General features: G+C 45.3%; 3 protein-coding genes across 3 annotated transcripts in view; all 3 read left to right on the plus strand.

The window, feature by feature from the left end:
• Window positions 1-1,323, plus strand: part of LOC143955235 (uncharacterized) — an 18,052-nt gene extending 16,729 nt beyond the window's left edge. Inside the window, exon 4 of the mRNA XM_077465318.1 lies at window positions 1-1,323. This exon is cut by the window's left edge and continues 1,557 nt beyond it. The gene's annotated coding sequence lies outside the window, so the exon portion shown is untranslated.
• Window positions 1,324-9,014: 7,691 nt separating this feature from the next.
• On the plus strand, window positions 9,015-34,027 carry LOC143955238 (uncharacterized). The gene is given in 3 exon segments (XM_077465319.1): window positions 9,015-9,104; window positions 18,344-20,725; window positions 31,833-34,027. Coding segments are annotated over 2 exon segments (3,336 nt in total). The 5' UTR covers window positions 9,015-9,104; window positions 18,344-18,643; the 3' UTR covers window positions 33,087-34,027.
• A 7,999-nt stretch (window positions 34,028-42,026) lies between these two features.
• On the plus strand, window positions 42,027-47,130 carry LOC143955239 (uncharacterized). Its single transcript, XM_077465320.1, has 2 exons — window positions 42,027-42,151; window positions 44,817-47,130. Exon 2 carries the CDS (start codon window positions 44,914-44,916, stop codon window positions 46,921-46,923), a length of 2,010 nt encoding a protein of 669 aa, XP_077321446.1. The 5' UTR covers window positions 42,027-42,151; window positions 44,817-44,913; the 3' UTR covers window positions 46,924-47,130.
• The last annotated feature ends 24,959 nt before the right edge of the window (window positions 47,131-72,089 follow it).

Genomic DNA, 72,089 nt, shown 5'->3' on the forward strand with positions numbered 1-72,089 from the left:
TCAGGATTGGTTGGGATAGTCCTGATTTTTAGTCGCCCGTACCTTGAAGTCTTCATCCCAGATTTTGTCCCGAGATCGCAGCATGAAGCCCAGAACTGTCCCTACCCCTGCCCAGCCACATTTTGTACAACTGGATTTGGTTATCTGCATATGAAATCAATTCATATTCAAATATTGGGGGCGTAACATTGGCAGGCTAATTCTAATCATAGGAAAACCATCCAAAATAGAATATAATTTCATGCAGAATTGACAGTTTCCTTAACGAACACTATAATTACATACTTGCCAACAGTCCCTGATTTGTTGGGATAGTCCTGATTTTTAGTCGCCTGTCCCTGAAGGGATAGAACAGCTTGAATAAAAATTGCCCAATATGTGGACAACATAATGACAATACACGGGCCACACAACAAGTGCATACTGTGCTGTATGAATAGACAGTGATCAGATTTGTGTTTTTAGGGGTGTTCAGTAGAGGAGATGGAGGGTGGGAACTGGGGGAGGGTAGTGATGGTCTTCATGCTCTGATCTCAGGACAAAGCCTGAGGTTCAGCCTTCAAGGGACAGCTGATTAAAAATCGGGTCTATCCCAACAAATCCGGGACAGTTTGTAAGTATATCATTATAGTAATAAAGTTCTCATAGAAAACAGTACTGATCTACTCCCAAATATACAAAGATTGCACCAGAAATCTCAGGACAAAGCCTGAGGTTCAGACTTCAAGGGACAGGTGATTAAAAATCGGGTCTATCCCAACAAATCTGGGACAGTTTGTAAGTATATAATTATAGTAATAAAGTTCTCATAGAAAACAGTACTGATCTACTCCCAAATATACAAAGATTGCACCAGAAAAAAATGCCCAATATGTGGGCAACATAATGACACTACATGGGGCAGCCAACAAAGAACTGTGGCAACATATGACTAATTGTATAAAATAGACAGTCACGGAATTAGCAATGGCGAAAATGCAGGAACATGGTCTGCCAAATTCAGTTGTACACAATGTGACTGGGCGTATTGCATGATCGAAGCTACTGTTGTATACTGTTCTACACTACATTACTGTTTGGGAAACCCATGGAATACAAATACTGCAGTATAAATGGCTATCTGAAGAAAAGAAGACAAGAGACTATATCCTGTACTGTAAAGGCCTTGCAGTGTTGCCACCACTACTTTGAGTAACTGTACTGCATTATATTGTCTTGTTAGCACTATTTGCCTCAGTATTGTGTCAGACTTGTATGCCATTACGGTTTTTGTGTTTAATGTTCGAACCTGCTCCAGTAAACTTATATTCTGGTTTAATACAATCTGTTGTGAGGATTGTTTATTCTCAGGACAGGTGTAGCAGTGTATTCCCAGGTGACAACACAGGTAAAGTGCATGTAATCTGTGATTATTCAATTGTCTTTTTTATTATTGGGTTTTGCACCGACACTGTTACACTGTGTCAAGCGGGTTGAGCCAAATCCTTGGAGTTGGGAAGAGCAGCGTACAGGCCCAATCAATTACCAGCAGCTCCTTCGGGGGTAAGTGCTACAGATGCAATAACCCCCCCCCCCTTCTGAGTCACTTCTTGTCTCCGCCCCCCTATCCACTCCTGAGCACTGTCTCTAGGCTCCACCCCCTACCCACCTCCCAGTACGGCCTCTTTAGAGAATACAGAACCAAATACAATTTTGTGCTACTAAGTAATTTGAACGGAATTAGTTAATGATAAAAAGAAAGACAGTAAAACAGTGAGCAACAATAGACCCCACCCAAGCAGCAATAGATCCCTCACACAACAATAGGCCTCCCCCCCAGCAACAAAATAACACCCCAGCAACAATAGACTTCCAGCAGCAACAACAAGTCTCTCCCTCAACAGTAGATCCCTCCCAGCAACATAAGTCCTCCCACCAGCAACAATAGGCCGCAGGGGAGGGCTGGGCCAGGGGGCAGGGATGCAATTGCCCCCTGGGCTGCTCTGATATGCGGTGGCAAAGGCTGCTGTGCCGTCAGCTCAAAACCGCAACATGCACAGTTCTTGAGCTGGCCGAGTCCAGCACTGTGAGCCAGCTATGTCTTCATGTCGGGGCTAACAGTCTGTGTTACACAGCACAGCCCCGCCACTCCACACCATTGGCTGGCAGAGGCTGGACCTGCTCTCTGCTCAATCTGAGCAGTTGGCTGGAATTAGGGTTGCCACCTTTTCTTCAAGTCAAACCCGAACACTTTAGCGGCGCACAGCAATTTTTTTTTTATAGTATGAACTATACATATATTTTGCTACTTAATAACATTACTAATCATATGAAGTTAATAACAAGAATCCCCCCTTTACATCAGAGTCCACAGAGTTCCTCTTTACATCTGAATTCGCAGAGTTCCCTTTCACTGTAAGCGGGGGTCTCTGCAGACTCTGATGTAAGGGAGAACTCTGGGGACTCTGACATAAGGGATGCGCTGGGAACCCTGATCTAAGGGGGAACACTGAGAACTCTGATGTACAGAGAGGACTCTGATGTAAGAAGAAAGACTGTGGCCTCTGGTGTAAAGGGGAACTCTGATATAAGGGGTGCTCTGAGAACCCTGATTTGCCTTAGTGTACTTACTCAGAGGCAAGAGAGTGAAGGGGGAGACTTCAATCACAGATGGATGGATGGTGAGCTCACTCACCTCTTGACAGTCAGCACCTCTCATCCAGTTGGATCTGAGGCTGCTGGACTTCAAATTTCTGGCCCAAATTTTCCTTTTCTGAGGCACAGTGCCAGGGATTGGAGTGTGGGCAGACAAAGAGGGGTAGGGGTGGGGGGAAGAGGTGCAGATCGAGCCCTCTCTCCTCTCCCGTCTGTATGTGTTTGGGGGGGGTGTTGTTAATGTTGGCTTTGGGGAGTGTGAAAGAGAGTAACAGACACTCTCAGCTTAGGCAACTGCAGCCAGCAAACCTGCTGGGAAGCCATAGGCCAGTCTAAATAATGTGTCCGGGTTGCAGACAGTCTGAAACCCGGACACATGATTCCAAACCCGAACTGTCCGGGTGAATCCTGGACAGGTGGCAACCCTAAGTGTGAAGCGGGGTCTCTCTGTGGAGGCAGTGTGAAGCGGGGTCTCTCTGTGGAGGCAGTGTGAAGCGGGGTCTCTCTCTGTGGAGGCAGTGTGAAGCGGGGTCTCTCTGTGGAGGCAGTGTGAAGCGGGGTCTCTCTCTGTGGAGGCAGTGTGAAGCGGGGTCTCTCTCTGTGCAGGCAGTGTGAAGCGGGGTCTCTCTGTGCAGGCAGTGTGAAACAGGGTCTCTCTCTGTGGAGGCAGTGTGAAGCAGGGTCTCTCTCTGTGGAGGCAGTGTGAAGCGGGGTCTCTCTCTGTGGAGGCAGTGTGAAGCGGGGTCTCTCTCTGTGGAGGCAGTGTGAAGCGGGGTCTCCCTCTGTGGAGGCAGTGTGAAGCGGGGTCTGTGTAGGCAGTGTGAAGCGGGGTCTCTCTCTGTGGAGCCAGTGTGAAGCGGTCTCTCTCTGTGGAGGCAGTGTGAAGCGGGGTTTCTCTCTGTGGAGCCAGTGTGAAGCGGTCTCTCTCTGTGGAGGCAGTGTGAAGCGGTCTCTCTCTGTGGAGGCAGTGTGAAGCGGGGTCTCTCTCTGTGGAGGCAGTGTGAAGCGGGGTCTCTCTCTGTGGAGGCAGTGTGAAGCGGGGTCTCTCTCTGTGGAGGCAGTGTGAAGCGGGGTCTCTCTCTGTGGAGGCAGTGTGAAGCGGGGTCTCTCTCTGTGGAGGCAGTGTGAAGCGGGGTCTCTCTGTGGAGGCAGTGTGAAGCGGGGTCTCTCTCTGTGGAGGCAGTGTGAAGCGGGGTCTGTGCAGGCAGTGTGAAGTGGGGTCTCTCTCTGTGGAGGCAGTGTGAAGTGGTCTCTCTCTCTGTGCAGGCAGTGTCAAGCAGTCTCTCTCTCTTTGGGGCAATGTGGAGCAGTCTCCCTCTCTCTCTGTATGGGGAATGTGGTGTAGATGGGTGGTGAGCCGATTCAGTGGTTCAATGGGCCACTTGCCTGGACTTGCCCCCCAGGCCTAAGGCTGCCAGCCCTCCCCTGAATAGGCCTACCTACCAACAGTAGACTCCCACACAAAAATAGAACCCCCGCCAGCGACAATAGATACCCCAGCACTCCTTGGTTTGACACATTCAGTGTTAGCCCTTGAACACACGGTCGGACATTTCCGATAGAAAATGTCTGATCGGACCGCGTTGTCGGATAATCCGACTGTGTGTGGGCTCCATCGGACTGTTTCCGTCGGACTATCCGACCGACAAAGTTTTAGAGCTGGGCTATAAAATTTTCCGACAACATGATCCGATCGGACTTTGTCCAATCATGTGTAGAGAATTCCGATCGTGCCACGCATGCTCAGATCAAATTCCTAGACCAAAGCTATTGGCTACTAGCCTGAACGTAGTCCTGTCGTAACGAAATAACGTCATCACGTTACGAACGATCGGATTTTCCGACAACTTTGTCCGACCGTGTGTATGCAACACCAGTTTCTGGCAAAATCCGACGGATTTTGTTGTCGGAATGTCCAACCGTGTGTACAAGGGCTAAGAGGTGCCGGTGTACTGACGAGAAAGGCCCCCCCATCGGATAGCGTCCGCCCTATACTGCGCAGGCACAGCACTTGTGCAGTTACGGAGGACAAAGGCGACGCCAAAAGTCTCAGAAGATGAACGGCGCCTGTGCCCTTAATAGTACATTCTGTCACACCCTCCCGATGTTGTAAAACAGCACTTTGTAACAGGGCCCCTCGCGGGCTCGCCACGCTTCGGGCAATTCTAACTCTATGTCCACTTGGATGGTGGGGCTTGAACCTGGACTCAGGGCAGAACATACTATTAAGTGTGCAGGCGCCGTGTAGATCAGCTGTTCATCTTCGGAGACTTTCAGCGTCTCTTTTGTCCTCCGTACTACGCAAGCGCAGTATAGGGCAGACACTATCCGATGGGGGACATTTCTCGACAGAACACCGGAACTGCATTCCCCTATGTTCCCGCTGAAAAGGAGCCCTGGTCCTTTGAACAAGATGGGCACGGAATTGGCGGTGGGGGTCATACATCGGCAACGAAATGCTGGAACAACCGCTGGAAGGCGGTCTGCCTGGTATTTGTTTTCTACAGAAAATGTATATATGGATCTTGCCTACTGAATGCAGAATGGACCTCTGCTCAAATGTCCCGACCCCCTCCTATCCAATCAGGATTTCCACCCTTCAGTCGGTGGGAAGTGAAGGGCTTATAACAAAGGCGGTCATTGTAAACAGAAATTCATATAATTATACAATAAATCTGTTTGTATCAATCTTCAGTTTGTTTTTCATTCATTTGTTTCACCTTCGTTAAAAATTTTTATAGCGCCGTCGTTTGTTTCAATTTTTTTTGTATGTTCACTAGGGTTGCACCGATACTAGTATTGGTATCGGTGCCGATACTGAGTATTTGCACAAGTATCGGTACTCGTGCAAATGCACCGACAACCGAAACCGATACTTTCAATCTCGGTTATTTCAGCTGTCAGCGGGTCTCGCCTGTGGACAGCTGAAGTCTAAGCCCTTGTACACACGATCGGAGATTCCGACGGAATGTGTCCGATCGGAGCGTTTTGGCGGATATTCCGACTGTGTGTGGTCTGCATCGGACTGTTTCCGTCGGAATATCCGTCGGACCAAATTTTCCACCTTGCCGGAAATATTTTCCCGACAAAATGCTCCGATCGGACATACTCCGATCATGTGTAGAGAATTCCAATCGGACAAAGTGCCACGCATGCTCTGATCAAATTCCTACATCAAAGCTATTGGCTACTAGCCTGAACGTAGTCCCGTCGTAACGAAATAACGTCATCACGTTCTGAACGATCGGATTTTCTGACAACTTCGTCCAACCGTGTGTATGCAACAGTTTCAGAAAAAAATCCAACGGATTTGGTTGTCGGAATCTCCGATTGTGTGTACAAGGGCTTAAAGAAGTCCGGTAATACGAGCTGTCAAAAAATAAAAATAAAAATCTCAGCCCCTGAAACACGAAAATAAAAAGAAACATTGTTTCTTTTTGTATCTTTCTGTTTCTTCATCTGCAGATCAAAGCGATGAACAAATGTTCCTCTGTTTAACCCGTTATTAACCCTTAATTTACTCTAATCAGCCTTAATGTTTTGTACTATTGCTGACAGCTGCAGTGAAAAAAAAACATTTGCGGTAGGTATCGGCGAGTACTAAAAAAAAAAAAAAGTATTGGTGCATCCCTAATGTTAACAGCGTTATAATCTGTGTGTAATAATAAAGAAACAAGTCCGCTGTATATGAAGATAATATCAACCCCTTTAATCCGGCACCTCCTGGCCCTTTAAGTGGTTTAGGAGGCGGGGCAGGGTTTATGATCGCATGAAGGCCGTGATTGGATGTGACGGTGGTCACGTGATTGGAAAGCTCCCAGTCTCAAATTAGCGATTGCCAGATTTCTGCTCTGTGCCGGGAGCTTGCAGGGCGCACGCTGTATTCCCACCATTACACGCAAATATGCAGCCGCTATATAGCTGAATGAAGGCTACAGCGCGGACCTACGTTGCCATGAGGCCATCAATAGACGTGTTCCCCTTTGCACACTCCCCGCGCACCCCCTGCAGGACGCGTGCGGCACGTGCTGTGATCACCGAGTCAATGAGACTCTGGTGATCGATCCCGGCCCCTTTACCATGTGATCAGCTGTCAGCCAATCAGCTGACAGCTGATCTCGTGATGTAAACAGAAGATCGGTACTTGTTTTTTTTTCTCCTCACTCTGACAGTGCTCCCCTCCCCAGGCAGTGGATCGGTCAGTCAGTTACCAGTCCCTCGCTTACCCCATCTATGGCACGGCCCTTCCCTCTGGGCGACGGGTGGCGGCTTCCCCTGCGTCTCCTCCTCGGCATCACGGCGGCCATGCAGTGTTGTCACTAGGGTTGGTGTCACCTGGTGCGACAAAACATGGTGTTACCCCCCTCCTGCCCAGCACCCTGCAGGCACCCCAAACGGCCCCTATAAATGATAGTATAGGGTAGTATAGGACAGGCTGAGGTGGCATAGTGTGGGTTGCGGTGGCATAGGGCAGGTTGCAGTGGCATAGGATGGGTTGGGGTGGCACAGGGTGGGTTGCGGTGGCATAGGGCAGTTTGGGTTTGGCATAGGGCAGGTTGTGGTGTCATAGGGCAGGTTGCAGTGACATAGGGCAGGTTGCAGTGACATAGGGCAGGCTGAGGTGGCAAAGGGCAGTTTGGGTTTGGCATAGGGCAGGTTGGGATGGCAAAGTGCAGGTTGGGTTTGGCATAGGGTAGGTTGGGATGGCATAGGGTAGGCTGGGATGACATATGGCAGGTTGGGATGGCATAAGGCAGGTTAGCACTCTATGTAGAGACAGACAGTGTGCAGTAACGTACAGCATGCCCGGAGATGAAGACACCCGGGGGCTGCTGTGTTCTCACTATTTTCTCCTCTAGCTGCAGGATCAGCCAGAGTGAAGGAGTCTGTGGGAGGAGTAGAGGAGGCAGCCACACCCCCAGCTCCGCCCACCATCTCTGGCTGCCTCCAGAGATATTGGAGATCCCCGAGGGACAGCTTAAGATGGGGGAGTGTTAAAGGCAGCCTCCCCCACACCTGGTGTCACCTGGTGCGGCCCACCCCCCCGGCACCCCCATAGCAACGCCACTGCAGCCATGCATCTCCTCCCTCCTAGGCCAATAATATCGCTTCTGCTTTCGGCCAGTTGGGAAAGGGGTCTCAGGACCTGCTTCCTGATTGGCTGGCCGCTTCCTGGAGGAGAATCAGTACGACAATAGCGAATATTCATTCACTATTGTCACGCAACTGGGTAAGCTCACTGTGCCCCAAGCCCACCCTATTTTTAGAGCTTCTGGTGTGCTTTAAAAAAACAAAAAACACCCCATTGGAATCCATGCGTACGGCACCCGGAATGTAGATTATGGAGCCAGACTGCGTTACGGGCCGCCACTCCCGCAAGCACACAGTAGGATCCTTCAGGATGGAGAGCAAGGGAAGGTTCCGGTAACTGTCACGTTTACCAGCCTCTTTCTTTCCTGAATTAATACAATGAGTGATTGGTGCTGATCACTTACTGTGTTCATTCATAACTGAAGCATAGTAAATTGTGTTGTTTTTTGGGGGGGGGGATTTCCTGTTAGAAACCACGGGACCCCATACAGTCAACCTAACAGCAGCCCAGATGGGAGGAGTAGCCCAGCAGAAGGGACTTCCCCCTAGGATTGAGCCACACTGTATCTGAGGTCAGTGGGGTTTACAGAGGGGGGATTACACTGGAGGGGAAACGATCACAAGGAAAACAAAGATTTACACTAGGAGTGTAAGATTTGTAAAAAAGAAAATCCAGAGATTGTACGGTGTAGAGTGCGCTAAAATTCATTATAGTGTGTTTTATTAATAATAATTATTATTATGTATTATTATTAATAAATAATAATATTTTATTATTATTATTAAATAATAATATTAATAATAATAAAGTTTTCCTGAAAATATAATCATTAACATACAGTTGTGCAACATAAAAAAAATACAACATTGTATTCAAGAAAACGTGAAATGATTAAAGAAAACATAAAAATATGGGGAACAAATATTTTCTATTTATTATTATTTTCTGCTACATTTTTAATACTTCCAGCTGCAAATGCAGATTTTTTTAAAAAATGTGTGCGCAAAATAAAAATAAAAAAATAAAACACATCAGGAGCCTGCAGAGGATGAAAAGATTGTATTATAGATTCAGTTTTAACTGAAGTATAATGTGTGTGTCATAATGTGTGAAATATAACTGAAGAATGCGCTACAGAGGGCAAAATATTAACACATAATGTAGGCTGCAGTTATTAAAATCACCACAAGATGGCGACATCACTTAGATTACGAGGACCGCTCAGACAGGAAGTGATGTAATGACAGGAAATGATGTAAAGAAGGAACGGGAAATGATGTAAGACGAAGACAAGACGTTCTATAAAGGTAAAGACAGGAAGTTCCCGGTGAGAGAAGAACGAGGGGGAGAGGAGACATCACTGGATCACATAGGGGAAGTAATAAGATATTATTTTATATTTAGACACAGTAATCCCCCCGTCATGTCCGTCCTCTTCCTCCATAGTCACTGTGACGTCATTTATCTCCAACATCCACTACTACAGACATATCACATCCTGTATATTGGATATATTTTATAATATGTGTCCAGATACATCCTAAATATAGAACCATTTATCCAACTGTCCATCCAGAGCCTCTGGTTTATAGACCAGATACATCCTAAATATAGAACCATTTATCCAACTGTCCATCCAGAGCCTCTGGTTTATAGACCGGATACATTCTAAATATAGAACCATTTATCCAACTGTCCATCCAGAGCCTCTGGTTTATAGACCGGATACATCCTAAATATAGAACCATTTATCCAACTGTCCATCCAGAGCCTCTGGTTTATAGACCGGATACATCCTAAATATAGAACCATTTATCCAACTGTCCATCCAGAGCCTCTGGTTTATAGACCGGATACATCCTAAATATAGAGCCATTTATCCAACTGTCCATCCAGAGCCTCTGGTTTATAGACCGGATACATTCTAAATATAGAACCATTTATCCAACTGTCCATCCAGAGCCTCTGGTTTATAGACCGGATACATTCTAAATATAGAACCATTTATCCAACTGTCCATCCAGAGTCTCTGGTTTATAGACCGGATACATCCTAAATATAGAACCATTTATCCAACCAGGGCTGCTGCTATAAATCATGGTGCCTCCTACAGCCTACCTGACAGGCCCTCCCCCCCCCTCCGAAAATATTAAATTATATTTTTGCTAAAACACCAAGACCACAATGCTGTGCTTTACCGCCATGGCAGAAAGACCTATTCAAGTGAATAGCGCTGCTCTGCAAGCACCCCAGAACCATGTGCAAAGTTCAGCACAGCTGCTGTGACCACAAGGTCTTCTGTGCTATAACTTCAACCCAAACCAAGAGGTTTGCTTTGCTGTGGCGAATTAGTGAGATAATCGTCACCTCTCACTACACAGAATTATAAAGTAGTGATGAAAATAGATTTACGTCAATGCACATAAACATCCACCATCTCTCTTTACAAGACACCACCCGTTACAGTGCCTCCACCTCACTGCCTGGAAACAAAGATAAACAGTGTAGGAAAAGATTCCAAAACTCAGCAAGAAAATGTCTTGAGCTTCTGACTGAAGAAAGAACCATATGAAAGGTCCATCTCCATTCCTCAATATAACGTCATGTTCCCAACAAATGAGGAGGAGATACTGTACACCATATGAAAGGTCCATCTCCATTCCTCAATATAACGTCATGTTCCCAACAAATGAGGAGGAGATACTGTACACCATATGAAAGGTCCATCTCCATTCCTCAATATAACGTCATGTTCCCAACAAATGAGGAGGAGATACTGTACACCATATGAAAGGTCCATCTCCGTTCCTCAATATAATGTCATGTTCCCAACAAATGAGGAGGAGATACTGTACACCATATGAAAGGTCCATCTCCGTTCCTCAATATAATGTCATGTTCCCAACAAATGAGGAGGAGATACTGTACACCATATGAAAGGTCCATCTCCATTCCTCAATATAACGTCATGTTCCCAACAAATGAGGAGGAGATACTGTACACCATATGAAAGGTCCATCTCCATTCCTCAATATAACGTCATGTTCCCAACAAATGAGGAGGAGATACTGTACACCATATGAAAGGTCCATCTCCATTCCTCAATATAACGTCATGTTCCCAACAAATGAGGTGGAGATACTGTACACCATATGAAAGGTCCATCTCCATTCCTCAATATAACGTCATGTTCCCAACAAATGAGGTGGAGATACTGTACACCATATGAAAGGTCCATCTCCATTCCTCAATATAACGTCATGTTCCCAACAAATGAGGAGGAGATACTGTACACCATATGAAAGGTCCATCTCCATTCCTCAATATAACGTCATGTTCCCAACAAATGAGGTGGAGATACTGTACACCATATGAAAGGTCCATCTCCATTCCTCAATATAACGTCATGTTCCCAACAAATGAGGAGGAGATACTGTACACCATATGAAAGGTCCATCTCCATTCCTCAATATAACGTCATGTTCCCAACAAATGAGGAGGAGATACTGTACACCATATGAAAGGTCCATCTCCATTCCTCAATATAACGTCATGTTCCCAACAAATGAGGAGGAGATACTGTACACCATATGAAAGGTCCATCTCCATTCCTCAATATAACGTCATGTTCCCAACAAATGAGGTGGAGATACTGTACACCATATGAAAGGTCCATCTGCATTCCTCAATATAACGTCATGTTCCCAACAAATGAGGAGGAGATACTGTACACCATATGAAAGGTCCATCTCCATTCCTCAATAGTGATGGACGAACTTCCGACGGGACGTTTCGCGAACGCGAAATGCGAACGGACCCAAACGTTCGCGAAACCGAACGTTCGCCGCGGGCCCCATTGACTTCAATGGGAGGCGAACTTTGCAAACCTTCATGTCGAATTTGCGGCCACGTGGTAATTATTAGGGGGTAAAACGTAGTCCCACCATCTGGACAATGACATAATACATGTATGAGGTGAATTTGGGATCGATAACTACAAGCATTTTTATTTTATTTGGGAAATTGTTCTAACAATTCAGGACTATGGAGCTAATGAAGGCAATGGAGGAGAGGGAAGGTCAGGGACCAGGGTAGGCAAAGAAGAGGGTGCAGGAGATGATCACCAGCAGCGTGACATACCGGAATGACACATGCACCGTGATAGAGGCATCTGACAGCAGCACCGTAATACAGAGCACTGACAGCAGCACCGTGACATACAGCGCTGACAGCAGCACCGTGACATACAGCGCTGACAGCAGCACCGTGACATACAGCGCTGACAGCAGCACCGTGACATACAGCGCTGACAGCAGCACCGTGACATACAGCGCTGACAGCAGCACCGTGACATACAGCGCTGACAGCAGCACCGTGACATACAGCGCTGACAGCAGCACCGTGACATACAGCGCTGACAGCAGCACCGTGACATACAGCGCTGACAGCAGCACCGTGACATACAGCACTGACAGCAGCACCGTAAGCAGCCCCAGGAGGAAGTCAGCACAGCACAGGGATGGTGTGATCCCCTCATAATAAGAACCCCCAGGAGGAAGTCAGCACAGCACAGGGATAGTGTGATCCCTTCATAATAAGAACCCCCAGGAGGAAGTCAGCACAGCACAGGGATATCATAAGCAGCCCCAGTAGAAATATGACACCGCTCAACCTCTTCAAAGAGGAGGGTAGGGGCATATAGTACGGTGTGCTTTTTTGGGTCAAGGAAGTGAGCCAAATGAATTAAGAAGGTCTGTGTGCTTGATTAAAAAAATTGTTTATAGACATATACATGGTCTACTGGTCACATGTGTTGAATTCCTCCGAGATCCATGCCTCATTCATTTTTAGAAATGTGAGGTAGTTAACACTGTCGTGAGCTAGGCGAGTACGCTTATCGGTCACAATCCCCCCTGCTGCGCTGAACGTCCTTTCGGACAGGACACTGGATGAGGGGCAAGCCAACAGTTCGATTGCAAATTGGGCAAGCTCTGGCCAGAGGTCAAGCCTGCCCACCCAGTAGTCCAGGGGTTCATCACTCCTCAGAGCGTCCACATCGGCCGTTAACCCAATGTAGTCGGACACCTGACGGTCTAGGCGTTCCCTGATGCTGGATCCGGATGACACCTGTCGATGGGTCGGCTGAAAGAATGACCTCATATCCGAAGTCACCAACACATCTTCAAACCGGCCTCTTCTTGCAGGCGCTGTTGGATTGGTACCCGCAAATCCTTCTCTGGGAGTGGGAATTGCTCCTCTGCCAGCGCACGCAAAAGCAGAATGCAGCATTTCTCGAAGCAAGGCCTGGAAGTGCTGCATTCTGACAGCCCTCTGCGACGGCGGTAACATTTCCGCCATTTTGTGTTTGTACCGGGGGTCTAAGTACGTTGCCACCCAGTACTGGTCCTTGACCCTCATGCTTTTTATACGGGGGTCCCTATTAAAACACTGGAGCATGAAGGCCCCCATTTGCACTAAAGTGGAAGCGGTGTGGTGGCCTGGCTCCTGCTCATCATCCAGGATAATGTCGTCCTCTTCATTCTCCTCTCCCCATCCTCGCACAACAGGGATCCCAGAAAGGTTTAAAGCATGCTCTTCTTGCTCCTGCTCATCCGCCCCGGCACCATCCTCCTCTGACTCCTCATCAGACTCCTGTTGTTGACTTGTCTCAGATAGAGTAGCCCCCCCTGGGAATTCATCCAGCATTGCGACTTCCTCATCTTCCCGCTCCTGCTCCTCCACAGCCTGATCAATGACACGACGCAATGCACGCTCCAGAAAGAAGGCATAAGGTACCATGTCACTGATGGCGCCATGGCTGCGACTGACCAGTTTGGTGATCTCCTCAAATGGCCGCAGAAGTCTGCATGTGTCGCGCATGAGCAGCCACTGGCGCGGTGAAAAAAAACCCAGCTCCCCAGAACCGTTTCTTTCGCAGAGTTCATACAGGTAGACGTTAACTGCACGTTTCTGCTGGAGCAGCCTATCAAGCATATAGAAGGTTGAGTTCCATCGCGTCGGGCAATCGCAAATAAGACGTCTGACCGGCAGATGGTGTCGCCGCTGAATGTCAGCAAGGCGAGCCATGGCCGTGTAAGATCTTCTGAAATGGGCCGAGATTTTCCTTGCCTGCCGCAAGATGTCCTGGACCCCAGGGTATTTGACAAGGAATCGCTGCACGACCAAGTTTAAGACGTGTGCCATGCACGGCACGTGCGTGATTTTGCCCTGTTTCAATGCGCTAAGCAGATTGGCACCGTTGTCACACACCACTTTACCAACTGTCAAATTGAGCGGTGTTAGCCACTCATCTGCCTGTGAACGCAAAGCTGAAAGGAGTGCCGGGCCAGTGTGGCTCTTTGCTTCCAGGCACAACAGACGCAGCACGGCATGGCAACGTCTCACCTGGCATGTGGAATAGGTTCTGGGGAGCTTGGGCGGTGCAGTGGAAGAGACGCTAGCAGCGGAAAAGGAGGAGGCAGCTGAGGAGGAGAGGGAGGAGGATGGAGTAGGAGGAGGAGAAGAAGAGTCAGGCCTGCATGCAATCCGTGGCGGTAAAACCAAATCTACACGGGTGCCACGGGTTACATGCTTGACGGCCGTCAGAAGGTTCACCCAGTGGGCAGTAAAACTGATATACCTTCCCTGCCCGTGTTTGCTAGACCACGTGTCTGTGGTCAGATGTATCTTGGCACCGACACTGTGTGCCAGAGATACATTCACTTGCCGCTGAACATGGCCATATAGCTCTGGGATGCCCTTCTCTGAGAAATACTTCCTTCCTGGGACCTTCCATTGTGGTGTTCCAATGGCCACAAATTTGCGAAAGGCCTCCGAGTCCACCAGTTTATATGGCAGTAGTTGGCGGGCTATGAGTTCTGACAAGCCAGCCGCCAACCGTTGGGCAAGAGGGTTATCCGGCATCATCATTTTTTTACGCTCAAACATTAGGCCCACGGAAGCCTGCCTTTTTGCAGAAAAATGTGAGCTTGGCGTGATGGAAGGTGGAGTGGAGGACAATTGTGAGGAGAGAGGAGAAGGAGAAGTAGAAGACGAGGCTGGACGGTGAGAGCCTGCAGTGTGGCTTTGTGTGTTCCGTTGCTCCCACTGGGCTCGGTGATGGCTGCTCATGTGCCTTCTTAAGGCGGTCGTCCCTAGGTGAGTATTGGGCTTACCGCGACTAACGCGTTGACTGCAAAGATTGCAGATGGCAACGCTATTGTCAGCAGCGGACACGTTAAAAAAAGCCCACACTGCGGAGCCATGTGCCGGTGTCCTGGGAGCGCCAGATGTGACCGTACATGGTCGATGACTCGCTCCTGATACATTTGCAGTCTGCTTTGTCCCTGCTGTGCAATGTAAGTCATTGCTGCTTCTCCTCCCTATCTGCTGGTCCATATCTCCCTCTGAACTCCCCTCCTCTTCCTCTCTTGTGGGCACCCACGTGACATCACTAGACACGTCATCATCAACGTCACCTTCCCCACCGCTATAAGTAGAGATCTCGGAGTAGGCAGCAACACCGGGGACCAACCTCCTCCTTGGGCTGATCTGGGTACTGGCGTCAGACTGCTGAGTAGCGCTTGTTGCTACCTCCTCTTCCTGATCCAATACCAAGAGTGGCTGCGCATCAGAAATGTCCTCTTGATATGGATCGGAAAATAATTCCAGTGACTCAAGCGGAAGGTATGTGGTGGTGGTGGTGGTGGTCGTGTTGTTGGTGGTAGTGTCTTTGGGGGTGCACATAGCAGAGAGTGAAGAAGAGGGTGCAGATCGAGAGGATGAGGAGGGTGCAGAAGAGTAAGGCTGAGCGAGCCACTCAACCAAGTCTGGTGCATCCTTTAAAGTAATTGAACGCACCTTCTGCAACTTCCCACTTTGGCTCAAGCCTGTTGCTCCTGCCCTACCCCTACCACCCCTGCGGAAGGGCCTGCCTCTTCCTCTGCCTGTCATTTTTTAAATGACCCTGTGACAAAACTCTTAGTCCCTATACCGCTGAAGGACTGCTGCAGTATAGGTGAGCGGTCAGCAGTGGTGCACGTCAACCCTATCTATTGTGGACCGATAGCGGTCCTTACAGAACAGCAGACTGTACCGCACTCAAGCCTATGTACCGTAGCACCCTATACCAAGTTACCAGTCCTTATAAGAACTTTTGTGGACCAAGCAGGTTGTGTATTAGTGTTTAGCAGACTGTACGTCAGTCCCTATACCGCTGAAGGACTGCTGCAGTATAGGGCAGCGGTCAGCAGTGGTGCACGTCAACCCTATCTATTGTGGACCGATAGCGGTCCTTACAGAACAGCAGACTGTACCGCACTCAAGCCTATGTACCGTAGCACCCTATACCAAGTTACCAGTCCTTATAAGAACTTTTGTGGACCAAGCAGGTTGTGTATTAGTGTTTAGCAGACTGTACGTCAGTCCCTATACCGCTGAAGGACTGCTGCAGTATAGGGCAGCGGTCAGCAGTGGTGCACGTCAACCCTATCTATTGTGGACCGATAGCGGTCCTTACAGAACAGCAGACTGTACCGCACTCAAGCCTATGTACCGTAGCACCCTATACCAAGTTACCAGTCCTTATAAGAACTTTTGTGGAACAAGCAGGTTGTGTGTTAGTGATTAGCAGACTGTACGTCAGTCCCTATACCGCTGAAGGACTGCTGCAGTATAGGTGAGCGGTCAGCAGTGGTGCACGTCAACCCTATCTATTGTGGACCGATAGCGGTCCTTACAGAACAGCAGACTGTACCGCACTCAAGCCTATGTACCGTAGCACCCTATACCAAGTTACCAGTCCTTATAAGAACTTTTGTGGACCAAGCAGGTTGTGTATTAGTGTTTAGCAGACTGTACGTCAGTCCCTATACCGCTGAAGGACTGCTGCAGTATAGGGCAGCGGTCAGCAGTGGTGCACGTCAACCCTATCTATTGTGGACCGATAGCGGTCCTTACAGAACAGCAGACTGTACCGCACTCAAGCCTATGTACCGTAGCACCCTATACCAAGTTACCAGTCCTTATAAGAACTTTTGTGGAACAAGCAGGTTGTGTGTTAGTGATTAGCAGACTGTACGTCAGTCCCTATACCGCTGAAGGACTGCTGCAGTATAGGGCAGCGGTCAGCAGTGGTGCACGTCAACCCTATCTATTGTGGACCGATAGCGGTCCTTACAGAACAGCAGACTGTACCGCACTCAAGCCTATGTACCGTAGCACCCTATACCAAGTTACCAGTCCTTATAAGAACTTTTGTGGAACAAGTGAGTTGTGAATGTTTAGCAGACTGCAGCAGAAGGGCAGCAGTCAAGTATAATATCCTTTCTATATTTGGAAGAAAGAATATTATACATGTACAAGCCTATTACTGTACCACTGATACCAGTCCTGAAAAGAACCTTTGTGGAACTAATAATAACAGCAAGTCTTTAAAATTACCCTCACTGCCTGACAACACTGCTTCCTTCCTGTCCCTATACAAATTGGCAAAAAAAGAGAACGATTAGTGGTTACTGGAACAGCTCTTTTGTGGACCTTGATAGTAACAGCTAATGATGATGATGATGATGATGATGATGAAAGACTAATCTGGCTGTCCCTGTAGCATACACCGTCCTTTCCCTTTCTCTAAACTAACAAAAGACACTCAGGCTGCTGCAAGAATCAGCAGCACAGCAAACCTATCAACACCTAACACCTATACCAGTCCTGAAAAGAACTTTTGTGTACCAAATAGCTAGTGGTTTATCTCTCCCTACTCCACACAGGAACCTGTCCCTATCGTAACAGAAGAAAGAATGTAAAATGGCCACCGGATCGGGTGTATTTATAGGTTAGGGGGAATGTACAAGTGTCCATGTGCTGTCATGTCTCAATTGGCTGTCCTGTATCACATGATAAACGTGTCACCAAAGGTTAAAGTTCTTGTATACATTAAACACGTAAGTCCGCCGCGGCGAACGACGGAAAAAGGCGTTCGAACGTGCGGACCGCGAATGTCGGAAATTCGCCGCGAAACGACCGCCGGGCGAAACGTTCGTCCATCACTATTCCTCAATATAACGTCATGTTCCCAACAAATGAGGAGGAGATACTGTACACCATATGAAAGGTCCATCTCCATTCCTCAATATAACGTCATGTTCCCAACAAATGAGGTGGAGATACTATACACCATATGAAAGGTCCATCTCCACTCCTCAGTATAACGTCATGTTCCCAACAAATGAGGAGGAGATACTGTACACCATATGAAGGGTCCATCTCCATTCCTCAATATAACGTCATGTTCCCAACAAATGAGGAGGAGATACTGTACACCATATGAAAGGTTCATCTCCATTCCTCAATATAACGTTGTGCTTTTGTTTGGTAAATTGTTTTTCCTTATTTTACATTTTATCATTTGAACTGTAAAACTTCATTCTTCGGTGCACATGTACTGTTGCCTAGAATGGTTTGGGTGTATCATCTGATCTGGTTCATATTAATTTGCTGTTATGATTGTACCCAATTCAATGGCAGAGCTCTGGGAAAGCGAATGATTGATAGACATGACTTCTGAATACAAGGCGTATAAGAACAAGCATAACATATATAAAAATTGTTTTTCAGCTGATGGACAGTATTTTTGGAATCTGAATACACCAGAGAGACATCTTGATATATAGCCAGATTGTACTGCAGAAGATAATGACATTATAATGCACAATATTCTTGTAGCAAGGTCAATGGATCCTTCCTGAAGAATTTTCTGATAAATCCCGTACTATGACTTCAGAGGTCCATCTAAGATCAATGGATCCTTCTAATCCTGAGGAATCTTCTGCTCAATCCCATACTATGACTTCAGATGTCCATCTAAGATCAATGGATCCTTCTAATCCTAAGGAATCTTCTGCTTAATCCCATACTATGACTTCAGATGACCATCTAAGATCAATGGATCCATCTGGTCCTGAGGAATCTTCTGCTCAATCCCATACTATGACTTCAGATGACCATCTAAGATCAATGGACCCTGTTAATCCTGAGGAATCTTCTGCTCAATCCCATACTATGACTTCAGATGTCCATCTAAGATCAATAGATCCTTCTAATCCTGCGGAATCTTCTGCTCAATCCCATACTATGACTTCAGATGTTCATCTAAGATCAATGGATCCTTCTAATCCTGAGGAATCTTCTGCTCAATCCCATACTATGACTTCAGATGTCCATCTAAGATCAATGGATCCTTCTAATCCTGAGGAACCTTCTGCTCAATCCCATACTATGACTTCAGATGTCCATCTAAGATCAATGGATCCTTCTAATCCTGAGGAATCTTCTGCTTAATCCCATACTATGACTTCAGATGACCATCTAAGATCAATGGATCCATCTGGTCCTGAGGAATCTTCTGCTCAATCCCATACTATGACTTCAGATGACCATCTAAGATCAATGGACCCTGTTAATCCTGAGGAATCTTCTGCTCAATCCCATACTATGACTTCAGATGTCCATCTAAGATCAATGGATCCTTCTAATCCTGAGGAACCTTCTGCTCAATCCCATACTATGACTTCAGATGTCCATCTAAGATCAATGGATCCTTCTAATCCTGAGGAACCTTCTGCTCAATCCCATACTATGACTTCAGATGTCCATCTAAATTCTCACAATGCTGACAGATCAAAAAATCCATCCAATCGCCAGAAATCCTCTTTAAGCCATGAGGAATCTCACACAGATGGGAGCTCATTGTCATGTTTGGTGTGCGCCAAATCATTCACTAAGAAAAAAACACTTCTTAAACACCAGGAATCTCACAAGTCTGAGCGCCCTCATTCATGTTCAGAGTGCGGGAAATATTATTCTAATAAAGGTAACCTTGTTGTACACCAGAGAATTCACACGGGTGAGCATTCTTACTCATGTTCAGACTGTGGAAAATGCTTCTATAGGAAAGATAAATTAGTTGCACACCAGAGAGTTCACAAGGGGGAGCGCCCTCATTCGTGTTCGGAGTGCGGTAAGAGTTTTACAAGGAAAGAATCCCTTCTTGTACACCAGAAACGTCATTCGGGGGAGCGTCCCTTTCCCTGTTTAGAGTGCGGGAAAGGTTTTTCTAGTAAAGAATACCTTCTTGTACACCAGAGACTTCACTCAGGAGAGCGTCCCTTTTGCTGTTCAGAGTGCGGAAAATGTTTCTCTGACAAAGCGAGCCTCGTTAGACACCAAAGAAATCACAATGGTGAGCGTCCCCATTCATGTTTGGAATGCGGGAAATCGTTTACGATGAAAGCAAATCTTCGTAATCACCTGAGAACTCACACAGGTGAGCGCTCCCATTCCTGTTCAGAGTGCGGAAAGTGTTTTGCTAAGCAAGGAAACCTTCTTAGTCACCAGAGAATTCACACGGAGGAGCGTCCCTTTTCCTGTTCAGAGTGCGGGAAACGGTTTTCTGAAAAAGGAAACCTTCTGAAACACTGGAGGCTTCACACTGGCGAGCGTCCCTATTCATGTTCAGAGTGCGGGAAAAGTTTTTCACAAACGGGATCTCTTCTTACGCACCAGAGACGTCACACGGGCGAGTGCCCTTTTACCTGTTTAGAGTGCGGCAAATCCTTTTCCGACAAAAGAAACCTTCTTAAACACCAGAGAGTTCATACAGGTGAGCGTCCCTTCTCCTGCTTAGAGTGCGGAAAATGCTTTTCCGAACAAGGAAACCTTCGTAAACACGAAAGACGTCACGCTGGTAAGCAGGCAAGTGAGCGTCCTTATTCGTGTTCAGAGTGTGGGAAATGTTTCACCTCGAAAGGAGGCCTTGTTAGTCACCAGAGAATTCACTCAGGCGAGCGTCCCTTTTCATGTTCAGAGTGTGGGAAATGTTTCACCGTGAGAGGACACCTCGTAAGACACCAGAAATGTCACTCAGGTGAGCGTCCCTATTTATGTACAGAGTGCGGGAAATGTTTCACTCTGAAACAATCACTTCTTGCTCACATGATAGTACACAGCTCAGAGCATCCGAACAACTTTCAGACTGTGGTAGATGTTGTACAGATCACAGAAGTCTAATCTGAGAGAAGGCGCCTACTGAAGGGTTTTGGCGCGTTTCGTCAAATGTACGATGGTTTTTATCTGATGGAACTGTTCAGTCCATAGAACACTTGGAGTATAATAAATGATTATATAATGGGGGACATCCTGGCAAAAGTCTCGTTTCATTTATAGGTGGAGCTTATCAGGCTGAGCCTTCTGTTGGCCTTTTCTGTTTTTTGGAGACTCCAAATGGTGAGATGTTCCTCCTATAGGTTCCTTCTGTCCCCCTTTACCACCACCTCTTGTTTTTCCATTTTGCTATAATAAAAATATAGCATGCAGAGTGGAAGTCCCTCGTAGTCGTGAGTTTGCAATCCCAGGAACGCAATAATAAAAGCCTCCCAGGGAACAATTATAACCCAACGAGCCTCAGATGTTCAGGGGAATGGTCCAAGAGGTTCAACCACGTTACCGCAAATTCAAAGTCAGTCGAAAAGTCCGCTCGTGTGTTTGCGGCATTAGGACATGATCAGCATCACCAGCATTATGGCTGCCCAAGGGCCAGTTGTATCTGTAAGACGAGATGTCCAGAGCACCTCACCTCCCCTTACTTTAGATGTCAAGAGCCTCCCCCCCACCCCACCATCAGAAGTCCTGAGTCTCCACCCTCGCTTACATCACAGTACAACCCAGCCATGTACTGGCCATCGGGACTACCGGGAGTTTCCCGGTGGACTGATGGCTCAGTGGGACACTCTGATGTAAGGGAGTGCTGATGGGACACTCTGATGTAAGGGACTGCTGATGGGACACTCTGATGTAAGGGGGGGCTGATGGGACACTCTGATGTAAGGAGGTGCTGATGGGACACTCTGATGTAAGGGGCTGCTGATGGGACACTCTGATGTAAGGGGTTGGTGATGGGACACTCTGATGTAAGGGGGTGCAGATGGGACACTCTGATGTAAGGGACTGCTGATGGGACACTCTGATGTAAGGGGGTGCTGATGGGACACTCTGATGTAAGGGGGGGCTGATGGGACACTCTGATGTAAGGGGCTGCTGATGGGACACTCTGATGTAAGGGGTTGGTGATGGGACACTCTGATGTAAGGGGGTGCAGATGGGACACTCTGATGTAAGGGACTGCTGATGGGACACTCTGATGTAAGGGGGTGGTGATGGGACACTCTGATGTAAGGAGGTGCTGATGGGACACTCTGATGTAAGGGGCTGCTGATGGGACACTCTGATGTAAGGGGGTTGGTGATGGGACACTCTGATGTAAGGGAGTGCTGATGGGACACTCTGATGTAAGGGGGGGCTGATGGGACACTCTGATGTAAGGGGCTGCTGATGGGACACTCTGATGTAAGGGGTTGGTGATGGGACACTCTGATGTAAGGGGGTGCAGATGGGACACTCTGATGTAAGGGACTGCTGATGGGACACTCTGATGTAAGGGGGTGGTGATGGGACACTCTGATGTAAGGGGGTGCTGATGGGACACTCTGATGTAAGGGGGTGCTGATGGGACACTCTGATGTAAGGGGGTGCTGATGGGACACTCTGATGTAAGGGGCTGCTGATGGGACACTCTGATGTAAGGGGGTGCTGATGGGACACTCTGATGTAAGGGACTGCTGATGGGACACTCTGATGTAAGGGGGTGCTGATGGGACACTCTGATGTAAGGGGCTGCTGATGGGACACTCTGATGTAAGGGGGTGCTGATGGGACACTCTGATGTAAGGGGGTGCTGATGGGACACTCTGATGTAAGGGACTGCTGATGGGACACTCTGATGTAAGGGGGTGTTGATGGGACACTCTGATGTAAGGGGGGGCTGATGGGACACTCTGATGTAAGGAGGTGCTGATGGGACACTCTGATGTAAGGGGCTGCTGATGGGACACTCTGATGTAAGGGGTTGGTGATGGGACACTCTGATGTAAGGGGGTGCAGATGGGACACTCTGATGTAAGGGACTGCTGATGGGACACTCTGATGTAAGGGGGTGTTGATGGGACACTCTGATGTAAGGGGGTGCTGATGGGACACTCTGATGTAAGGGGGGGCTGATGGGACACTCTGATGTAAGGAGGTGCTGATGGGACACTCTGATGTAAGGGGCTGCTGATGGGACACTCTGATGTAAGGGGGTGCTGATGGGACACTCTGATGTAAGGGGGTGCTGATGGGACACTCTGATGTAAGGGGGTGCTGATGGGACACTCTGATGTAAGGGGGTGCTGATGGGACACTCTGATGTAAGGGGGTGCTGATGGGACACTCTGATGTAAGGGGGTGCTGATGGGACACTCTGATGTAAGGGGGTGCTGATGGGACACTCTGATGTAAGGAGGTGCTGATGGGACACTCTGATGTAAGGAGGTGCTGATGGGACACTCTGATGTAAGGGGGTGTTGATGGGACACTCTGATGTAAGAGGGGGCTGATGGGACACTCTGATGTAAGGAGGTGCTGATGGGACACTCTGATTTAAGGAGGTGCTGATGGGACACTCTGATGTAAGGGGCTGCTGATGGGACACTCTGATGTAAGGGGGGCTGGTGATGGGGCACTCTGTTGTAAGGGGGCTGGTAATGGGACACTCTGATGTAAGGAGGTGCTGATGGGACACTCTGATGTAAGGGGCTGCTGATGGGACACTCTGATGTAAGGGGGCTGGTAATGGGGCACTCTGTTGTAAGGGGGCTGGTAATGGGACACTCTGATGTAAGGGGCTGCTGATGGGACACTCTGATGTAAGGGGGCTGGTAATGGGGCACTCTGTTGTAAGGGGGCTGGTGATGGGACACTCTGATGTAAGGGGGCTGGTAATGGGGCACTCTGTTGTAAGAGGGCTGGTGATGGGACACTCTGATGTAAGGGAGTGCTGATGGGGGACACTCAAAATGTAAGTGAGCCGGTCTGGATGAAGTCCAGGGCCAAATTTCTGTCCCAGTCCAGCCCTGGTACAACCCCCCCCCCCCCCACCTTGTGCTGCTGTCCGGGTGGAGCTGGGAAGCATAAAGTGCAGGGTCTTGATACAAAAAAGAAAAGGGTGGCCCCTGGAAGTCGCACATCCAAGATATCCTAGAGAGGTGAAGAGAGTGGCAACCTCAGCCTGGACTCCAACCAGGCCACCCCCCCACCCCCCCCAACGAGTTTCACTTCGTCCCCCGAAGCTTAGTCATGGGGATAAATTGCAGGAGGAGGGCTGGAGTCAGCTGAATGCAGAGACCAGGAGAGGCAGAGATGAGAGGTGCTGCAGCTCCACAGATAGGTGCAGGTAGTAGACATGTGCAAAAGGAAAAAATTTGTTTTGTTTCGTTTCGTTTTAATTAGTTAATTCATTAATTTCGTTTAGTTATATTCGTTAACTTCCTTAAATTCGTTTTCGGATTTCGTTTAGTTTTCTACCGAATTCGAAAAATCGGCCACATTCGAAAATATTTCAACCAAATTCGAAAATATTTCTACCGGATTCGAAATGATTTCAAAATGATTCGACATTATTTCAACCACATTCAAAAATATTTTGTGACCCAACTTTAGGGTATGTTGTAGTGCTAGTACGATTGTGTTTGCATACCAAATTTGAGGCTTCTAGCTATAAGTGACCCCGAGATATGTGGCCCCAAAATCGGGTCGCAAAATGTCATTCTCTGCTCTAATAACATTTTGCGACCCGATTTTGGGGCCACATATCTCGGGGTCACTTATAGCTAGAAACCCCAAATTTGGTATGCAAACACAATAATACTAGCACTACAACATATCCAAATTTGAAGTGTCTAGCACCAAGTGACCCCGAGATACATGGCCCTAAAATCAGGTCACAAAATATTTTAGAATGCGTTGAAATAATGTTGAATCATGTTGAAATCATTTCGAATGCAGTTGAAATAATTTCGAATCATGTCGAATTCATTCGTATGAGGCCCTTTAAGATCTGTCTCAGAAAGGGCTACAGATGGCACATATCCTCCAACACAGTCGCTTGGATCTTGAGGTCAGGTCTATTCTCACAATGTCTCTCCAGGACAGCTGAACCCCCCCAGTTTCCATCAGCTATCTCTATGCTTCAGTTCAACTACTTAGTTCCCAGCTTCCCCATACACTCTTCAGTCAAGGAGAGGTCAGTTGTACACCTTCCAGCTACAACCCAGCACTCTTAACTAAGTCCTCAAGAAGACCAGATCCTTATGCCCCATACACACAATCAGAAATTCCTTCAGAAAAAACTTGGATGTTTTTTTCCGACGGAATTCCGCTCAAGCTTGCCTTGCATACACACAAAAGTTCTCGGAGCGTTCGATCGTCAAGAACGCGGTGACGTACAACACTATGACGAGCCGAGAAAATGAAGTTCAATGCTTCCGAGCATGCGTCGAATTGTTTCCCAGCGTGGGTGATATTTTGCACGTCCGAATTGCATACAGGCGAAGGCATTTTCGGATAGGCACTTTTTCCGACCGAAAAATAGAGAACCTGCTCTCAATCTTTTTCTGGCTTGAATTCTGCCAGCAAAAGTCCGATGGAGCCTACACACGGTCGGAATTTCCGACCAAAAGCTCACATTTTGCTGGCAGAGTTTCTGATCTAGTGTATGTGGCATAAGGTGAGACTGCTTAGTTAGCCCGAAAGATGAGTAAGAATAAGTCCGCCCCCCCTCCTCCCCACGCAGCTGGGACCTCAATGAACGTCAGCAAACTCCAGCAAAAACTGTCTCGGAGGGGCAACAGCCCCCGAGGCTGGGGATTTCTCCAGCAGGACAAGAATATGGCTGCTCCAAACCCCAGACTATTTATGTTCTTCTCCAACCTCCTACTGGGCGCACCTTCCCCAGGGATTAGCTGCAGCACAATAAATATTCAAGCTGCCTCTGTGCAGCCCACTGTGTTCTAGAAGCCTCTAGAAGGCAGGGGGGAGCAATCAAACTCTGCAGCTTGTGAAACCCGGAAAACAGCCCAAAGAAATCAACAGCTGCTCCAATGATTACAGAGGAGCCAGAAATAACTACATTTACCTATCATCCTAGCAACCTACCTAGGAGGGTGGTCAGGGATGGACTGACAACTCATGGGGCCCCTGGGCAATAGGAGAAGATTATGGGGGCCCTGGGCAATAGGAGATTATGGGGCCCCCCAGGCAATAGATTATGGGGCCACATAGTATACACACACATACAGTATACACACACAGACACACAATATATAGTATAAAGTATACACACACAGACTACACATACACACACACTGAAAAGGTACTGGAGAGGCGGGGCAGCTATAATCTTGGGATTTTTAAAAAACACAGATTTTTACTGTCCCTGGTTTTATTGAGGCTGGCAACCCTGATGGGGCCCCTTATTGGCATGGGGCCCTCGGGCAGTGCCCGAGTGCCCGAATGGTCAGTCCGTCCCGAGGGTGGTACATAATTATACACTGAATGGGTGTGCTTTATAATTTGTATCCATTTTCAGCTTGTTTTTGGTTCTATTGTTTCCTCATCCTTATAAATATTATAGCATTATCAGACAGTTGTTGTTTTTTTTTCATTCTTTCAATGTTAACTGCGATATAATCTGCGTGAGATAATAAAGAAATGAGTCCGTTGTATATTGAAGATGATATCAGTCTTATATATCCTATAAAAGAGAAATACGGGAAGCACAATGGCGCGCACGTTCCCCTCCCGTAGTTCCAGCCTCACTTCCATATTACATCTCCGAAATCATCATCTACATGAACGAACGCTGTAAGTGGGCGGAGTTATGTGTGTTTGGGGTTTGATATGTAGAAAATTACCCTGAACAAACCAATAAGAAACATCTGAACGTATGAAGAATGTACGGACTAGTGACATAATGTGGAGAACATTATCATATTCATGATAAAAGAGGGGGTTGAAGGGTTAATGATGTGTCCATGGTGTCTCTTTTCTGTATATTTCCATGTTATTTCTATTATCTGAGTTTGACTTGGAATGTGTTTACTTGCCAAAAATGTTTAGACTAATAGATTAGTGTGGCTAGATTATTAGGAGAACATTTCGACCATACCAGCTCAAGCACTGCATGGCACCTTTTAGCCTGACTTATTGAATAGCCCTTTGAATGCTTAGGGGGTACTTGAGGTTCACGGGACAATCCAGCAGAGGAGGGCATGCAGGAGGAGGAGGGGGTGGAGCTGAAACATCTTGCATCATCACCAGCTGTATGGTGACATGGCGGCACAACAAGCTGCAGCACTGAGCCCTGTACCGCCTCCTTTCCGAATTACCCAGTGTGTTGTGAACAAAATATATCGTCTCTGCCCATGCTTGCTGGACCACGCGTCGGCAGTAACGTGGACATTGCGGCTGACTGCCTTGCCTGACAATGCCACAACATTGCCTTGCACGGTGCTCTGTGCCCTGATAAAGAGCTGGAATGGCCTTACGTGAAAAGAAATAGCGATTGGCAACCTGCCATTGTGATACAGCGCATTCTGAAAATTCATGGGAGGCAGCAGAATCCACCAGCCGGAAAGGCAGACGTTGTAGAGCCAGCAGCTTTGACAAGCTTGCATTTAGACGCTGGGCATGTGGGTGACAGTGACTGTATTTTTTTTTTCCGCTGGGGCAGATGGGGCAGAGAAATTTGCCAGCTATAGTTTTCAGCTGGTGGTGTGCTGATGGCAGATGTGCTGCAAGGACTTGGGACACCCTGCGCTATACCATCATCCCTGTCAGTGGAGGCTGCTGAGAGGTCATGAGGTATAGCACAGGGCACACTGAGGTGAATAAGGAGGAGAAACAGATTTGTGCCCCTTTTGTGTGGCCTTTAGGTGCTGAGTGGGTGGAGGTTAAATGACTTGTCAAGCATGTGGTACCCAAATGGCTGGTGTTTTTGCCACGCTTGATGTGCTTGAGACAAAGTTTGCAAATAGCAACAGTGCGATTGGCTGCACATGTACTAAAAAAGGCCCAGACAGCTAAGCTGTGGGACTGGGAGATAACTGCTCCACAATGTGATGGAATAGGATGGCTGCTCTCTACTCTTTCATGATGGCTGCCTCATTGGGGTTGTGCCTCACTCTTAATTTCCTTCTCTGCTCTATCTGGCACCTAAGTCACGTCAGTAACCTCATCATCATCTCTTCCATCCTCATTACCACCGGAAACAACTTGGCAAAACACTGCGGCTGGGGGAACATGAATGCCAATTTGTGTACCAGTGTTCTCCCCTCTCTGTAGGCTGATGTTCCTGCCTTCCTTAACCTCAGAAGAACCAACATCTGATTCAAGTAATGGCTGTGCATCGTCAAGGAGCAATTGGCTGACGCTGTGTTCAAACAGCTCCGCTGACTCCTTCATGCCCGATGCTGGGGCTAAGGCAGGAATAGCTGTGGACAAGGTGGCAGGTTTAGCCACTCTGGCAGCTGCAGTGGACTGTGCACTAGTCTCTGCTTGGGTCACGGAGGATGTGGAAGGTTTAGAAAGCCAGTCCACCACCTCCTCTGCATGCTGTGGCTGGATAGAATGGGCAACATCACTAAACAGAGGAAATTATGCCCTGCTTGAGGACTGACCACGTCGACCTTTGCCTGTGGACACATACGCTGCTGGCCCCCTTAAAGTGCCATGGGAACGTCTGCCTCTCCTTGTTGTCCTCCCAGACATGATGGGGGGTGGGTGGGGGGTGCTTATTAACAAAATGTAATAAAGATGTGGAAATGTGTACGTGGATGCACTTTAATCAATGGAAAGTGCTGTTTGGTGCACTTTAACTTGAGTACTCGTACTACACAGACACACTCCACGGATACACTATAATATACTGCGTCAAACGTGCAGTAACGCACAGAAATATACTACGTTAAACGTCCACTAATGCACTGAAATATACAGTGTTAAACTTGCAGTAATCCACTTAACTATACTGCATTAAATGGAAGATAATACACTGAAAAATATGGCATTAAACTTGCAGTAGCGTACAGAAATATATGTCGTTAAACTTCCAGTAACGCAGAACTCTATGGCATTAAACTTACAGTAACGCAATGAAATATACAGCGTTAAACTTGCAGTAACGTACATAAATATATGGCGTTAGACTTGCAGTAACACAGTGAAATATATGGCGCTAAACTCACAGTAACGCACAGAACTATATGGTGTTTAACTTGCAGTAATGCTCAGAGCTATATGGCGTTAAACTTGCAGTAACGCAATGAAATATACAGCGTTTAACTTGCAGCAACGCACAGAACTATATGGCGTTAAACTTGTAGTAACGCAATGAAATAAACAGCATTAAACGGTCCCTACACTCACACTCACTCAACTGTTACTAGATTCACACTAATATAAAGATCAATTGAGGGTCACTACTCTCGCACTGACTGCACTGTCCCTAGATTCACACTAAACTAATATTCTATACTGACAATAGAATCACAATAGCACACTAACTGTCTAGTTGCACTGAACAGAGCCCTGTTCTATCTCTGTACACAGAAATATCACACAAAATATGGCCGCTGTGGGAAGAATACTTTTATAGTGTGGGGCAGGATTAAGAGCAATGAGCCATGATTGGATACAGTCATCATGACAGAGTCCAATCGTGGCTTGGACGGTGCTCTGTGCCCTGATTGGGCGAAGGTTTCATTGCTTCAGCCAATCAGGGCTTTCAATGCATTGTGCGGCGACACGGTGCATTGTGGTAGTTCGGCGGGGTGACCTAATAATTTGGTTGTTCGATGAAGGGGCAAACAGCCAATGTTCAGCCCGAAATCATGCTCGGGCCAAATCGTTTGCCCATACCTACTGGAGACTTTGGAAGATTGCTGAGCAGGTAGCAAGCTGAATGTTTCTTAGGGGTTCCAGCTGTGCTTAACGCAATCCATGCATACAGGATACAGAAATAGAAGCCAGGCCAGGGGTTATACACAGTCGAGAAAGCCGGTAACAGATAGCCAAGTCCATGAGCCAAGGTCATACACAGGTGAACAAGCAGGAGGGAGGTCAGTGGAACAAACCAAGGGAGATGCCAGGAGAAGAGGTTAAGCAGGTCTGGAAGAAGCCGGGTCACAATGGGAAAAGTAGACACAGAGGTTCAGGAGCATAGGGAAGCTGATGGCAATCCAGCAATTTGGAGGAAACAGCAGCAGCCTTTTATAGGCCAGCAAGAGATCCCATCGGTCTTGTTATGCCTGAGTGCCGTTGTGCACCTGCGTGCGCCGATTCGCCAAACTTCTGACAGTGCATAGGGATGCGCCAATGGTGCCCACTTCTCAAACTGGCAAGATTACCAGTTCTTCCACGGCCATTTCCCTGACACTCCCCCACCCTCCGGCATTCCCTCTTGGTGCTACCTCAGCTCTTCTGCTCCTCTCAGGAGCTGGGGACCACAGCAACTAACTCATTTTGGGTACTAACATTTTTCACTATCAAAATATTAACACATAACATAAGATGCAGTTATTGAAATCACCACAAGATGGTGATATCACTTAGATTGAGTGAACCGCTCAGACAGGAAGTGATGAAAACAGGAACAGGAAATGATGTAAGACAAGACGTTACGTAAGGCAAGGACAGGAAATTCTGTGGAAGAGTAGAACGAGGTGGAGAGGAGACATCACTGGTTTACGCAGAGGAGGTAATAATTGTATTATTAATGATGTTATTTTGTATTTGCACTCAGTATCCCCCCGTCATGTCCGTCCTCTTCCTCCATAGTCACTGTGACGTCTTTTATCTCCAACGTCCACTACTACAGACATATCACATCCTGTATATTGGAGATATTTTATAATATGTGTCCAGATACATCCTAAATATAGAACAATGTATCCAACTGTCCATCCAGAGCCTCTGGTTTATAGACCGGATACATCCTAAATATAGAACAATGTATCCAACTGTTCATCCAGAGCCTCTGGTTTATAGACCGGATACATCCTAAATATAGAACCATTTATCCAACTGTCCATCCAGAGCCTTTGGTGGAATAGTGCGATAATTGCCGTCTTTATTTGCACAGAATTATAAAGTAGAGATGCAAATGTATTTATCTCAATGTTCATAGACATCCACCATCTCTCTTTACAAGACACCATCCTTTATAATGCCTCCACCTCACTGCTGGAAAACAGAGATAAACAGTGTAAGACCATTCTAAAAGTCAATAAGAAAATCTCTGGGCTTTTGACTGGAGAGGTAACTCTATGAATGGTCCATCTCCATTCCTCAATATAATGTCATGTTCCCAACAAATGAGGAGGAGATACCGTACACCATATGAAAGGTCCATCTCCATTCCTCAATATAACGTCATGTTCCCAACAAATGAGGAGGAGATACTGTACACCATATGAAAGGTCCATCTCCATTCCTCAATATAACGTCATGTTCCCAACAAATGAGGAGGAGATACTGTACACCATATGAAAGGTCCATCTCCATTCCTCAATATAACGTCATGTTCCCAACAAATGAGGAGGAGATACTGTACACCATATGAAAGGTCCATCTCCATTCCTCAATATAACGTCATGTTCCCAACAATGAGGAGGAGATACTGTACACCATATGAAAGGTCCATCTCCATTCCTCAATATAATGTCATGTTCCCAACAAATGAGGAGGAGATACTGGCTTGGGTGTACCATATTATCTGATCTGGTTTATCTTTACTGTTAGCTGTTATGATTGTACCCAACTCAATGCCAGAGCTCTGGGAAAGTGTTGAATGATATACATGACTTCTTAATGCAATGAGTATAAAAACTAACATAACATATATTAAAAATTGTTTTTCAGCAGACGGACAGTATTTTTGGAATTTAAATACATTAGAGAGACATCTTACTTTATCTCCAGATTGTACTTCAGAAGCTGGTGACATTGCACAATATCAATGGATCCTTCTAATCCTGAGGAACCTTCTGATACATCCCATACTATGACCTCAGATGTAGATGTCCATCTAAGATCAATGGATCCTTCTAATCCTGAGGAACCTTCTGATAAATCCCATACTGTGACTTCTAGAATAGATAACCTTGTCGTACACCAGAGAATTCACAAGGGTGAACGTCCTTTTTCATGTACAGAGTGTGGGAAATGTTTCTCTAGGAAAAATAGCCTTGTTGTACACCAGGGAATTCACAAAGGCGAGCTTCCGTATTCATGTTCGGATTGCGAGAAACGTTTTCTATGGAAAGCATCCCTTCTTGCACACCAGAAACGTCATACGGGAGAGCGTCCCTTTTCCTGTTCAGAGTGCGGGAAATGTTTTTTTAGTAAAGACAGGCTTCTTACTCACCAGAGAGTTCACACGGGTGAGCGTCCCTTTTCCTGTTCAGAGTGCGGGAAATGTTTTTCTAGTAAAGAATACCTTCTTACACACCAGCGACTTCACACGGGTGAGTGTCCCTTTTGCTGTTCAGAGTGCGAAAAAGGTTTCCCTGACAAAGCAAGCCTCGTTCGACACCAAAGAAATCACACTGGTGAGCGTCCCTATTCATGTTCGGAATGTGGGAAATCGTTTGCTATGAAAGTAAACCTTCGTATTCACCTGAAAACCCATACAGGCGAACGTTCCTTCCCCTGTTCAGAGTGTGGAAAATGTTTTGCTCTCCAAGGAAACCTTCTTAATCACCAGAGAATTCACACGGAGGAGCGTCCCTTTTCCTGTTCAGAATGTGGGAAACGCTTTTCTGAAAAAGGAAGCCTTCTGAAACACCAAAGGCTTCACACTGGTGAGCTCCCCTATTCATGCTCAGAGTGCGGGAAACGTTTTTCACATAAAGGATCTCTACTTACGCACCAGAGATGCCACACGGGCGAGTGTCCTTTTTCCTGTTTAGAGTGCGGCAAATCTTTTTCTGACAAAAGAAACTTTCTGAAACACCAGAGAGTTCACAAGGGTGAGCGCCCCTTTTCCTGCTTAGAGTGCGGAAAATGCTTTTCCGAACAAGGAAACCTTCGTAAACACGAAAAACGCCACGCTGGTAAGCAGTCAAGCGAGCGTCCTTATTCGTGTTCAGAGTGCGGGAAATGTTTCATTATGAAAGGAGACCTTGTTAGTCACCAAAGAATTCACTCAGATGAGCGTCCTTTTTCGTGTTCAACGTGCGGGAAATGTTTCTCTTCCAAAGGAACCCTGGCTTCTCACCAGAAAACTCACTCAGGTGAGCGTCCCTATTTATGTACGGAGTGCGGGAAATGTTTCACTGTGAAACAATCTCTTCTTGCACACATGACAAGACACATCTCAGAGCATCCGAACAACTTTCAGACTGTGGTAGATGTTGTACAGATCACATAAGTCTAATCGGAGAGAGGACGCCCACTGACGCGTTTCGTCAAATATACGATGGATTTTATCGGGTGGAACTGTTCAGTCAATAGAACACCTGGAGGAGTTTCATATTTAGGTGGAGCTTATCAGGTCTTCTGTTGGATTCTTCTGTTTCTTAAAGACTCCAAAATGGTGAGATGTTCCTCCCGTCCCCCTTTACCACCACCACTTAGCCTTATTCCCACTCTTGTTTTTCCATTTTGCTACAATATAAAAATACAGCATGCAGAGTGGTTGTTCCTCGTTTGCAATCCCAGGAACTCAATGATAAAAGCCTCCAAGGGAACAATTATAACCCAACGAGCCTCAGATGTTCAGGGGAATGGTCCAAGAGGTTCAACCACCTCACCGCAAATTGGTAGCCAAGTGATCAAAATTGTGTTTTTAGGGGTATTCAGTAGAGGAGATGGAGGATGGGAACTGGGGAAGGGGATCGGCATATGAAGGGACGGGTGATTTACATATGAATGTAGCAATATTTGAATATGAATTGAATTCATATCTAAATCACCAAATTCAATTGTATGCAATGTGACCGGGCAATGCTGGGCAGAGGTCGTGACCGTCTTGGGCTACATGCCGTGATCTCGGGACAAAATCCGTGATCCAGCCTTAAGGGGACAGGTGACTAAAAATCAGGTTTATCCCAACAAATTCAGGACTGTCCCCTGAAGGCTGGATCGCGGGTTTTGTCCCGAGATCCCAACATGAAGCCCAAGACTATCCCAACAAATCCGGGACTGTCGGCAAGTATGTAACTATAGTAATAAAGTTCTAATAGGATACTAAGAAGTGAATAGGATAGACCTGATTTTTAGCCGTCTGTCCCTTGAAGGCTGGATCGCGGGTTTTGTCCCGAGATCCCAACATGAAGCCCAAGACTATCCCAACAAATCCGAGACTGTCGGCAAGTATGTAACTATAGTAATAAAGTTCTAATAGGATACTAAGAAGTGAATAGGATAGACCTGATTTTTAGCCGTCTGTCCCTTGAAGGCTGGATCGCGGGTTTTGTCCCGAGATCCCAACATGAAGCCCAAGACTATCCCAACAAATCCGGGACTGTCGGCAAGTATGTAATTATAGTAATAAACTTCTCATAGAAAGCGGTACTGATCTGATCTGCTTTGCAAAGACGGCACCATAAAAATTGGCAATGGGCAACACACTGAGAGCATTGACAATACAAGGGGCAACCTACGTGTGCCGTCTCTGCAAATGTGAGGGAAGATCAGTACTGTTTTCTATTAGAACTTTATTACTATAATTACCTACTTGCCAACAGTCCCGGATTTGTTGGGACGGTCTTGGGCTTCATGCTGAGATCTCGGGACAAAACCCGCGATCCAGCCTTCAAGGGACAGGCGGCTAAAAATCAAGCCTATCCTATTCACTTCTTAGTATCCTATTAGAACTTTATTACTATAATTACATACTTGCCAACAGTCCCGGATTTTTTGAGATAGTCTTGGGCTTCATGCTAGATCTCTTGAATGTGAAATGAGTTGAATTTGACGATATACATATTCATTGTACGCAATGTGGCCGGGCAGCGCTGGGCACAGTGGTAGTGTCGATCATGGGCCTCATGCTGGGATCTCGAGACAGAACCCGGGATGAAGCTGTCAAGGGACAGGCGATTTAAAAAAATCAGGACTATCCCAACAAATCCGGGACTGTTGGCAAGTATGTAAATAGTAGTAGAGTTCTCATAGAAAGCATAATGACAATACGTGGGGCAACCAAATGCTGGAACACACATGGATACAGTAACGTTTTTGTTTATAGGAGTTTATTAGGAGGGGATCGGCATTGGAATGGACGGGTGATTTACATATGAATGTTGCAATATTTGAATATAAATTAAATTCATATGTAAATCACCAAATTCAATTGCATGCAATGTGACCGGTCAGTGCCGGGCAGAGGTACTGATAGTCTAGGGCTTCATGCTGTGATCTCAGGACAAAAGTCGGGATTTAGCCTTCAAGGGACAGGTAACTAAAAATCAGCACTATTCCAACAAATCCGGGACTGTTATAAATATAGTAATAATAATAAGTTCTCCTGGAAAACAGAACTGGTTGGAGATTTGCACCGTCAATAAATTTGTTTTGTTTTATTGCATTCCGTTCTGTATTAGCCGTTAATTCGTATTTCGTAGTTCGTGTCCGAAATTCAATTTGGATTTGTACGAAATACGAATTTTCGTTAGGTTCGTTAACTTTTCCTAACAATTACGAATGTTCGTTATGATGAATTTAAAAAGCAATTATTATGCTCATTAGGAGGGGCTCCCACCATCCCTGTGCTGTGCTCATTATGAGGGGCTCCCACCATCCCTGTGCTGTGCTCATTATGAGGGGCTCCCACCATCCCTGTACTGTGCTCATTAGGAGGAGCTCCCACCATCTCTGTGCTCATTATGAGGGGCTCCCACCATCCCTGTGCTGTGCTCATTATGAGGGGCTCCCACCATCCCTGTGCTTTACTCATTATGGGAGGCTCCCTCCATCCCTGTACTGTGCTCATTATGAGGGGCTCCCACCATCCCTGTACTGTGCCCATTATGAGGGGCTCCCACCATCCCTGTACTGTGCCCATTATGAGGGGCTCCCACCATCCCTGTGCTGTGCCCATTATGAGGGGCCCCCGCCATCCCTGTACTGTGCTCATTATGAGGAGCTCCCGCCATCCCTGTGCTGTGCTCATTATGAGGATCTCAGGCCATTCCTGTGCTGTGCTCATTATGAGGGACTCCCACCATCCCTGTGCTGTGCTCATTATGAGGGGCTCCCACCATCCCTGTGCTGTGCTCATTATGAGGGGCTCCCACCATCCCTGTGCTGTGCTCATTATGAGGGGCTCCCACCATCCCTGTGCTGTGCTCATTATGATGGGCTCCTACCATCCCTGTGCTCATGACGAGGGGCTCCCACCATCCCTGTGCTGTGCTCATTATGAGGGGCTTCCTCCATCCCTGTGCTGTGCTGACTTCCTGGGTTTTTAACTTCATCATAACGAATAATCGTAATTATTATCACAATAATAAAATTGTATTAAAGACCATTTTTATTTTGTCCGATTCTGAATCTCACATGGACTACCAGTAGCAGTCTCCCACTCCCATATTTAAAAAGGTAATTATCCCAACCCCCACTCAGCAGCAGAAGAAGAAAACCTCTGATTGGTCAACAAAACACCAGTCACGTTTCCGTTGTAACGGAACTTGGATCCCAAATTCGTCCAACGAAATTTTGTATACAATTCGGAGGCGTAGAAATTTGTATTTCGGATGTTTCCGAATGTACGAATTTTTGGAAATTCGTACGAATTGAAAATTTGTACGAATTCCCGAAAATTCGTACATTGGTAAGCATCCGAGATACAAATTTCTATGCTTCCGAATTTTATACGAAATACGAAATTTTGTTGACCATTTTCGGATCCAAGTTCCAACGAACTGCACCTGTCTAGAACTGATTTGTTCCCACATTGGCAGAGACTGCACCGTAAAAAAATTGCCCAATGTGTGGGGCATACATGGGGCAATCAACAAGTAACTGTGACAACATACGAATAATTGTACAGTTAGACGGGAACAAAATTAGCCATGGCAGCCATACATATTCAACAAAATGCAGGAACAATAACTGGAACGTAGTCTGCCTGGTGTTTGTATTCTACAGAAAATGTATATATGGACCTTGCCTACCGAAGGCAGAATGGACCTCTGCTAAAACGGACCAACCCATAACATGCGATCAAGATGTCCACCCTTACATCGGTGAGAAGTGAAGGTCTTATTAAAAAGGCAACAGGGGTGTCCAACTTTTATCATGGGCAGCACCAGCATTATGGTTGCCCTCAATGGGCCAGTTGTATCTGTAATGCCGCGTACACACGATCAGACTATCTGGCGGACTTAGTCTGGCGGACAAACCGCCGTAAAGTCTGCTGGACTGTCCGAACTAGCGGACCTGCCCACACATGTGACTTTTATTATCCGCCGTACTTTTGAAATGAACGGACTTGCCCACACATACACACGGAGGAAAGTCCGTTCATTTTGAGCGCGGCTCCAGGTAGCTGGGACCAGCGAAGGAAGCGTCGCTGGCCCCGTCACCTGTTATGGAGTTAAAGGGGAAGCCTTACGCCGAAAAAACGGCGTGGGGGTCCCCCGCTAGGTCCATATCAGACCCTTATCCGAGCACGCTACCCGGCCAGTTAGGAAAGGGGGTGGGGACAAGCGAGCGCCCCCTCCCCCTGAGCCGTACCAGGCCGTGTGCCCTCAAAATGAGGGGGTGCTTTGGGGAAGGGGGGCCGCGCGGCCCCCCCACCCCAAAGCGCCTTGTCCCCATGTTGATGAGGACAAGGGCCTCTTCCCGACAACCCTGGCTGTTGGTTGTCGGGGTCTGCGGGCGGGGGGCTTATCAGAATCCGGGAGCCCCCTTTAATAAGGGGGCCCCTGGATCCCGGCCCCCCACCCTATGTGAATGAGTATGGGGTACAATGTACCCCTACCCATTCACCTGTGAAAAAAATGTAAAAAAAACACAACACACAAGGGTTAAAATAGTTTATTGCACAGCTCCAGAGGTCTTCTGTCTTCGGGGGTCTTCTCGCCGGACTCCTCCTCTATCTTCTGCTAGCTCTTTTACTAGCGGAGGAGCCTGGCTTTCTTCTTCGCCGCCGCCCTCTTCTTCCGACTTCGGGGGGTCTTGTCCCCCTCTTCGGGGGTCTTGTCCTCCTCTTCGGTTCTTCTTGCCGGGCCACCGCGCCTTCTTCTAGCTCTTTTACAAGCGGTGGCCCGGTCTTCTTTTGCCGCCTTCTGTTCTTCTCTTCTGTTCTTTCCGTTTTTTCGGCGTAGGGCTTCCCCTTTAGCTCCATACCAGGTGACGGGGCCAGCGACGCCTCCTTTGCTGGTCCCGGCTACCTGGAGGATGACTTTCCTCCGTGTGTGTGGGCGAGTCCATTCATTTCAAAAGTACGGCGGATAATCTGGCGGACTAAGTCCGCCGCAAAAGTACAGTGTGTGGGCAGGTATGTGAACGGAATGCTGAGACCAATGGAGGCGGAGGCAAGGGGGTGATGCAGTTGCACATAATATAGGTTCAGGTTCTGTAAGAGGGGTTCTGTCGTCCTCTCTGCTGGCGACTACTGAGTTGGTGGGGGGGGGGGGGGGGTAGGCAGAGATGAGCCTCTCCGAGGTTGCATGGAGAACCGTAGGATCTGGCAGAGAAGTTCTGTCCTCCTTGCTGCTGACTGCTGAGATGAGACAAGGTGGGGGCAGAGACAAGGGGGATGCCGCTGCTGTGGGAGAGGTGTGAGAGCCACATGAAATGGCCTTGGGGGGGGGGGGGCCTTGTTTTTTAGCACATGTGGTCTAGGGCAGTGGTTCTCATCCCTGTCCTCAAGCGCCCTCAACAGGCCATGTTTTGGGAATTTTCTCATAGCTGTCCAAAATAGCAAGCCATTGACTCTGATCTACAGCACCTGTGCAAGATAAAGGAAAACCTGCAAACATGGCCTGTTGGGGCTACTTGAGGACAGGGTTGAGAACCACTGGTCTAGGGATTGTCTTTCAGTAGTTTATCGCTTGTAGAACCTGGGATGGCAGAGGGGTGCGGGTGGTATGGGATACTAAAGAAACTTTGAATGGTAACTAGAGGACACTCTTGTCTAGGCTTCTCTGAACTTTATGCCAAGGGCTACTAGGAATGGCCAGAACTGAGACCCTGCAAGATCCGTCTCAGAAAGGGTTACCAAAGGCACATATCCCCCAACACAGTCCCTTGGATCTTGATCTCAGGTCTATTCTCATAATGTCTCTCCTTGAACTCCCCAGGGCAACTACTTTTCCAGCTTTCTCAGATACTCTTCAGTGAAGGAGGGGTGAATACAATTCTCTTCGACAGGGATCTCCAAACTACTACAGCTGTTGCTAAACTACACGTCCCATGAGGCATTGTAAAACTCTGACATTTACAGACATGGCTAAGCATGAAGGGAATTGTAGTTTCTGAACAACTAGAGGGTCATAGTTTGGGGACCCCTGACCTAGGACAGTTGCACACCTTCCAGCTTCAACCCAGCCCTCTTCAGTCCGGATCCTTAGGTGAGACTGCTAAGTTAGCTTCAAAGATGATTAAGAATACCCCCCCAGCTCTTTCACAGCTAGGACCTTAGCGAACATCAGCAAACTCCAACAAAACTTTCTCAGAGGGGCAACAGCCCCTGAGGCTGTAAGACTTTTACAGCAGGAAATGAAAATGGTTTCTCCAGACCCCAGACTATTTATTTTCCTCTCCAGCCACCTACTGGGCACACCTCCCCAGGGATTAGATGCAGCACAATAAATATTCAAGCTGCCTATTTGACTCTTTGCAGCCCACTATGTTCTAGAAGGCAGGGAGAGGCAATCAAACCCTGCAGGTTGTGAATCCCAGACACATCTGAAAGAAACCAACAGCTGCTCCAATGATTACAGAGGAGCCAAAAATAACCGAATGTACCTATCGTTGCTAGCAACCAACCTACATAATTATACACTGAAAGGGTGTACTTTATAATTGGATCAATTTTCAGTTTATTTTTCATTCTTTTCTTTTACCATCTTTATAAATAATATATATATATATATATATATATATATATATATATATATATATGTTTTTTTTCATTCTTTGTATGTTAACTGCGATATAATCTGCGTGAGATAATGTAATAAAGCTTTGTAAATTCAGCCTAATATCTTGTCAGTTTTTTCCTTCTTTAGTTTCACATTTATATGTATTAAAACTTGATCAAATTGTTGTGTTTGTTTTATTTTTTTTATTGTATTGATGTGATGTGAGGTAAAAATCTGTATATGTAATCGTCGATGTATCTCTCATAGAAGAATGGCCCAAGAGGCAGAGGGGAAAATGATGAAACATAATGTAAATGCAATATTTATATATCATAAGGTGGTGATGTCATATCTCCCAGCCGTCCTCCCCCATAGTACCCATCCCCTCATGTTAAGGGCATGTGGCCTTATTTGGTTCAGGAGGGGGGGGGGCACTCGCTCGTCCCCCACCTATTCCTGACCAATACATTACAGCCGCAAGCAAGTTTAAATTACATTTTTTTCTTTAGAAATGTCATTATTGCTGCGGCATGTTCTACACATCACACAGATGCGCCAGTTTACAGGCAGACTAAGGGGACCCCCCCCAGCATGATATTTAACCACGTAAGGACCGCCTCCTGTACATATACGTCGGTACTTTGAAGAGGGATATCTCGGTAATGGCAGCAGCTGCTGCCACAACCGGGATATCCCTCTTTACAGGAGACGGTCCTGTTTACGATAACGTTGGTCTCGGCGCTGGTTCGCCGTGAGATCACCGTTATCGGCGGCGGGAAAGGTGCCTCCCTCCGCTCTCCCGTGCCCTCCGCCGCTTACCGGAGCCGTCGGTAGAGGCAGAGGCGATCGGGTCCTTCTTGCTGCTGGGTATGGAGATGAGTGAGGCTAAGATGGCCCCCACTCGTCTCTATACCAGAGTCAAAACGTCACTTCCGCCCATACCTCTTAAAGGTACATTTTTTTTCAATGTCATTGTTTCCAAAATTAAATTTTTTTTTATTGCATTTAAGTCCAAATATGAGATGTGAGGACTTTTTGACCCCCCCAGATCTCATATTTAAGAGGACCTGTCATGCTTTTTTCTATTACAAGGGATGCTTACATTCCTTGTAATAGGAATAAAAGTGATCCATTTTTTTTTAAACCGTGTAAAAATAAATAAAATCAAGTAAAAAAAATAAGAAAAAATGTTATTTTTAAAACACCCCGCCTCGACAAGCTTGCGCGCAGAAGCGAGCGCATATGTGAATAGCGCCCGCATATGAAAATGGTAGTCAAACCACACATGTGAGGTAACGCCGCGATCGGTAGAGCGAGAGCAATTATTCTAGTCCTAGACCTCCTCCTGTAATGCGAAACATGCAACCTGTAGAGTTTTTTAAATGTCGCTTATAGAGGGTAAAAGTTTGACGCCATTCCACGAGCGGGCGCAATTTTGAAGCATGACGTGTGGGGTATCAATTTACTCGGCGTAACGTTATCTTTCACAATATAAAAAAGAAATTGAGCTAATTTTACTGTTGTCTTATTTTTTTATTCAAAAAAAGTGAATTTTTTCCAAAAAAAAGTGCGCTTGTAAGACCGGTGAGAAAAAAAGTATTGCAATGACCGCCATTTTATTCTCTAGGGTGATAGAAAAAAAAACAATTTTTATATTATAATGTTTGGGGGTTCTAAGTAATTTTCTAGCAAAAAAAATGTTTTAAACATGTAAACACCGAGTCTGAAAAAGAGGCCTGGTCCTTAAGTGGTTAAAGGAATTTTTCATTTTTATTGTTTCACTTTAAGCATCATTAAAATCACTGCTCCTGAAAAAATGCATTGATACATGTCCTCTGGGGCAGGACCTGGGTCCCCGGGTCCCCAAATAACTTGTATATAAGCCTTTAAAATGAGCACTTTTGATTTGACTTTAATAGCCTTTGCATGTTTTGGCCCACCCCTAGCAAGGACCACCATTATATTCTTGAGGACCCCTGCTTTTAGAAAACGTATAATATTTTGCGGGAATAGATATACTTCTAGCTAAAAATGCTGATTTTGAACAATGCGTGAGCAAGAAAACGTCAATATTCCGCAGGGGGTGTAAAAATAGAGTTCAAATATTCTGTTATTGATTCAGATTTACCGGAAATGTAATATGTGTGTGTCTCATAATGTATGAAATATAACTGAAGAATGAGCAAAATATGAAATCATTACACGGGATGCAATTATTAAAATCCCCACAAGATGGTGATATCACTTAGCTTGAGTGGCAGGAAGTGATGTAAGGACAGGAAGTGATGAAACAGGAAATGATGTAAGACGAAGACAAGCCGTTACATAAGATAAGGACAGGAAGCTCCAGGAGAGAGAAGAACGAGGTGGAGAAGAGACATTGCTGGATTACACAGATGAGGTAAAAAGATCTTATTTTATATTTACATCCTTTAACCCCCCCCCCCCGTCATGTCCGTCCTCTTCCTCCATAGTCACTGTGACGTCTTTTACCTCCAGCATCCACTATTACAGACATATCACATCCTGTATATTGGAGTTATTTTATAATATGTGTCCAGATACATCCTAAATATAGAACCATTTATCCAACTGTCCATCCAGAGCCTCTGGTTTATAGACCGTATACATCCTAAATATAAAACCATTTATCCAACTGTCCATCCAGAGCCTCTGGTTTATAGACCGGATACATCCTAAATATAGAACCATTTATCCAACTGTCCATCCAGAGCCTCTGGTTTATAGACCGGATACATCCTAAATATAGAGCCATTTATCCAACTGTCCATCCAGAGCCTCTGGTTTATAGACCGGATACATCCTAAATATAGAGCCATTTATCCAACTGTCCATCCAGAGCCTCTGGTTTATAGACCGGATACATCCTAAATATAGAGCCATTTATCCAACTGTCCATCCAGAGCCTCTGGTGGAATAGTGTGACAATTGGCGTTTTCTCTATTTACACAGAATCATAAAGTAGTGATGAAAATGTATTTATCTCAATGTTCATAGACATCCACCGTCTCTCTTTACAAGACACCACCCAATACCGTGCCTCCACCTCACTGCCTGAAAATAGATAAACAGTGTTAGACCATTCTAAAAGTCAACAAGAAAATCGCTGAGCTTTTGACTGGAGAGGTAACTCTATGAAAGGTCCATCTCCATTCCTCAATATAACGTCATGTTCCCAACAAATGAGGAGGAGATACTGTACATCATATGAAAGGTCCATCTCCATTCCTCAATATAACGTCATGTTCCCAACAAATGAGGAGGAGATACTGTACACCATATGAAAGGTCCATCTCCATTCCTCAATATAACGTCATGTTCCCAACAAATGAGGAGGAGATACTGTACACCATATGAAAGGTCCATCTCCATTCCTCAATATAATGTCATGTTCCCAACAAATGAGGAGGAGATACTGTACACCATATGAAAGGCCCATCTCCATTCCTCAATATAACGTCATGTTCCCAACAAATGAGGAGGAGATACTGTACACCATATGAAAGGTCCATCTGCATTCCTCAATATAACGTCATGTTCCCAACAAATGAGGAGGAGATACTGTACACCATACGAAAGGTCCATCTCCATTCCTCAATATAACGTCATGTTCCCAACAAATGAGGAGGAGATACTGTACACCATATGAAAGGTCCATCTCCATTCCTCAATATAACGTCATGTTCCCAACAAATGAGGAGGAGATACTGTACACCATAGGAAAGGTCCATCTCCATTCCTCAATATGACGTCATGTTCCCAACAAATGAGGAGGAGATACTGTACACCATATGAAAGGTCCATCTCCATTCCTCAATATAACGTCATGTTCCCAACAAATGAGGAGGAGATACTGTACACCATATGAAAGGTCCATCTCCATTCCTCAATATAACGTCATGTTCCCAACAAATGAGGAGAAGATACTGTACACCATATGAAAGGTCCATCTCCATTCCTCAATATAACGTCATGTTCCCAACAAATGAGGAGGAGATACTGTACACCATATGAAAGGTCCATCTCCATTCCTCAATATAACGTCATGTTCCCAACAAATGAGGAGGAGATACTGTACACCATATGAAAGGTCCATCTCCATTCCTCAATATAACGTCATGTTCCCCTACAAATGAGGAGGAGATACTGTACACCATATGAAAGGTCCATCTCCATTCCTCAATATGACGTCATGTTCCCAACAAATGAGGAGGAGATACTGTACATCATATGAAAGGTCCATCTCCATTCCTCAATATAACGTCATGTTCCCAACAAATGAGGAGGAGATACTGTACACCATATGAAAGGTCCATCTCCATTCCTCAATATAACGTCATGTTCCCAACAAATGAGGAGGAGATACTGTACACCATATGAAAGGTCCATCTCCATTCCTCAATATATCGTCATGTTCCCAACAAATGAGGAGGAGATACTGTACACCATATGAAAGGTCCATCTCCATTCCTCAATATAACGTCATGTTCCCAACAAATGAGGAGGAGATACTGTACACCATATGAAAGGTCCATCTCCATTCCTCAATATAACGTCATGTTCCCCTACAAATGAGGAGGAGATACTGTACACCATATGAAAGGTCCATCTCCATTCCTCAATATGACGTCATGTTCCCAACAAATGAGGAGGAGATACTGTACATCATATGAAAGGTCCATCTCCATTCCTCAATATAACGTCATGTTCCCAACAAATGAGGAGGAGATACTGTACACCATATGAAAGGTCCATCTCCATTCCTCAATATAACGTCATGTTCCCAACAAATGAGGAGGAGATACTGTACACCATATGAAAGGTCCATCTCCATTCCTCAATATATCGTCATGTTCCCAACAAATGAGGAGGAGATACTGGCTTGGGTGTACCATATCATCTGATCTGATTTATCTTTACTGTTAGCTGTTATGATTGTACCCAACTCAATGCCAGAGCTCTGGGAAAGTGTTGAATGATATACATGACTTCTTAACGCAATGTGTATAAAAACTAACATAACATATATAAAAAATGTTTTTCAGCATACGGACAGTATTTTTGGAATTTAAAATGTTTGGAGAGACGTCCTATTAAATCTCCATATTGTACTTCAGAAGTTGGTGACATTGCACAATATCAATGGATCCTTCCAATCCTGAGGACTCTTCTGATAAATCCCATACTATGACCTCAGATGTCCATCTAAGATCAATGGATCCTTCTAATCCTGAGGAACCTTCTGATACATCCCATACTATGACTTCAGATGTCCATCTAAGATCAATGCATCCTTCTAATCCTGAGGAACCTTGCAAAACATCCCATACTATGACTTTAGATGTCCATCTAAGATCAATGGCTCCTTCTAATCCTGAGGAACCTTCTAAAACATCCCATACTATGACCTCAGATGTCCATCTAAGATCAATGGATCCTTCTAATCCTGAGGAATTGTCTGATAAATCCCATACTATGACTTCAAATGTCCATCTAAGTTCTCACAATGCTGACAGATCAACTCATCCATCCGATCCCCAGAAGCCCTCTTCAAGCCATGAGGAATCTCACACAGATGGGAGCTCATTGTCATGTTTGGTGTGCGGGAAATCATTTACTAAGAAAAAATTACTTCTTAAACACCAGAAATCTCACAAGTCTGAGCGTCCTTATTCATGTTCAGAGTGTGGAAAATGCTTCTCTAGGAAAGATCACCTTGTTGTGCACCAGAGAATTCACAAGGATGAGCGTCCCTATTCATGTTCGGAGTGTGGAAAATGTTTCTATAGGAAAGATAAATTAGTTGAACACCAGAGAGTTCACAAAGGGGAGCGCCCTCATTCATGTTCAGAGTGTGGAAAATGTTTCTATCGGAAAGATAAATTAGTTGCACACCGGAGAAATCACACGGGTGAGCGCCCTTATTCGTGTTCGGAGTGCGGAAAATATTATTCTAATAAAAGTAGCCTTGTTATACACCAGAGAATTCACAAGGGTGAGCGCCCTCATTCGTGTTCGGAGTGCGGAAAATTATTTTCTAATAAAAGTAACCTTGTTACACACCAGAGAATTCACACGGGTGAGCTTTGTTATCCATGTTCAGAGTGTGGGAAATTCTTCAATAGGAAAGATAAATTAGTTGAACACCAGAGAGTTCACAAGGGTGAGCGCCCTCATTCGTGTTCGGAGTGTGGTAAAAGTTTTACAAGGAAAGAAACCCTTCTTGTGCACCTGAAATGTCATACAGGAGAACGTCCCTTTCCCTGTTTAGAGTGTGGGAAAAGTTTTTTTAGTAAACAATACCTTCTTAGACACCAGAGAATTCACACAGGTGAGCGTCCCTTTTGCTGTTCAGAGTGCGGGAAGTCTTTCTCCGAAAAAGGAAGCCTTCTGAAACACCAAAGAGTTCATACTGGTGAGCTTCCCTATACATGTTCGGAATGTGGGAAATGTTTTATTTCAAAAGAAAATCTTCGTATTCATCTGATAACTCACACAGGTGAACATTCCTATTCCTGTTCAGAGTGCGGAAAAGGTTTTGCCTTCCAATGGCACCTTCTTAGTCACCAGAGAATTCACACGGGTGAGCGTCCCTTTTTCTGTTCAGAGTGCGGGAAACGTTTTTCTGAAAAAGGAAGCCTTCAGAGACACCAAAGACATCACACTGGCGTGCGTCCCTATTCATGTTCAGAGTGTGGGAAAAGTTTTTCACACAAAGTATCTCTTCTTAGGCACCAGAGATTCCATACGGGCGAGCGTCCCTTTTCCTGCTTAGAGTGTGGAAAATGCTTTTCTCAACAAGGAAATCTTCGTAAACACGAAAGATGTCACGCTGGTAAGCAGTCAAGCGAACGTCCTTATTCATGTTCAGAGTGCGGGAAATGTTTCGCCGTGAAAGGAGGCCTTGCTAGACACCAGAGAATTCACTCAGGTGAGCGTCCTTTTTTATGTTCAACGTGCGGGAAATGTTTCACTGCCAAAGAGGGCCTTGTTAAACACCAGAAGACTCACTCAGGCGAGCGTCCCTATTTATGTACGGAGTGCGGGAAATGTTTCACTGCGAAACAATACCTTCTTTCTCACGTGACAAGACACATCTCAGAGCATCCAAACGACTTTCAGACTGTGGTAGATGTTGTACAGATCACATAAGTCTAATCGGAGAGAAGGTGCCTACTGACGTGTTTCGACAAATGTCCAGTGGCTTTTATCAGGTGGAACTGTTCAGTCCATAGGACACCTGGAGGATAATAAATGATTATATAATGGGGGGCATCCTGGCAAAAGTCATGTTTTGTTTATAGGTGAAGCTTATTAGTGTTATGTACAGCCTTGAAATAAAGGACATTCTACGAAGTAGCATTCATCTCAATGTATATTTACTCAGAAAATCTCCGTACAGAGGACCACCCAAAGGGAGTGATTCTGAATTCATCACGGTTACAGGGTTTTATAAGAAAATGATAACATGATAGTTTATGTGTGGGAAAAAGTCAAAATAGAAATTACACAATACATTCCAGGATAATCTATTTCATATTTCACATGGTCATTTTTGCCATAACACAATAACAACTTTAAAGGTCATGCTTTATCTCATGTCAACAGTACAGGACATCTCATGTGAAGCAAATAACAAGTGAATAACAAGATATGTGTTGCAATATTGAGAATACCCAAGAAGAATTAAAAAACATTATATAAAGAAATACATTCTTATATTGAAGGGGAACTCTGGGTTATATACAGATATGTGTTACATATGTCTTCATATCTTGACATCCCTCCTATGTTTGTAATTCCTTGGGTATTTCTCTTTAAACTTCCTCTATGTCTCTGGGTTGACCTCCAGGTATACGAGCCACCATCTCATGAGCAGGTCTAACTCTTGACCTTTAGGGCTCAAAAGAACCAGTGTTAGTACAAGCTTTCCAAATAGCGCTACAAGAAGTGGTAGTTATTTTAAAACAACATTTGAATAACATAGGTGCACATTTGATTATAAGGATTATAAGTATAAAGCCCCGTACACACGAGAGGACTTATGTCCGACAGACTTCCAAAGGAGTTCCGTCGGAGTTCTGCTGGAATTCCAACGGAGTTCTGACAGACTTTTTCGGCCGAACGGACTTGGCCACACACGATCACACTAAACTCCGACGGATTCGAACGTGATGACGTACGACCCGACTCGAATAAGGAAGTTCATAGCCAGTAGCCAATAGCTGCCCTAGCGTCGGTTTTAGTCCGTCGGAGTAGCATGCACAGGAGCGGATTTTTCGAAGGGGACCGGGTCCGGCGGAGTTCCTTCGGAAAAATTTGAAGCATGTTCCATATTCTAAAGTCCTTCGGACTTTGGTGAGTCAAAAGTCCGTTGCAGCCCACACACGATCGGATAGTCTGACGGACTCAGTCCTTCGGACTTTGGATGTTGAAAAGTCCGCTCGTGTGTACGCGGCATAATGATACCAACAATATATAGGATACCATGTAATATACCAGCAAACCAACCTCCAATGCCTGAAAACCAGTTGGCAGGATTAAGCCAGGAAGTCCAGCTTTCCCAGCTTCCTTCAACCCAAGCAGTTTCAGTATGCTCTTTCCGAAAATTGAGCTTAAGCTGTTGTACCTGTTCTACATGTGAAATGATAGCATCTTCTGCTTTAGTATCATTTCCAATGTAGTTACAACAGCCTGTTCCCACTATGGTGCATATTCCTCCCTGGCTCGCTGTAAGATAATCCAGCACCAGCCGGTGCTGCAAAATCTCCTTTTTAACCATTTTTAGTTCTGTGGCAAGCATCACAAAGTTCATATCATACAATGCTGTAATATTATTGATCAAGTCAGCTAAATCAATGATAAAACTGAATGCCTTTTTGATACAACATTTATTTACCCATGGTATGGAGAATATTGGCTTTATCTCCCTGTCATGGGACTCTATACTAGTACCAAGGTCACTATTATAAGTGTTATTAGTATTTTCCTCAACATTAACTAGGGGTACCTCAATGTTAGTCTCAATGTTAGTCTCACCCTCCTTGTTCATGTCAGAATCTTTAACCTCATCATGATTCTCTTCCTCCCCCCCAGGTTCTGACTGAGAATCTAAATCTCTTTTTAAAAGATGTATGGGGATTTTCCGGATTTGGGACTCCTTAAACTCATCGTTACTCATATACCAAGTGGCAGGTATTATGCCCCGTACACACGAGCGGACTTTTCGACATCCAAACTCCGACGGACGGAGTCCGTCAGACTATCCGATCGTGTGTGGGCTGCAACGGACTTTAGCTTCGCTAAAGTCTGACGGACTTTAGAAATGAAGCATGCTTCAAATTTTCCCGACGGAACTCCGCCGGACCCGGTCCCCTTCGAAAAATTCGCTCGTGTGTGTGCTACTCCGACGGACTAAAACCGACGCTAGGGCAGCTATTGGCTACTGTCTATGAACTTCCTACGTCGAATCCAGTCGTACGTCATCACGTTCGACTCCGTCGGAGTTTGGTGTGATGGTGTGTGGTCAAGTCCGTTCGGTCGAAAAGTCCGCCAGAACTCCGTCGGAACTCCGGCGGAACTCCTTTGGAGGTCTGTCAGACTTAATCCCTCTCGTGTGTACGGGGCATAACTCTCCCAAAATAACAAACCCCCATAGAATTTAAAGGGATCCAATTATATGCTTTCTTCCCACATATAAAGTAATAACCTGGGGGAGCTGCACAAGCCTTCTTGAAATTATACCCCTGCAAACACATTAATAATTTCATATTGTTTTGCCTAGAATGTTGTCGATGCGTGTAGTCATGTAGTTCCTGATACCGATCTGTGCTCCATGCTGTATCCTTACCATCAAACCAATATCTGATCTCAGCATTGTTCATACAGTTAGAGTTCCCAATAGGTCTGGTAGTACTTTGAAAACCTTGAGTAAGCAGCTCCGATGAATATTCTCGAGTGAAGTTTATGCAGACAGAGGGGATTGTCATTGGAGCATTAGTGAACAACAGGAGTGAAACAACTCTGTCAACCATAGTTCTGCTTACATCTTCAAAGTGAGCATTGTTCTCTATTTCAGCCAATGTGCTGGGCACACCTAATAAGGGTATAGTCTTATGTGATATAGGTGCGTGTGTGCATATCCAGCAATTAGAAATGTTCAGTTTCTTTGCTGCCTGTAGGTGCATGGACACAAAGGAGTTATGAAAGGGTTCACCCAATTTAACATGATACTCATGAGTGTCTCTTCTTGCTCTTTGATTGGGATTACGGCTTTCTTCAGGTTGCAATTTCTCACTTGTGACAGTGGCATTGAAAAGGTAGGTGTCATGTATCTTACCCTTTTCTTTATGGTATGTCCATTCGAATGCCATGACTGTAATCCACACCACCGCTCCACCACAGAGGATAACGCTCCATAACGCCACATTCGGTCTAGGCCCCAGGAGATTCATTCTGGAGTCTTCTGGCTCTGGCACGAGTAATTGGCGGTGATGACCTAGAAGGCAAGGGTAAAGAAGAATACCTGCTACCAGCAGACTGATCTGTATGTTCCTTCGGAGCTACAGTCTTTTTACAATGGGAACCATGAACCCAGTACTTGTAGTCTTTCAGCTTCACTGCAGTTGGAGATACAAGAATGATCTGAAACGGACCTTTCCACCTAGGAGACAAAGTGGTCCGGGGTGTATGATTCTTGATGTACACCCACTCTCCTGACTTTAGTCCATGCGTTCCGTCACTTGTGTCCACTGGTTGTCCTGCTTTGGCTCTGAAAAAAGTATCAGAAAACACATTTGCCAGTCTGCGCACATAGTCTATCATGGTATCTTGACCATTTCTCAAATTTACTGTCTCTGGGGGTGCCAAAGGTGCAGGAAGTCTCCGAGGTGGTCTTCCAAATAGTATGTCGAAGGGTGATAGCCCGTGTTTTTCTTTAGGGGTAGTCCTAATGGTAGCTAAAGCTATAGGCAATGCTTCTACCCATGTGCTTTTCCCATTAGCAGTTATTTTTGCAAGGTATCTCTTTAACGTCTGGTTAGTGCGTTCAACCATCCCACTAGCTTGTGGCCTATATGGCGTGTGCAGCTGCTGTTTTATTCCCAAAATAGCCACTACTTCTGCCATCAGTTTATTATCAAAGTGTGTACCTCTATCTGAGGAAATGACAGACCCTATACCAAACCGTGGTATTAATTCTCTCGTAAGACATTTAACTACCGTACAGGCATCATTCTTCGCAGTGGGGAAGCTTTCAACCCAGTTCGAAAATTGACACACACAAACCAAAAGATACCGGTAACGGCCACAAGGGGGCATATCTGAGAAGTCAATTTGCACAATTTGAAATGGCTCCTCAGTATGTGGAATATGCTTCATAGGAGTGGGCACTGGTTTTGCAATGTTATGCATTTGACATATTGCACATTCATTAATCTATTTAGCAGCATATGTATGAAAGCCTGGAGCCCACCAGTGTTTGTTCGCCACCCAACACATCCCTCCTGTTGAGACATGGCAAAGCCCATGGCTCAAAGCAAACAAATAAATAAACAGAGTTTGAGGAGCAACCATTTTTCCCTTCATAGTCCACAGGCCATCCTTATCACAAACAGCCCCTTTGGAGCACCAGGATGGTCTGTGAGGTAAGTTTTCCTGTAAGGCAGACAAAAATGTGTAAATCAACAGGTAAATCAGTCAGAAACAACATAGGCATGGTACTGGATGGCTATTTGTAGATTGCCCCTTTAGCATATTCATTGGCTTGTTACACAAAATAGGTAGTAAGGTTTACTATAGTCAGGTAGCCCAAGAATTGGGGTTGTCAGTAAAATTTCTTTAATTTCTTTCTTCACTGCTGGGGTTACCGTATATACTCGAGTATAAGCCGAGATTTTCAGCCTCTTTTTTGAGGCTGAAAGTGCCCCCTCGGCTTATACTCGAGTCACCGCTGTCTGACTGCTCGATCAGCGTATCGAGCAGACAGACAGCGGCCATTCTAAAATTCAAAAGCCGCGCCTCCGCCTCCGCCTTCGCCTGTGATAGGCGGAACACTGAATTTCCCAGCAGTCAGTGTTCCGCCTATCACGGACATCCGCTCATCCTCGTACTACGGACGAGGATGAGACGATGTCCGTGATAGGCGGAACACAGGCTGCTGGGAAATTCAGTGTTCCGCCTATCACAGGCGAAGGCGGAGGCGCGGCTTTTGAATTTTAGAATGGCCGCCGAGAAGAGCGGCGATCCTGGAAGGACGGAGGAGGCTCGGGACGACGGCTCGGGACGGCGGCTCGGGACGGAGGCTCGGGACACAGGCTCGGGACACAGGCTCGGGACACAGGCTCGGGACACAGGTAGGCTGGACACACACACAAGGCTGCACGGACACACACACACAGGGATGGATGGATGGACACACACACACAGGAATGGATGGATGGATGGACACACACACAGGGATGGATGGATGGATGGATGGACACACACACAGGGATGGATGGATGGACACACACACAGGGATGGATGGATGGACACACACACAGGGATGGATGGATGGACGGACACACACACAGGGATGGACGGACACACACAGGGATGGACGGACACACAGGGATGGACAGCCATGTCTCACCCTCGGCTTATACACGAGTCAATAAGTTTTCCAGTTTTTTTGGGGGTAAATTGGGGGCCTCGGCTTATATTCGGGTCGGCCTATACTCGAGTATATACGGTAATTTGTCCTCGATAAACTTATAACTACCCTTTTGTATGTCGCTTTAATAATACTTGTAAAATACCTAATACTAGGATTGAATCTCCTTCATCCAGTAAAATTTTCATTTTTTATTTATTTATTTATTTATTATCTATTCTTAATTACCGGGCAGCTTCCTCCGGTGACTTCTCTACTCAAGATACTGAAAAATTCTTGGTACTGACAGGGCTAAACCCCCATGACTTTTCACCGTGGCCACTTTCATATAGTCTGGTGAGAATTTCCAGTAATCCAGACTGATGGATTCATAAGCCCCTTGTGGGCTTCTTGTAATCCCTGCTATTTAGGGTTAATAAAGTTCTGGCATAAGGAGCAAATTTAACATCTCCCTTTGCTTCAAGTATGTTTTACTCCCATCCCTTCAGGCATTAAAACTATAGTTACTCTTATATTTTCTCTGTCTAGCAGACTGCTAGGGGAGTATGGCGATACACCACCTCTTACCTATAGAGGTTCAGTGACGTTGGCAGTAATTACATCATTACTTATCTTAACCAAGAAAATACTTGCTGATTTAAAGTAGGAAAATTGGCATCACATATATTTAACAAAGTCTTTTTTTGTCTTTCTCGTTTAATTTGAAGTGCTACAACCTGCACTTCAATACTTTCCATATGCAGTGCTGTTTTCCTAGGTATGGGAACTTGTTATACATTTACTATTTTTATCGCTATCCTTATTAATCTCTTAGATTCTTTAAGATCCACTATTCATTAACCACTTCCCACCCGGCCAATGCATATATATACGGCTGGGTGGGAGCCGTCTACTCCTGATAGGACGTTCAGGAACGTCCTTCAGGAGTAGCGGGATCGCGCGCGCGCGCGTGCCCGCGCAGCGGCGCGATCCCGATGTGCTCGTGTCACCCGGACACGGCACATCTCAGATCGGCAGGAGGGCTCTGTGATTGGCCCTCCTGATCACATGACGGCCGTGTCCAATCACGGCCGTCATGTGATGTAAACAAACAGCCGGTTGCTAGGCAATCGGCTCTCCTCTCCTCACACGGAAGTCACCGCTGAGGAGAGGAGAGCAGAACGCTGCAGCCGGCTGATGATCAGTGAGTATGGGCTGCTTTTTACAGCTTTTTACTCACTGATCATCAGTGTAGTGTAAACACACAACACACCACACAGTACAAACACAGTCCCCACATATGTCCCCAAAACACACATGTCCCCAAAACATACATGTCCCCAAATAATAAAAACACATGTCCCTAATAATAAAAACATGTCCCCCACATATGTCCCACTAAAATCACATGTCCCAATGATTACCTGCACACATATGTACGTGATCACCTGCACACATATGTACATGATCATTTGCGTACATATGTCCGTGATCACACAAACCAATTATTATACACTTAACGGAATTTTTTTTACCAAAAACATGTAGCAGAATACATTTTGGCTTAAATTCATGACAAAATTTGATTTTATTGGATTTCTTTTCAAATAGAAAAAAGAAAATATTGTTTTTTTCCCAAATTTCCGCTTTTTTTGCGCTTATATCGCAAAAAAAAAAAACGGAGTCGTGAATAAATAACACCAAAATAAAGCTCTATTTGTGCGAACAAAATGATAACAATTTCATTTGGGTACAGTGTAGCACGACCGCGCAATTGTCACTGAAAGCGCTAGAGCGATGAAAGCTGAAAATTGGGCTGGGAAGGAAGGGGGTGAAAGTGCCCTGTATTGAAGTGGTTAATTCTAGCGCTGGCTTCTTTCTCCATTCTTTAACTTCCTATAACAATCCTCCCACGAAACTGTTAACCAGACCACGTCTTTACACTTTCTTTTAATTCTTCTTAAATTCTTATTGCTGAGTCAGAAACTGTAGCAGCAGGCATCTGCCGCACTGTTCCCTCACTGACACGGAGCCTGTTGACCCCTCCCTTTCAGAAAATCATAAGCACATCTGCAATTTGCTAGCTGTCCCGTGCACACCAATAGGGAGAGATTAACCCATTTACTAACTCATCACTTACTTCTCTCTAACATTTTATTGTTCACAAGCACCCTTATTCTTTGCAAATACGTTCCATACATCCACATACTTTTCAGGCACCACACAGTCAATCAAGATCCACATATTTGTATATGTGGCTTGCTGAGTCCTTTCCATCCACATCATTTTCCCATACCATTTCTTAGGACATTTTTTCCATATTGGGCAGTTTTGCCACAATAGCTCTTATTTCACTAGGCTTCCATGGGACATAAACTTGAGCCATATTAGCTACATATTGATCTCCCACTACCCCTCCTGGCAGGGCTACTTCCCTTAGGGGCATCTGCTACTTCCCTTAGGGACCTAAGCAACTCTCTTGTTTCTCTTTTTCTTTCTGGAGTATGAAGTACCCCCAGAGTTTTTCTGTTTTGCTGCCTTTTGCCTTGTAGTTACTGGGCTATACTTTTGATTTATCTGTCTTAGGGGGCTATGTGATTGATCTACCTTTGTGAATTTTGCTAAAGCATTTGGCCTTGATGGAGTATACTGCCAAATTTGTCCATCTTTATCAAATATTACCCCCTCACTTCTATCTAATGAAGATCCCAAACTACTCCTCCGCTGAGAAGTTCATTGGGCTCCCTCTAGCCTTCGATTCCTTCCGTCCTGCGAGAAGCTGGAAACTGCTTGCTGCTGCTGAGGGGTAACCTGAAAAGGCGGGTGGGGAGCACTTTGTTCTCCCGTGTCTTCTTCCCTTTCCTCTACAGGATCAACTTCACCTATAGGGGCAGACGCTGCTCTAGATGCTACTGCTAAATCCCCAAGCCCAAGCATTGGGAAGCTCCTCTTCATCTTCCAGATGCAGAGCAGTTTTTTCAGTACACATCTTATAAGGGGGTGGTTTTAGATTCTTTCGGGACTCTTCTTCCCAAGCAGCCAAACATTCAATTCCCCCCACAATCAGACATTTTGAAAAGTAAATTAAATAACGCATCAATTGTTGGGGTATCAAGAGAACCCTCAGGGGGGCCACCATTTTGACGGGTCCTCTTTGTATTCCCTTTTTGTAATTTTACACCACTTTACATGATGCTTTAAAGCATCCGGCTCTCCACTTACCATCATCTTGATGATAGGAGCGCTTGGATGCAACTTTGATACACTTAACCCTGTTTTCTTTGCTATTTTTAATAATTTCTTTGCCCTTTTTTTTGTTAACCCAAAAGTATTCATTACCGGTAAAATATTTTTTTCAAGCAAATTTCCCATTTTCTTTATGTTTTATGTTTTTCCTGTTACTCTTTTCAGAAATGACAATAGTTTAGAGCTCCGGGACTGAGAGCTCTACTTTTTACTTCTTACGGCTGTGTACCAGCAGCCCAGTACATATATTGAGATATCTCACTTCGTTCTACTCTCAGAAGGACGTCTCCTTTCTGAGTGGTAATAGGCTAGTCTTTCTCAACTCCCTATTCCAGAGAACATACAGCAGGTCATTCACCCATTTGTGGCTATCCGCTGAAGGCAAACCTATCCGCCTTAGGACCACAAACGTTTCTCAAAAAATCACACAAAAAATTCAACATTCACCACCTTCTATTCACTCATAGAAATTGTGGCACCTGCATTTTACACATCCCTTAATAACACAACTATATACATTGTCATTTCTGAGAGTAGCAAAAAGAAACACAAGTACGTACATTTGCATGCATCAGCTATAATTGGTACCATTATTATTCTCAGTAATCATACACAGACAGAATGCATTGAAATCAAAAAGGAACGTGTTACCTTCTGTATTCCACAAGCCCCACCCGGCTCCTCAAAACCGCACAGAAAGACAGTACTTTATAATAATGAGAAATAAAAATTTTCTCACCTGAGGCCTCTTTGTTGTCCCTCCTGTTGCGGGTTGAGAGCCGGTGGTGGGGATGCAGATAAGAAGAACGTCAGGGTCACCAAATGTTATGTACAGCCTTGAAATAAAGGGCATTCTACGAAGTAGCATTCATCTCAATGTATATTTACTCAGAAAATCTCCGTACAGAGGACCACCCAAAGGGAGTGATTCTGAATTCATCACGGTTACAGGGTTTTATAAGAAAATGATAACATGATAGTTTATGTGTGGGAAAAAGTCAAAATAGAAATTACACAATACATTCCAGGATAACCTATTTCATATTTCACATGGTCATTTTTGCCATAACACAATAACAACTTTAAAGGTCATGCTTTATCTCATGTCAACAGTACAGGACATCTCATGTGAAGCAAATAACAAGTGAATAACAAGATATGTGTTGCAATATTGAGAATACCCAAGAAGAATTAAAAAACATTATATAAAGAAATACATTCTTATATTGAAGGGGAACTCTGGGTTATATACAGATATGTGTTACATATGTCTTCATATCTTGACATTAGGCAGAGTCTTCTGTTGGCTTCTTCTGTTTCTTGGAGGCTCCAAATAGTGAGATGTTCCTCCCGTCCCCCTTTACCACCACCACCACTTAGCCCTATTCCCACTCTTGTTTTTCCATTTTGCTATTGAATAAAAATACAGCATGCAGAGTGATAGTCCCTCGTAGTCGTCGGTTTGCAGACCCAGAAACGCAATGATAAAAGCCTCTAAAGGAACAATTATAACCCAACGAGCCTCAGATGTTCAGGGGAATGGTCCAAGAGGTTCAACCACCTCACCGCAAATTGGGAGCCAAGTGATCAGATTTGTGTCTTTAGGTGTATTCAGTAGAGGAGATGGAGGATGGGAACTGGGGAAGGGTATCGGCATATGAAGGGACGGGTGATTTACATATGAATGTTGCCATATTTGAATATGAATTGAATTCATACCTAAATCACCAAATTAAATTGTACGCAATGTGACCGGACAATGCTGGGCAGAGGTAGTGACCGTCTTGGGCTTCATGCCATGATTTCGGGACAAAACCCGCGATCCAGCCTTCAGGGGACAGGCGACTAAAAATCAGGTCTATCCCAACAAATCCGGGACTGTCCCTTGAAGGCTGGTTCGTGGGTTTTGTCCCGAGATCACAGCAAGCAGCCCAAGACTATCCTAACAAATCCGGGACTGTTGGCAAGTATGTAATCATAGTAATAAAGTTCTCATAGAAAGCAGGACTGATCTGCTCTGCTTTGCAAAGACGGCACCATAAAAATTGGCATATGGGCAACACACTGAGAGCAATGACGATACATGGGGCAACCTACGCGTGCCGTCTCAGCAAATGTGAGAGAAGATCGGTACTGTTTTCTATTAGAAATGTATTACTATAATTACATACTTGCCAACAGTCCCGGATTTGTTGGGACGGTCTTGGGCTTCATGCTAGACAAAACCCACAATCCAGCCTTCAAGGGACAAGCAACTAAAAATCAGGTCTATCCCAACAAATTCGGGACTGTCGGCAAGTATGTAATTATAGTAAGAAAGTTCTCATAGAAAAAAGATCTGATCTGCTCTGCTATGCAAAGACGGCACCATAAAAATTGGCAATGGGCAACACACTGAGAGCAATGACGATACATGGGGCAACCTACGCGTGCCGTCTTTGCAAATTTGAAAGAAAATCAGTAGTTTTCTATTAGAACTTTATTACTATAATTATGTACTTGCCAACAGTCCCGGATTTGTTGAGACGGTCATCTTGGGCTTCATGCTGTGATCGCGGGACACAACGTCCAAAGTTCTAATAGGATACTAAAAAGTGAACAGGATAGACCTGATTTTTAGCCGTCTGTCCCTTGAAGACGCAATCCAGCCTTCAAGGGACAGACAGCTAAAAATCAGGTCTATCCTGTTCACTTTTTAGTATCCTATTAGAACTTTATTACTATAATTACATACTTGCCAACAGTCCTGGATTTGTTGGGACGGTCTTGGGCTTCATGCTGTGATCTCGGGACAAAACCTGCGATCCAGCCTTCAAGGGACAGACGGCTAAAAATCAGGTCTATCCTGTTCACTTTTTAGTATCCTATTAGAACTTTATTACTATATTTACATACTTGCCAACAGTCTCAGATTTTTTTGGGATAGTCTTGGGCTTCATGCTAGACAAAGCCTGGAATCCAGCCTTCAAGGGACAGGTGACTAAAAATCAGGTCTACCCCAACAAATCCGGGACTGTTGGCAAGTATGTAATCATAGTAATAAAGTTCTCATAGAAAGCAGGACTGATCTGCTCTCCTTTGCAAAGATGGCACCATAAAAATTGGCAATGGGCAACACGCTGAGAGCAATGACAACACATGGGGCAACCTACGCGTGTCGTCTCTGCAAATGTGAGAGAAGATCAGTACTGTTTTCTATTAGAACTTTATTACTATAATTACCTACTTGCCAACAGTCCCGGATTTGTTGGGATAGTCCTGGGCTTCATGCTCTGATCTCGGGACAAAACCCGCAATCCAGCCTTCAAGGGACAGGTGACTAAAAATCAGGTCTATCCTAACAAATCCGGGATAATCCTGGGATAGTCCTAAATTTTAGACACTCTTCAGGGAGAGAGGGTTAAATACAATGCCACAGGACAGTTGCACACCTTCCAGCTTCCACCCAGCACTCTTGTGAGTCCTTCAGACCAGATCTTTAGGTGAGGCTGCTATGTTAGCTCCAAAGATGATTGGGAATATTACCTCCCTCCCCCCCCCGCCCCTTAAGCTCTGCCAGAACTGGGACCTCGCTGAACATCAGCAAACTCCAGCAAAACGTCCTCAGAGGGGCAACGGCCCCTGAGGCTGTTGGGGCTTCTCCAGCATGACAAGAACATGGCTGCTCCAGACCCCAGACCATTTATGTACTCCCTCCAGCCACCTACTGGGCACACCTCCCCAGGGATTAGCTGCAGCACAAGGGTGGTACATAATTATACACTGAATGGGTTTACTTTATAATTGGATCAATTTTCAGTTTGTTTTTCGTTCTTCTGCTTGCCCGTCATTATAAATATTATAGCGTTATCAGCGTTGTATATTTAAAGGTGATATCTTATATATCCTATAAAAAAGAAATACAGGAAGCACAATGGAGCTCATGTTTTCCCCCCTGGTAATAATGTAAAAAACAAAATAGGTATAAAAAAAACGCCCCAATGAGATTAAAAAATTTCATACACGTGGCTAATATAACAAACCTTTTACATGTAATAAAGCTTTGTGAATGGAGAATAATATCTTGTCGGTTTTTTTCGTTCTTTAGTTTTACGTTTATGTGTTAAATCTCTAAATTCTAACTCAAATTTGCTGCTTTTTTTTATTTTTTTTATTATTGTCTGGATTTGATATGAGGTCTGTAGGCGGAGTCTTATTATAATTAGGGGGCAAGGTATTCGTTTGAAGGTGTGACGTAGTGGGGAAATAAAAATGCGGTGCGCGAAGCGGTGATTAATGGGCTTGGGTTAAGCTAAATATTGGGCGTGACTCAAAGGGGGTGTGGTTAGAGTCTGAGATGAACGAGGGATGGAGGTTGGAACAAAGGGGGAAAGAGAAAGAAAGAAAGGGATGGAGGGACAGCAGGCCCAGATCCTACACCACAATAGAAATTTGTGTATTTCAGAAAGTTTAACAATCAGTAGATAAAGATACTCCAAACACCTGCTGTTAGCGCTTCAATCACCCCGTCACCACGATTTTTATGGTGTCAGGGCGATTGAAGCGTATTATTTCTATTATTACATTGTAATATAAAATGAAATAGTTCAACTCGCCATAATGCAGAATCAGTAGGAGCCCTGAGTGTGTCCCCTGCCACGTCGCCTGCCACCAGATGCCATCAGGTGTCCCCAGCAGAGTCCCCCCTTACAGCAGGCATTCCCAGTAGAGTCCCTCATTACACCAGGTGTCCCCAGCAGAGTCCCCCCTTACAGCAGGCATTCCCAGTAGAGTCCCTCATTACACCAGGCATTCCCAGTAAAGTCCCTCTTTACACCTGACATTCCCAATAGAGTCCCTCTTTACACCAGGCATTCCCAGCAGAGTCTCTCTTTATATCAGGTGTCCCCCAGTGCAGCCTCTCTTCCATCAGGTATCCCTCAGTGGAGCCCCCTTACATCAGGTGTCCCCCAGTGGTGTCCCCCTTACATCAGGTGTCCCCCAGCAGTGTCCCCCTTATATCAGGTATCCCCCAGCAGTGCCCCCCTTACATCAGGTGTCCCCCAGCAGAGTCCTTCACATCAGGAAACCCCATCAGCGGAGTCCCTCCTTACACCAGGTATCCCCCAGCGGAGCCTCCCTTTACATCAGGTATCCCCCAGCGGAGCCCCCCTTACATCAGGTATCCCCAGCGGTGCCCCCCTTACATCAGGTATCCCCCAGTAAAGCCCTCCTTACATCAGGAATCAGCAGCAGTGTCCCCCTTACATCAGGTGTTTCCCAGCGGTGTCCCCCTTATATGAGGTATCCCCCAGCGGAGTCCCCCTTACATCAGGTATCCCCCAGTGGTGTCCCCCTTACATCAGGTATCCCCAGCGGTGTCCCCCTTACATCAGGTATCCCCCAGTAAAGCCCTCCTTACATCAGGTATCAGCAGCGGTGTCCCCCTTGCATCAGGTGTTCCCCAGCGGTGTCCCCCTTATATGAGATATCCCCCAGCGGAGTCCCCCTTACATCAGGTATCCCCTAGCGGTGTCATCCTTTCATCAGGTATCCCCCAGTGGTGTCCCCCTTACATCAGGTATCCCCCAGTGGTGTCCCCCTTACATCAGGTATCCCCCAGCAGAGTCCCCCTTATGTCAGGTATCCCCCAGCAGAGCCCCCCTTACATCAGGTATCCCCAGCGGAGCCCCCCTTACATCAGGTGTCCCCCAGTGGACACAAAATGCGTACACAAAATAAATAAAAAATTATTTTGCGTCAAAACCTATCCGTATCCAGCAGAGGGTGTAAAAATAGAGATAAAATATTTCATGTAGAATCAGTTTTACCTGAAATATAATGTGCGTCATAATGTATGAAATATAACCCGAAGAATGAGCTACAGGACGAAATATAAAAAAATAATGAGACAAGGCGTTTCTAAAGGTAAGTACAGGAAATTCTATGAGAGAGAAGAACGAGGTGGAGAGACTTCACCGGATCACACAGAGGAGGTAATAAGATCTTATTTTATATTTACACCCAGTAACCCCCCCGTCATGTCCGTCCTCTTCCTCCATAGTCACTGTGATGTCTTTTATCTTCAACATTCACTACTACAGACATATCACATCCTGTATATTGGAGATATTTTATAATATGTGTTCAGATACATCCTAAATATAGAGCCATTTATCCAACTGTCCATCCAGAGCCTCTGGTTTATAGACCGGATACATCCTAAATATAGAGCCATTTATCCAACTGTTCATCCAGAGCCTCTGTTTTATAGACCGGATACATCCTAAATATAGAACCATTCATCCAACTGTCCATCCAGAGCCTCTGGTTTATAGACCGGATACATCCTAAATATAGAACCATTCATCCAACTGTCCATCCAGAGCCTCTGGTTTATAGACCGGATACATCCTAAATATAGAACCATTTATCCAACTGTCCATCCAGAGCCTCTGGTTTATAGACCGGATACATCCTAAATATAGAGCCATTTATCCAACTGTCCATCCAGAGCCTCTGGTTTATAGACCGGATACATCCTAAATATAGAACCATTTATCCAACTGTCCATCCAGAGCCTCTGGTTTATAGACCGGATACATCCTAAATATAGAGCCAGTTATCCAACTGTCCATCCAGAGCCTCTGGTTTATAGACCGGATACATCCTAAATATAGAACCATTCATCCAACTGTCCATCCAGAGCCTCTGGTTTATAGACCGGATACATCCTAAATATAGAACCATTTATCCAACTGTCCATCCAGAGCCTCTGGTTTATAGACCGGATACATGCTAAATATAGAGCCATTTATCCAACTGTCCATCCAGAGCCTCTGGTTTATAGACCGGATACATCCTAAATATAGAGCCATTTATCCAACTGTCCATCCAGAGCCTCTGGTTTATAGACCAGATACATCCTAAATATAGAGCCATTTATCCAACTGTCCATCCAGAGCCTCTGGTTTATAGACCGGATACATCCTAAATATAGAACCATTTATCCAACTGTCCATCCAGAGCCTCTGGTTTATAGACCGGATACATCCTAAATATAGAGCCAGTTATTCAACTGTCCATCCAGAGCCTCTGGTTTATAGACCGGATACATCCTAAATATAGAACCATTTATCCAACTGTCCATCCAGAGCCTCTGGTTTATAGACCAGATACATCCTAAATATAGAGCCGTTTTTCCAATCACATGACCACATAGGTAAGGATCACCATCAGGTGAATGAAAGGATATCATGGAAATTCTAGATGAATGATCTGCACACTGCTATACACTCTTACATGCTTCTATATTTTGTGAATTTTGGAATTCTTGCAATACGTGCATCAAAACTGCATCAAAGTAATCCCTCTCTGGCCAGTCCCAAATCTACTTAAAATGCAAACACTTATCTGCTTACAGCATATTTAATACCAATATAGTGCCCATACGGGGCAGATAGACACAGTTGGAGGATATTAAACCTGGGCAGGTAGGTTAGGAGAATTTGGGAAGTGTCACGTGACATCACTCTTATCTCTGTTAATAAAACACAGACCTGAGAGGTGAGGAGGTGTGTCATAATTTATGAAATATAACCGAAGAATGAGCTACAGGGCAGAGGGCATAATATTAAAACAAAAAACATAAAGGTCCATCTCCATTCCTCAATATAGCGCCATGTTCCCAACAAATGAGGTGGAGATACTGTACACCATATGAAAGGTCCATCTCCATTCCTCAATATAACGTCATGTTCCCAACAAATGAGGAGGAGATACTGTACACCATATGAAAGGTCCATCTCCATTCCCCAATATAATGTCATGTTCCCAACAAATGAGGAGGAGATACTGTACACCATATGAAAGGTCCATCTCCATTCCTCAATATAGCGCCATGTTCCCAACAAATGAGGTGGAGATACTGTACACCATATGAAAGGTCCATCTCCATTCCTCAATATAACGTCATGTTCCCAACAAATGAGGAGGAGCTACTGTACACCATATGAAAGGTCCATCTCCATTCCTCAATATAACGTCATGTTCCCAACAAATGAGGAGGAAATACTGTACACCATATGAAAGGTCCATCTCCATTCCTCAATATAACGTCATGTTCCCAACAAATGAGGAGGAGATACTGTACATCATATGAAAGGTCCATCTCCATTTCTCAATATAACGGGTCACCAACAAATGAGGAGGAGATACTGTACACCATATGAAAGGTCCATCTCCATTCCTCAATATAACATCATGTTCCCAACAAATGAGGAGGAGATACTGTACACCATATGAAAGGTCCATCTCCATTCCTCAATATAACATCATGTTCCCAACAAATGAGGAGGAGATACTGTACACCATATGAAAGGTCCATCTCCATTCTTCAATATAACATCATGTTCCCAACAAATGAGGAGGAGATACTGTACACCATATGAAAGGTCCATCTCCATTCCTCAATATAACGTCATGTTCCCAACAAATGAGGAGGAGATACTGTACACCATATGAAAGGTCCATCTCCATTCCTCAATATAACGTCATGTTCCCAACAAATGAGGAGGAGATACTGTACACCATATGAAAGGTCCATCTCCATTCCTCAATATAACGTCATGTTCCCAACAAATGAGGAGGAGATACTGTACACCATATGAAAGGTCCATCTCCATTCTTCAATATAACGTCATGTTCCCAACAAATGAGGAGGAGATACTGTACACCATATGAAAGGTCCATCACCATTCCTCAATATAACGTCATGTTCCCAACAAATGAGGAGGAGATACTGTACATCATATGAAAGGTGCATCTCCATTCCTCAATATAACGTCATGTTCCCAACAAATGAGGAGGAGATACTGTACACCATATGAAAGGTCCATCTCCATTCCTCAATATAACATCATGTTCCCAACAAATGAGGAGGAGATACTGTACACCATATGAAAGGTCCATCACCATTCCTCAATATAACGTCATGTTCCCAACAAATGAGGAGGAGATACTGTACACCACATGAAAGGTCCATCTCCATTCCTCAATATAACGTCATGTTCCCAACAAATGAGGAGGAGATACTGTACACCATATGAAGGGTCCATCTCTATTCCTCAATATAACATCATGTTCCCAACAAATGAGGAGGAGATACTGTACACCATATGAAAGGTCCATCTCCATTCCTCAATATAACGTCATGTTCCCAACAAATGAGGAGGAGATACTGTACACCATATGAAAGGTCCATCTCCATTCCTCAATATAACGTCATGTTCCCAACAAATGAGGAGGAGATACTGTACACCATATGAAAGGTCCATCACCATTCTTCAATATAACGTCATGTTCCCAACAAATGAGGAGGAGATACTGTACACCATATGAAAGGTCCATCTCCATTCCTCAATATAACGTCATGTTCCCAACAAATGAGGAGGAGATACTGTACACCATATGAAAGGTCCATCTCCATTCCTCAATATAACGTCATGTTCCCAACAAATGAGGAGGAGATACTGTACACCATATGAAAGGTCCATCACCATTCCTCAATATAACGTCATGTTCCCAACAAATGAGGAGGAGATACTGTACATCATATGAAAGGTGCATCTCCATTCCTCAATATAACGTCATGTTCCCAACAAATGAGGAGGAGATACTGTACACCATATGAAAGGTCCATCTCCATTCCTCAATATAACATCATGTTCCCAACAAATGAGGAGGAGATACTGTACACCATATGAAAGGTCCATCACCATTCCTCAATATAACGTCATGTTCCCAACAAATGAGGAGGAGATACTGTACACCACATGAAAGGTCCATCTCCATTCCTCAATATAACGTCATGTTCCCAACAAATGAGGAGGAGATACTGTACACCATATGAAAGGTCCATCACCATTCCTCAATATAACGTCATGTTCCCAACAAATGAGGAGGAGATACTGTACATCATATGAAAGGTGCATCTCCATTCCTCAATATAACGTCATGTTCCCAACAAATGAGGAGGAGATACTGTACACCATATGAAAGGTCCATCTCCATTCCTCAATATAACGTCATGTTCCCAACAAATGAGGAGGAGATACTGTACACCATATGAAAGGTCCATCACCATTCCTCAATATAACGTCATGTTCCCAACAAATGAGGAGGAGATACTGTACACCACATGAAAGGTCCATCTCCATTCCTCAATATAACGTCATGTTCCCAACAAATTAGGAGGAGATACTGTACACCATATGAAGGGTCCATCTCTATTCCTCAATATAACATCATGTTCCCAACAAATGAGGAGGAGATACTGTACACCATATGAAAGGTCCATCTCCATTCCTCAATATAACGTCATGTTCCCAACAAATGAGGAGGAGATACTGTACACCATATGAAAGGTCCATCCTCCGCTTTCAGAAAACATATAAAATTCTAGGGGGAATTAATATTTTAGATTTTTTTTTTATTACTAATAAATGTAAAATATCCTGCCTAAAAAGCAAATTTTGAAATATGTGAGAAGCAAATAAAATGCTCTAAAGCCAAAACACATCAGTATCCTGCCGAGAGATAAACTATTTATTATAGATTCTGTTTTAATAGAAGTATAATGTGTGTGTGTTATAATCGACAACATATGAGATATAACTGAAGAATTGACTTCAAATGTGGTACTACTTTTGACATTTTATGCTACATTGTACTTTGAAAACTTTTTAAGAACATCTTTCTACTGTTAAACCCCCCCAAAAAAACTATATAAAACTGAAGAATGAGCTACAGGTCAGAAGGCAAAATACCTAAACATAAAATAGGCCGTAGTTACTAAAATCACCACAAGATGGCGATACCACTTCCTGCACGTGGAACGCTCAGACAGGAAGTGATGTAACATAGGAACAGGAAATGATGTAAGACAAAGACAAGGCATTATATAATGTAAAGACAGGAAGTTCGGAGAGAGAGAGAGAAGAACGAGGTCGAGAGGAGAGACATCTCTGGATTACACCGAGGAGGTAGGCACTGTGACATCTTTTATCTCCAGTAGACACGCCATAGTAGGGTCGCCACCTTTTCCTCAAGCCAAACCTGAACACTTCAGCAGCGCACGTCAATTTTTATATTTTTTTGTAGTACGTTAAATTCATTACTAGTGACGGACGAACTTCCAACGGGACGTTTCGCGAACACGGCTGATAGTTCGCGAACCGTAACGTTCCCGGCGGGCCCCATTGACTTCAAACCTACAGGTCAAATTTGCAGCCACAAAATAATTACTAGCTGTGCAAACATAGTCCCACCACATGGCCAATGACATAACACATGTATGAGGTGAATCTGGGATCGACAACTACAAGCATTCTTTTTTTATATGGGAAATTGTTGTGACAATTCAGGACTGTGGAGTGCATGAAGGCAATGGAGGAGAGGGAAGGTCAGCGTAGGCAAAGAAGAGGGTGCAGGAGATGATCACCAGCAGCGTGACATACAGCAATGACACCTGCACCGTGATAGAGAGCACTGACATCAGCAGCGTGACATAAAGCAATGATACCTGCACCGTGATAGAGTGATCTGACACCAGCACTGTGATAGAGAGCACTGACATCAGCAGCGTGACATTAAGCATTAACACCAGCACCGTGACATAAAGCACTGACACCAGCACCGTGATATACAGCACTGACACCTACACCGTAAGCAGCCCCAGGAGGAAGTCAGCATAGCACAGGGATGGTGGGAGCCCCTAATAATGAGCATAGCACAGGGATGGTGGGAGCCCCTCATAATAAGCAGCCCCAGGAGGAAGTCAGCACAGCACAGGGATGGTGGGAGCCCCTCATAATAAGCAGCCCCAGTAGAAATTAGACATGTGCAGAGTAAAATATTTTGTATCGGAATTTCGTTTTCGTCTGAAAACTTAATTTATTTAGTTACTCCCGAAATTCGTTTTTATTTATTTTGTTTTCGTTCAAAAATTGCATTAGTCCAAAAATCCACATGAATTACGGTCGAATCTGTCTTTGAAGGCTTATGGTGTCTGTCGAATGTATAAAGAAGATTCGACGGAGCTAGTATATAGCATAATTTAGAACCCCTGTTAAAGTCTATGGGGCTCCAACATTCAAAATCTAAAGTGCTAATTTTAAAGACTAATTTGCAAGATACTGTCCTAAAAAGTGTTTGGGGACCCGGGTCCTGCCCCAGGGGACATGTATCAATGCAAAAAAAAGTTTTAAAAACGGCCGTTTTTTCGGGAGCAGTGATTTTAATAATGATTAAAGTGAAACAATAAAAGTGTAATATTCCTTTAAATTTCGTACGGGGGGGGTGTCTATAGTATGCCTGTGAAGGGGCTCATGTTTCTGGTGCTTAGAACTGTCCCTGCACAAAGTGTCATTTATGCAGGAAAAAAAGTCCTTTAAAATCACTCGCAGCTATTATGAATTGTCGGCTCCGTAATACAGAGAACACTCATTGAAAGTCATTGATAAAAATAAATAAATAAATAAAGCGTGGGGGTCCCCCAAATTCAATTACCAGGCCCTTCAGGTCTGGTATGGATATTAAGGGGAATCCTGCCTCAAATTTAAAAAAAAATTGACTTGGGGGTCCCCCTAAAAATCCATACCAGACCCTTTATCCGAGCACGCAACCTGGCAGGCCGCAGGAAAAGAGGGGGGGGACGAGAGAGCGGCCCCCCTCCCTCCTGAACCGTACCAGGCCACATACCCTCAACATTGGGAGGATGCTTTGGGGGTCTGTGACCCCTCAAAGCACCTTGTCCCCATGTTGATAAGGACAAGGGCCTCATCCCCACAACCGTGGCCGGTGGTTGTGGAGGTCTGCGGGCGGGGGGCTTATCAGAATCTGGAAGCCCCCTTTAACAAGGGGACTCCCAGATCCCGCCCCCCCCCTGTTTGAAATGGTAAGGGGGTACAAAAGTACCCCTACCATTTCACAAAGAAAGTGTCAAAATGGTTAAATAAGACAAACACACTTTTGAAAAATTCCTTTATTAAAAATAAAAAAAAGATTCCAGCGGTGGTAATCCACTCTTGCTATCCAGCGACGGATTACCGCCTGCTGGAATCATTTTTTTTTTATATTATTTTTTTTTATTTTTAATAAAGGAATTTTTCAAAAAGTGTGTTTGTCTTATTTAGCTATTTTTTACACTTTCTTTGTGAAATGGTAGGGGTACTTTTGTACCCCCTTACCATTTCAAACAGGGGGGGGCCGGGATCTGGGGGTCCCCTTGTTAAAGGGGGCTTCCAGATTCTGATAAGCCCCCCGCCCGCAGACCTCCACAACCACCGGCCACGGTTGTGGGGATGAGGCCCTTGTCCTCATCAACATGGGGACAAGGTGCTTTGAGGGGTCACAGACCCCCAAAGCATCCTCCCAATGTTGAGGGTATGTGGCCTGGTACGGTTCAGGAGGGAGGGGGGGCCGCTCTCTCGTCCCCCCCTCTTTTCCTGCAGCCTGCCAGGTTGCGTGCTCGGATAAAGGGTCTGGTATGGATTTTTAGGGGGACCCTCACGTCAATTTTTTTTTTTTTATTTGACGCGGGGTTCCCCTTAATATCCATACCAGACCTGAAGGGCCTGGTAACTGAATTTGGGGGACCCCCACGCTTTTTTATTTATTTATTTATTTTATTTATTTTTTATCAATGACTTTCAATGAGTGTTCTCTGTATTACGGGAGCCGACAATTCATAATAGCTGCGAGTGATTTTAAAGAACTTTTTTTCCTGCATAAATGACACTTTGTGCAGGGACAGTTCTAAGCACCAGAAACATGAGCCCCTTCACAGGCATACTATAGACACCCCCCCCCCCCCTACGAAATTTAAAGGAATATTACACTTTTATTGTTTCACTTTAATCATTATTAAAATCACTGCTCCCGAAAAAAACGGCCATTTTTAAAACTTTTTTTTGCATTGATACATGTCCCCTGGGGCAGGACCCGGGTCCCCAAACACTTTTTAGGACAGTAACTTGCAGAATCTTTTCTCTCTGTCAAATCTTTTTTCTCTGTCGAATATTTTCTCTATATAATCTTGGACTAATAAAGGTAAGGTTAGGCACATTCGACCACAGGTTCTATAGACAGATTGTTATTGTCAGAGTCATGTCGAATCTCCTATTCTATATCGAACTGTTGTAACAATGAAAACGAAAATAAAGCATTTATTTATGTTGGATCTTTTGTTTTTCGGATTTTGTGCTTTCGTTATCGTTTGTCAAAACGAAAACGAAAATAGCTGAAATTCGGACGAAAATGCATTCGGACGAAAACGAATGCACATGTCTAGTAGAAATATGACACCGCTCAACCTCTTCAAACAGGAGGGTACAGGCATATAGTACGGTGTGCTTTTTTTGGACAAGGAAGTGAGCCAAATGAAGAAAGAAGGTCTGTGTGCTCGATTAAAATTTTTTTTTTATAGACATATACATGGTCTACTGGTCACATGTGTTGAATTCCTCCGAGATCCATGCCTCATTCATTTTTAGAAATGTGAGGTAGTTAACACTGTCGTGAGCTAGGCGAGTACACTTATCGGTCACGATCCCCCCTGCTGCGCTGAACGTCCTTTCGGACAGGACGAGGGGCAAGCCAACAGTTCGATTGCAAATTGGGCAAGCTCTGGCCAGAGGTCAAGCCTGCCCACCCAGTAGTCCAGGGGTTCATCACTCCTCAGAGCGTCCACATCGGCCGTTAACCCGATGCAGTCGGACACCTGACGGTCTAGGCATTCCCTGATGCTGGATCCGGGTGACACCTGTCGATGGGTCGGCTGAAAGAATGACCTCATATCCGACGTCACCAACACATCTTCAAACCTGCCTCTTCTTGCAGGCGCTGTTGGATTGGTACCCACAACTCCTTCTCTGGGAGTGGGAATTGCTCCTCTGCCAGCGCACGCAAAAGCAGAATGCAGCATTTCTCGAAGCAAGGCCTGTAAGTGCTCCATTCTGACAGCCCTATGTGACGGCGGTAACATTTCCGCCATTTTGTGTTTGTACCGGGGGTCTAAGTACGTTGCCACCCAGTACTGGTCCTTGACCCTTATGCTTTTTATACGGGGGTCCCTATTAAAACATTGGAGCATGAAGGCCCCCATTTGCACTAAAGTGGAAGCGGTGTGGTGGCCTGGCTCCTGCTCATCATCCAGGATAATGTCGTCCTCTTCATTCTCCTCTCCCCATCCACGCACAACAGGGATCCCAGAAAGGTTTACAGCATGCTCTTCTTGCTCCTCCTCATCCGCCCCGGCACCATCCTCCTCTGACTCCTCTTCAGACTCCTGTTGTTGACTTGTCTCAGATAGAGTAGCCCCCCTGGGAATTCATCCAGCATTGCGACTTCCTCATCTTCCCGCTCCTGCTCCTCCACAGCTTGATCAATTACACGACGCAATGCACGCTCCATAAAGAAGGCATAAGGTACCATGTCACTGATGGCGCCATGGCTGCGACTGACCAGTTTGGTGATCTCCTCAAATGGCCGCAGAAGTCTGCATGCGTCGTGCATGAGCAGCCACTGGCACGGTGAAAAAAAAACCAACTCCCCAGAACCTGTTCATACAGGTAGACGTTAACTGCACGTTTCTGCTGGAGCAGCCTATCAAGCATATAGAAGGTTGAGTTCCATCGCGTCGGGCAATCGCAAATAAGACGTCTGACCGGCAGATTGTGTCGCCGCTGAACGTCAGCAAGGCGAGCCATGGCCGTGTAAGATCTTCTGAAATGGGCCGAGATTTTCCTTGCCTGCCGCAAGATGTCCTGGACCCCAGGGTATTTGACAACGAATCGCTGCACGACCAAGTTTAAGACGTGTGCCATGCATGGCACGTGCGTGATTTTGCCATGTTTCAATGCGCTAAGCAGATTGGCACCGTTGTCACACACCAACTGTCAAATTGAGCGGTGTTAGCCACTGATCTGCCTGTGAACGCAAAGCTGAAATGAGTGTCGGGCCAGTGAGGCTCTTGGCTTCCAGGCACAACAGACGCAGCACGGCATGGCAACATCTCACCTGGCATGTCGAATAGGTTCTGGGGAGCTTGGGCGGCGCAGCGGAAGAGACGTTAGCAGCGGAAAAGGAGGAGTCAGCCGAGGAGGAGAGGGAGGAGGATAGAGTAGGAGGAGGAGAAGAGCCAGGCCTGCATGCAATCCGTGGCGGTAAAACCAAATCTACAGGGGTGCCACGGGTTACATGCTTGACGGCCGTCAGAAGGTTCACCCAGTGGGCAGTAAAAGTGATATACCTTCCCTGCCCGTGTTTGCTAGACCACGTGTCTGTGGTCAGATGCATCTTGGCACCGACGCTGTGTGCCAGAGATACATTCACTTGCCGCTGAACATGGCCATATAGCTCTGGGATGCCCTTCTGTGAGAAATACTTCCTTCCTGGGATCTTC

Source organism: Lithobates pipiens, unplaced genomic scaffold, assembly GCF_037356315.1.
Source record: "Lithobates pipiens isolate NorthernLeopardFrog02 unplaced genomic scaffold, aLitPip1_a1.2 Scaffold_35, whole genome shotgun sequence".
NCBI lineage: Eukaryota > Metazoa > Chordata > Amphibia > Anura > Ranidae > Lithobates > Lithobates pipiens.

Bases quoted from the DNA above. Each gene is read 5' to 3' on its own strand.
- LOC143955239 (XM_077465320.1), top strand. From the start codon at position 44,914: ATGGATCCTTCCAATCCTGAGGACTCTTCTGATAAATCCCATACTATG.